At 42.6% G+C, this 63,550-nt stretch overlaps 1 protein-coding gene across 4 annotated transcripts; it reads right to left on the reverse strand.

Annotated features, from left to right (window-relative positions):
* Positions 1 to 3,474: 3,474 nt before the first annotated feature.
* PCMTD1 (protein-L-isoaspartate (D-aspartate) O-methyltransferase domain containing 1) lies at positions 3,475 to 38,155 on the reverse strand. 4 transcript variants are annotated; one of them, XM_024742611.1, is made up of 7 exons: positions 37,726 to 37,864; positions 35,565 to 35,688; positions 30,118 to 31,649; positions 25,042 to 25,144; positions 13,364 to 13,535; positions 11,730 to 11,853; positions 3,475 to 6,506 (listed from the first exon to the last, which is right to left on the reverse strand). In XM_024742611.1, exons 5-7 carry the CDS (start codon positions 13,415 to 13,417, stop codon positions 6,142 to 6,144), a joined length of 543 nt encoding a protein of 180 aa, XP_024598379.1. In that variant the 5' UTR covers positions 13,418 to 13,535; positions 25,042 to 25,144; positions 30,118 to 31,649; positions 35,565 to 35,688; positions 37,726 to 37,864; the 3' UTR covers positions 3,475 to 6,141. The 4 variants fall into 4 exon arrangements, with proteins under 4 accessions (XP_024598379.1, XP_024598378.1, XP_024598377.1 ...); XM_024742610.1 differs by having other exon boundaries at positions 32,202 to 35,688; XM_024742609.1 differs by having other exon boundaries at positions 30,118 to 35,685; positions 37,726 to 37,857.
* Between the last annotated feature and the right edge of the window lie 25,395 nt (positions 38,156 to 63,550).

Genomic DNA, 63,550 nt, shown 5'->3' on the forward strand with positions numbered 1-63,550 from the left:
CCTGGGGGAAGAGGGCCCGTCAGCGCCAAAGCCGCCCGGCAAAGGCACCTCCTCTTGGCGCGTCGCTCCACTGTTTCCGTGAGCCCAGACTCTCAGCCCCCGGCCGGGCTTCGGCAGCTCACGTTGGTTCATTATTTATTGCATCCACGCAGGACAGCTTTTCTTTTTATCCGGTAACACTTCCAAATCCTGAAGGGCGAGCGCAGTAATAATTGGCTGACCCAGGAACACATACTCCCTACTCCGAACTGTATTATTCCACTCCTGAAACCCAAAGCGCTGGCTGCACTAATAAGAGATTCCCACCAGCTGCTTCTGGTTTCTTCCTTTAACACTGAGTGTTTAGCGCCCACGCCCGGCCCTGGAGCAGACGCACCCACGGTCACGCGTGTGAGCACGTGAAGTGGCACCGATGAGCCTCCAGGACCCGCCGCCCCGGCGGCTGCAGACCCGCCTCTCACCCTCTAGGTGCCCGGGGGCGGGCGGCCCTCTCCCGGCGACACCGCTGGAAAACAGAAGACTTCTGCCACAAGTATGTCTTGCAGTTCAACGTGTACTTTCTGGGCACTCTGTAAGCAGGTATTTAAGGTTTTGGTTTTATCTTTAAAGACTGAAACTTTCAAACAAAGCTCATCCCTAAAATAGGACTTTAAAAAATGCAAAACAGAAAAACAAAGTGAAACTTGGATGGTTAATTTAGGCAGCAACTCCAGATGACCGGGCTGCGAGACAGAGGTAGTGAGTGGAGAACGTTCTGTCAATTTTTATCAACCTTATGAGTATAAAGAAGAAACAAATTCATTCTCCTCTCAGCAATTCTTCGTTCCTTTACATTCTACTGTAGGTGAACACTGCCCTCTATTGGCAGAATGTTCCAACTTTTAAATATGTGGGGTTTTGGGGTTTTTTAATACAAAAATCAGAAGAAAAAACTCAATCTCCATGAACAAGAATGATTTTAAAATAAACTTGAACTATGCTTGACATCGTTCGTGTGTCTCTTATTGTCTATATCAATAAACGAAAAAGCCACCTTCGTCCTTTCAGGCCCACCGCTAACAATTCCGACGCTCTTGGTGATGTTTGCAATTTGGAGAACTTGGACAAGACACGCGGGTTTGTGCGTCGTTTTCAGTTCAAAATATTCAATATAATAAATACTACATTGTATTCGTAGGGCATTTTTCTGGAAGGAAAGCCTAAAAACTTTCTACTTTTAAAATCCTGACAGTCAATGAAAAAAAAACACCCTACTGTTACCTTCCATGAGTATAAGGCTAAGAACTGCAAGGCCCAGAGGAGCACATGAATGCCAGCCTCATCGTGGCTGTAGGACCTTTCCTTGCAGGCCTTAGGAGACTCTCCAGCAGAAAACTGTGTGTGCTAGATAAAGCATTAGAAACATTTTTTTTAAAAAAAGGCAGCAGTGTACTGAGTGAGCCAGTTAGTAAGACGTATACAAGGGTCCAAAAACAAAGTGAAAAGGGAGCCAGCAAGGTACGTGAACACTGGGGTCTCGTTCAGCTGGAGGATTTGCTTAACTTTGCGACATTAACTTCAGATTTGGGGCAGCAAGCTTACAGGAAGAAGGGGAAAAGCCCTTTCCTAAATGGGGAGGGCTTCACTGGAATCTCCACGTCCCCATAAAGTCCATTAAGGAGAACTAGAAATAATCCACCTTATTCCCTCCTTCCCCCAGAGAACGCAGAGAAAACTGCCTATTTCAAAACTTGCTATGAGGAGGGAGTAAAACCTCCCCGAAGATGTAACGTCCCCAGCTTAGCTTTCCCGTGGATGTTCAGGCCCCTCTCCCTGAGTGGTGTGAAACCCTTAAACCCAGGACTTTAAGTTTAAAGAGGCTGTGAGCCAGCAGTGCTTCTGGCAAAGCCTCTAATAAACTCTCACAGATAAGAGTTCCACACGCTCAGTCAAAGCCCGCAAAGCACAAGAGAAACGGGGTCGTCACAGCTAGCCCTCAGAGACATCCTGAGCAGAAGCCCACCACAGAGTTCAGACACTGGAATCAGATATGGAATAAAAACAGGTTCAGTGTGCTTACCGAACTGAACGTATTAATAAAGAGCAGGAAATTTTTTTTTTTAAATTTTTTTAAAGCAGAACTAGAAAAGTTAACAGACATTAAAACTCAGTGTAAGGGTTTAACAGCAGACTTAAAGCAAGTGAAGACAGAATTAGTGGTTGGAAGATATACTTGAATAAATTATTTAGAATCCAATGCTGAGAGGCAAAAAGTTGAGGCAATGTCTGTAAGAAAAGAAAATGGCCAAGAATTTCCAGAGCTGATCAAAGAGGCCAATCCACACACCTATAAAACAAATACCAGGTAGGATTAAAGATAAAAATTAACACCTGGCACATTATATGAAACTACAGAAAATCAACAATGCCAAGACAAGAGTATTAATGTCAGGACAAAACTGCAAAAACAGAGATAAAAGATAACCTTCAAAGAAATGGCTATCAGTGAACTTCTCAACAGCTACAATGAAAGCCAGAATGTAGAGAAGTAACTCCATTGTTTTAGAGAAAAATACTGTCATCCTAAAATTATATTAGTCGTATTTTTCAAGAACAAAGATAAATTTTTTTCAGACAGACAAAACTAAGAGCTAGCTACCCAGGGTCTTTCACCAAAAGAAATTTTAAAAGATGTACTTTAGGCAAAAGAAAATTGAGATGATCTAAGAGTCAAGAAGAAATAATGAACAAAAAGGTGGGAATGTGGGAATCTAGCATCACTACAGACAACAGGGACCAGCCTCAGAAAGACAACGTGCAGTGAAAAGTAGGTGCACAGGAACGAACAGGGGTGATTCCACTCATACCGCCTGGAGATACGAGCATATGTGTAAAACCGCGGCAAAAAGCCAGGTGTGACCGACACAAACGGGCACCCTGAGAGGGGGGCTAAGATGAGCGGGGAAGAGGGGCACACACAGGTAACGGTAGTGCTGTCAGTCAAGCCTCATGGTTCGTACTCACATGTACGTACATGAACACTCATTCCTTGGACTTTCCAAGCATCTTATAAATATCCTTCGTATCTACTTGAACAGTTCATAAAAATAAATTTTTTGTTGTCATTGTTTTGTTTTTTTGCGGTACGCGGGTCTCTCACCGTTGTGGCCTCTCCCCTTGCGGAGCCCAGGCTCCGGACGCGCAGGCTCAGCGGCCACGGCTCACGGGCCCAGCCGCTCCGCGGCATGTGGGATCTTCCCGGACCGGGGCACGAACCCGTGTCCCCTGCATCGGCAGGCGGACTCTCAACCACTGCGCCACCAGGGAAGCCCCATAAAAATAAATTTTTTAAAACCCTACACCCTACAGAGGTGGCAACAGTCAAAAGGAAATGAGATGTCCAAATACAGACAATTCTATACCATAATTCAGCATATATCCATAGGTGTACTGACATTTTCTAAGAGAAAAAAGGCAGGCCACTGGAGAACGATGCTTAATTATATGCAACTGTTTATTTAAAATAATTTTCCAAGTTTTCCCATAAATTAACAGGTTTTGCTTCACTTCTGTCCTCTCAAACAGCTGGAAACCAACACTTCCACATTTTGTATTTTAACTACTATGTGTGCTATCTTAATGACATTTTTCTTCATTAGTACTAGAACCAGATACATGGATCAATAAGCAGTACAGATTTAAACGATGTTCCTGGTAGTTAATGGTGTTGCCGGCAGTTTCTCGGGCTCTATCAGATCCTGGGTGCTGTTTCAAGCCATCTCCAACCAGCAGTCTGACTGAGGGGGAGTCGTCGTGCTCCCTCCCTAGGCCTACTTTCTCTCCGCAAAACAAGTAATTGCCCCGCTGTAAAATCCCATGAATACACTACTCATCATTTTCAATTACTTCATCTCTATTTGCTACCTCTCCACCTACAAAGCATAATTATCCACACTCAAATATAACGTGACTCATTAAAAAATAAACACCCAAAATATTCTTAATCACTCTAATATATTCCCATTAATAGATAAAAGGGCTTTCGCTTAAAATTTCATTCTTTATTTCTACTTCTTTATTTAAAGTCAATAGTAAAGTCACAACTGTGAAATAAATGCATTTAAAAACACAAAAGATACATTTCAATGACAAAAAATAGGCAATGATTATGAAAACCTACTGTACATTTTGCCAAAGCCAACAGAATAAAAGCTGATATGAAAAACTCCATCTTCAAATATATCCTTAACAAAAACGTCCCTCATGAATAGTTAACACCACGATTTAAGAAAACGTCGTGTTGACGTTATCTGAACACTTTGCCCCGAAAACAACAAAGCTGGTGGGGGGGGCGGCTAGGTAAAAAATATGTGGGCACCAGGAACCCAAAATTAAACTTCTAAAATGGACACTGATTTCAAAATAAAAGGAACATTTCTAACGTGACAATAGTATGAAACTATTTTTTTTTCCTTGATAGAAATGAATGGGGCATTTCTTAACAATAACAGCTTAGTAATCGCCTAAGAAAAATTGTGGAGATACCCCCAACGCCCAAGCCCAGTCAATGGTAAAAAACGAACAGCTTCCACGAAATTATCTTTCACATTACTAAAATATCCTGATTTACCTGGGATGATTCATGCTTAGACTATTTCAAACAGTTGTCTTTAGATGTGTGGAATTACCAGAGCTGAGATTTTTTTAAACCATTCATCTAACGGTTGAATCTTTGCAGAGACATAATAATCCTTCCACTACACATCGATTGCGTTTCCTCGAGCATACTTGTTCAACAGTTGTAACAGTGATGCTGGTGGTGATAAGTGATACTCTCAAATTTTTCCTTCTGAAAAATATATAATCCATGGAACACTAAATAGTAAATATGCTACACTGTATACTTTCTTAAACAAGGCATGACCCTTCAGGCCCTAGTAGGAAGAAAAGTAACACACTAATAATGGCATTTATCACCTGTTTCACTACTGACATTCAAATAATGAATACGGGGTATTAATCAAAAAAATGAAAATCACTGTTACTTTACCACAAGAAACAAGAACAAAATAAAAACATGGGAAGAAATTAAATGAGCCCAGTGTAGGTCCCAAAGATTACACTATGATTCCGAATTTTCAAAGAAAAGGTCATCTACATATAATTTCTGTGAATACTTCCTATGCTACGAAGATGAATTTCAAAGCAAATGCAGGCTGGCGCAGCCCTGCTTGTCAAGGATGAACCTGCCAATGAACCAGGAGTTTCCTTTGCTAAAGTGCACCTGTGACCAGCCCACTCAGGCCGATTCACCGATGAGCCATCAACAGTCGCGTAGAACAACGGACTCTCTTAAAGCAAATACTTTATACAGTGGACTACAGGGAAAACCGTCCTAAATATACTATCTTCTAAATCTTCAGAGTAAGATAACCTCATCATTTTTAAATACTGGAAATGTAAAGGGTCCACCCAAACTAAGAGTTGTATTAAGTATATACGTTTTACTTTAATATTCACTTGACGTGCTCCTAAAATCTCTATGAGAGAAGCAGATGTTTTCCCCATGTCTTTTGGCAACAGATTCAAGAGCAAGAGTAGCAGTGCTGTTGAACTCCCTGAAAGGAGGCTTTTTAAAGCTACATTACTCCGTATCTGCATCGTTATTGCACTCATACATTGCCCGGAACAGACCTACAGCAACTCAGCAATAGTGACTGCAACACACAAAGCTTCTGATTTCCTTGTTAAGATAAAGGTTTCATGGAGGAAATGCAAATGGCTGCAATTGGAATCAGACTACATATGCTTCCTGATTATTTCACCTTATGGAAGATTAAATCTAACCCTCACCACTGCTAGTCTGTAAGGAACCAGATGAGGGTCTGAAGGACCCAGTCTTGACTACTGTTACATTCCACTCTTGAAGTCGCTCCAAGTTAAAACAGCAATTTTAACAAGATTTAAAGAAAAATATATTTTATAAAAGGGATTCTTTTTAATCACAGAATACATCATTTTTATTACCAAGACAGAAACAAGTTATACTTTTTCCACTAAAAATTCACTCTGATGAAAGAAGAATTCTCTTTTAACTCCTAACAAACGCTACCTTTTCGGGACTAAAGGACTGTCGGTAGGCATTTTTCTTCGTGCTCCAAGTCACTTCTCCCTGAAGTACGTCAAGTACGCTTTCAGAGCCTCGGGCAGGGGGAGTCTCATGATCTTCTCCCTCAGCAAGTTCTGCGGCGGCGTCTCCTGCTCACGGGCGGCGCCGCGGCCCGCCTCCTCCCCCGCGTTATCCTCTTCCATCTTCTCCTCCTCCTCGCTGTCCAGAGGCTGAGGGATGAGCTGATTCCCCACAAAGACGTAAGTGTTAATCCTCTGCTTGACCCTCTTCCTTTTCCTTCTGGGCGGAGCCCTCTGAGGAACGCCCTTGGCCTGCATCTCATCATTTATGAAATTTCTAAGTGTGCGTCGAATGTAAATACGGGCCAAGTCCTGCAGATTCCTGACAGCACAGGGGGCTAAAAACACATGAAAAACATAGAAAGTAAAACGTTATATACCGTTCACTTCTTAGTGAATATTAGGAGACAGGACATAAAAAACTGATGCTCATCTAACACAGATTTTAGGAAGCGCGCCTACTATGTGCCAGACCACTGCAGTACTGAGGACAGCGGACGGCACCGGGGGCTGTGTGTACGGACGTGTGCGCATCCCCAGGTATGAGCACAAACCCTCTCGGGGAGGATAAATAACTTACAACAGCTGGAGCGCATGTGAATTAAGCAGTTTGGGGACAAGAATAGAAGAGCTTTTACCCTACACATTTTCTGTACTTTCTGATGTTGAAAAGCATGTAAAGGACCTGTTTAAAAACCTCAAACGAAGGCACTGTTTGAACAGCTGCCTCAGTCTGCGCTCTAAACTATTACATGCATGCACGCGCAGTTTCCATCTTTCTGTAAATCAACAGGCAGAACTAGTTCACAGGTAAAGGGCCCCCAGAAATCATGGCGCACACTTTAGCAGCCCCGAAACACCACAGACCTAAGCTGCTGACGCTCGCTTCTATCTAGCGCACGGGGAGAGTCGGAACAGGCCCGGTCTGCTTCACGCCTGCCTCCCACCGGCGCGCAGGTGTTAAGGCCTAGCGCCACACGCCCCTCTTGGTGGCCGCCTCCAGTGCATTGCACCCAGACAAAGAAAATTCTCAGGTCCCCACCTGAAATCCGTTTTTCCTAGTTTCCACCCCTGTGGGAATAAAACCCTTATCAAGGATTCTTCTCAAATACCTAACAAAACAAAACACAGCCCTCCTCAGTTCAACAGCACAAGAAAGCCTTCATCACTTCTCCCCTTACTTTTGGTACTTGTTCTTAGCTACCTCCTTCCCAACCTTCCTGTGATCATGTCACTTATCCGAATGTGTATGTGGCCGCTCTCTGCCCTCAGCTGTGAGCCCTTGGGGGCGGGGGGTAGGAAAGAGGCCTGGGGTCCTTCCTCACCCCCCCACAAAGGGCCTGAGGGTACACATCCTGTCCTGGGTGCTTCCCTCCTGCCCTAGTGCCCGGGGCTCTGCCCAGTCACAAGCTGGGCACATCCTGCAGCGGGAGATGTGGTCTTTCATAAAACTCCAGGCAGGAGGCATTTTAGACCAATTCCAAGATCCCTTAGCACATACTTCCTGGCCTGCTACAAAACCTCTTCTTCAGACTCTTCTACTGAAACCCAAAATGGAAGAGCACGGCCCGGCCCCTCTGTGGGGTGGCGGCTGGCAAGGGAAGGAGCGGGCGTGCCAGGGGCCGGCATGAGACAGGACCACGCTGGGGCGGAGAGAGGGGACAAGCCTGAGTTCTGCTGTGAAGACAGGACGGACGGGGACTGGACGCGGAGTCTTTGGCCCGAGCGACGAGGCAGATGTAACGCTGATTACCCACGTGACAAAGAGAAAGCACAGTTCGGGGAGGAGAAGATAAAGATTTGCTTTGCTCGCGCTGTGTGTCCTAAATGGAGGTCTGGGCGCTGCCGCCACCCCGTGGGCCTTTCACACGGGGCAGCCCGTCAGTGCCGGGCGAGGCAAGCGGGGAGGGGCCGGCAAGGTGCTCGGGGCCCAGAGGCCACACGACGTGCCGGCCCTTTCCAGCCGCGGCAGTTCCTCCCTCCAGCGCCGGGCTCGGGGCAACGCCCGGCTGCAGACGGGAGTCATGGGGTCATCAGCCCCAAAGGCCAGGACGGCCCCCGCGGGGGGCGCCGGCGGGAGGGAGGCCGGAGGGAGGCCGGAGGTCAAGGGACCACTGCAGGAAGCGGGGTAGAGAACAAGCGGGGATAGAGCTTCAGAAGCTACAAAGAAGAGAAGGAGTCCTTAGACCTCTCGGCTGTCCCTGTGGGTGCGACCCGCCCACACCCCGGGCGCTCTCCCAACACGTCCACTGTCCTCCTCTGCCAGCACCGCCTGCTCCTCCAGGGACACGGTCACCACGACGACTGCCGGGGCAGCCTGACTTCAGAGGCACCAACCGGACCCGGACTTGGAAAAGGATTCAGACCTGGCTCCATTCAGTCGCTTCTAACACTCACAGGTCCTGAAATAGCACCCACCCACAAGGGCCTCATTTAAACGTTCTTCTGATAATACGAACACTTTTAGACAATTCTCAGCCCTACTTATTCAAAAATCCCAGTATTTTCTGCACTGCAACCCTCCTTGTTCCTAATGCTTCTAGTCACGAGAAGGATTCAATGGACCAGACAGACAACACTAGTCCTGACTGCTATAAAATTTTACTGTGAATTGAAGCTTTCAGGCCAAAACTACAATGACGGTTATCTCTAACACACGCATCAGCTCTATTTGTTTCCCAAAAGGTGGTCTCTATGTAGATTTTATAGAAACCTAGCAGTCAGCACTTTCATTTTTATTTGTTAAGCAAGACTGAAAAGGGCACTGGATTTAGGTCAAACCCCATTTTTAACCTACAAAACCGCAACTTCGTATGGCTCAGTGGTGCAGTTCAAGTTATGAAATCTCCTGACCTCTGTGATACTGAGATTTATAAGAAGAAATGCACATTTGGCTTCCCCTTCCTGACACAGAGCTCCTAAAACACGTGGAATTTCCTAAGTGATGAGAGCATCAAAGTGAAAAGCAGTGCCTTTTAGTGTTCATGAGAGGCTCCCTTCAACCACACGTGACTTGATGTTACGGGGTGACTTTCACTAAGCCCTTCAAGGTGCTAGGCTGGCTGTCGGGCACACCAACCATGGGATTAGAGAAATGGAACTTTCAGGCTATCCCTCCAGAGACGGGAAAGGGGCTAGAGGTTGAGTTAATCACCGAGAGTCAATGATTTAATCAATCGAACCTCCATTTAAGCCCCTAATGGAAAGGGCTCGGAGAGCTTCTGGGCTGGTGAACAACTGGAGGCGCTGGGAGGGTGGTGCTTGCAGAGACGGCGTGGAGGTCCGCATCCACCCACAACCCCCGCCCCAGGCATCACTCCCATCTGGCTGTTCCCCAGTTAATCTAATGATTAATCTGTGCTCCTGCATTCTGGGAGCCGCTCCAGCAAATTATCGAACTCTAGGAGGGGTCATGGGGGCCTGATTCACAAGTAGCCTGTGAGAAGCTGGAGGAGGACAGAGCCTGCAGCCTGCGGGGTCTGTGCTAGCACCGGCGAGCGCCGCAACTGCACCAGACCCCAGTCCAGCTCGCTGGGGTCCGCAGACTGCAGGATTGCTCAGGGAGGAGAATCCACAGGTCTGGATGACAGGAGGATTCGGCACGTGGTGTATAAAGGAAACAGAGTTTTCCTTTAGTTGGTGTAGAGTTTTTCCTTCACCCCTTCTAAAGGGCCTGCTGTGAAATTTATTTTTATAATGTCTTATACCAAAGAAAGAAATATGACTTTAAGTTGAATAAAAATTTGTGATGAACCTGAGGAAAAGTTATAAATACATTTTAGTAACTGCTTATATGAGCAATTTCATAGCTACAAAATACATTTGGCAAAGGATTTGCACGTGTATTTTTTAGGGTTTTTTTGTGCTAACATTCTTTCACATTTTTATTCCCTATAATTAATGAAATAATGTTCTCTACACAGAAACCTATTTTAACAGAAAAGCAAACGTGTTCTTATTCTCCACACATCCTATTCCATTTCAATTCCTAGCTACCTTAGTCCCCAAGTCCACCTCTCCACTGGTAAGAACTTGACCAGGGGAAACGGGTGTAATTTACTGACCTTCCCAAAATCCCAACACTATTCTTTACTAAGCCATTATTACCTGCTAAGCACTTTATAAACACTACTTCATTTAATTCTCAAAACCACCCCAGGGCTTCCCTGGTGGCACAGTGGTTAAGAATCCTCCTGCCAATGCAGGGGTCATGGGTTCAAGCCCTAGTCCGGGAAGATCCCACATGCCACGGAACAACTAAGCCCATGCCTGCAACTACTGAGCCTGCGCTCTAGAGCCTGCATGCCACAACTACTAACGCCCACGCGCCTACAGCCCATGCTCCACAGCAAGAGAAGCCACCGCGATGAGAAGCCCACGCACCGCACAGAAGAGCAGCCCCCGCTCAACACAACTCGAGAAAGCCCGCGCGCAGCAACGAAGACCCAACGCAGCCAAAAGTAAATAAATAAAATAAAATTTTAAAGAACACCCCAAAAGACCACAAAACCACATGGGTTGCAAGAGGGTAAAATAACCCTGAAAATAAAATGAAATCTCTCCCAGGTTCCTATGAAATAAATTCATTTAGAAAGCAAATTAAACCAAGAAGTCTACTATGGTGAAGTTCTAAAGCTCATTTTTGGCAAAGAACTCTACTTACTGGTCTCCAAAGCCATGATACACACTGGGCCAACCACGGCCACGCTCACCGCTCTTCCTCAGGGTCTCAGCAGCCCTCAGGGAGCTCAGCGCTCCCGCCTTCTCCAAAGTCCGGTCTCGCACACCGCACACTGCTGTCCCCCTCCTTCTCGGCCCTGCCTCTGCTCGTGGTCCAGCTCTGACCTGGTGGATCACAGGCCCGGTCCCAGCGACTCCTCACCTATCCTCCTAGCTCGTGCAGCGGGGTGACACCCACATGCCTACCTAATGGGAAACTCAAGCCCAGCCAAAATAAAAGTCTCTGATCTTCCTACACTGATTTCCAAGCTATTCACCCTCGGTCCTCAACAGCAATAAATGGTACCATCACTCAGTGAGGGGCTCAGGGTAAAACTTTAGAGCCCTCTTTTTCCTCCACCATTTTCCTACCTTCAAACAACTCCACCCCCATCAACACTGACTCTCTCCTTGAGGACAAGGGAAGTCTCCATCAGCTATCCTCTGCAGTCCAGCCGAGGAGCTTCAGCGACCCTGAAAGTTATTGCTGGTCTTGGGACGAGCAAGCTCTTTTCAGCCTGAAGGAAGGCTTTTGTGTCTGCTGTCCCTCCGTATGGAAAAGGATGCCAACAAATTTACCATAAGTAATAACTTCACAACTGTGAGTAATAAACTCATCTTTTCATTTGACCTGCCCCTTCTGTTCATGCCTCCATGAAGGCAGCTAACAGGGTCTGGTGCAAGGTAGGAGCCTTATCAAAAAAAAAAACAAATAAATCCATGGAATATATTACCGCATTATTTACTTAACTCTTCATAATTAACACAGTCCATTAATCCCAAGCACAGCTGCTGAACAACGTAAGCCACAGTCCAGTCAGAAAGGCCCAGCGGTTACTTACGGAGGCCGACAGAGTCCGGTTTGCCACTGTCATTCTTGCTCGGCTGCACAAGTGGGGCAAATGACACAGCAAGGATGTTTTTACTTTCCCAAGTGTTTTGTCCAGTTCGCATAATTTGCGTTAACTATTTAGAGGGAGAAAAGAAATAGAACGGCTTAATCTTGGAAGTGTGATCGCCTTAGAGTCACAATTTTGTTTTAACAGAATAACAGCAGTGATTGCTACATAATCACTTGTATCTGAATGCAAGCAAATTACTTTCGTTTAAATATTTACCATAAAATGATACAGGAGGAATCACAAATACTTGCTGTTCAAGACAGACACCTGAGCGCAAAAGGCATGACTTTGCAGGTTGTATCTGGGGTCTGAGGGCTTCTAGGGGTACTCTTCCAACCCACACCTGCCACTGGCCCCCAAAACACATGTCTCACACGGGTTCAGTTGTTTGGTTAACATGTTGCATTAGTAAAAAGACGTTTTCATTACTGTACCAACGAATCAACTTCATGATCTTTCCACGGTGGTTATAAAATACAGATTCTAATTCTAATCCCAACTTGACATTTCATAGATACATGCAATTAGTCACAAGGGGATTAGAAGTTTTACCCACTCGGCAAATACCCACCATCAGTTCTAGAGAAAAAATATTAGCTCAGTACATGACTGAAGGAAGATGAATTAGTATCTTCAATTTATATTATAGCAATCAGCCTATTATATTTTACATTAGTACAATAGTATATAATAAATTTTCAATAAAATACCAATGGGAAACCATATTTTAAATGTTTAAAAACGTCTCTTTAAAGGAAAACAGAAAAAGACGATTCATCTGGGAGTCAACACTCCAGAAGCATTCAAGTAACATTTTTCCAAGAAATGTGTTTTAATGAATGCTTTACATTCTTTCTAATAACTGACAATCACAGTACGTGGTGATGGTGAAATCCTCTGACCTGCAAATCACATGTGTGAACTTAGGGGACCCTCAGATATACAAACTCCAAAACGACCACACTATGTCCCAGTCATCTTGGACAATCGACCTTCTACTTACAAACCACAAGGTGTTTTAAACATCTCAGATGTAGGTTAATATGAATATAAAAGATACTTTTTGCAATGTGTATTTATAAAATTTCAAAGTGAAAGAGCCACCCATTCTCTGAATAAATTCGTATTTCATACACTTATTATACCTAATAATTCCAAACCAAAGGCAGACAATAGGTGAAAAATACTTTCCAATGCGCCTCCGTATACTAAGAGAAGACCCAAAAATTTACTCGTTTCTAGAATGGAGTTAAGCAGTTCAAACCAAACCGCAAACAGGATTTCCTCTTCATATGTTCAGCTAGAAGCAGTTACCACATTCAGTGGCACTCGCGCCCCTCACCCGGACCAGGGAGCAGGTCAGCGTGGCTCTCCTGACCCTAGTTAACGGGTCTTTTCCGCACCTGCCTTGGTTAATAGTCAAGAGCCCGTTTCAACGTTCTCCTCTATAGACAGACCTGTGAAGAGTGTTTATTTCTTCCTTAACACTTACAGTGTACCTTTCACTGAGGTAACGCTTCCCGTCTTACGCTAAGTGCGTCTCCTACGTCAAGTGAAAGGACAGTGGAAGCTACCTGGTCTTCTACAGGCATGACCAGGATGCCCCCGACTTTCAGCAGTATCTTCATGTAGTGTTCGTGGTCCTTCTGGACTCCAGCCCCGCAGTAGACCCGGTCATACTGGTGGCTGTCTGACGCTATCTGCAGACAATTACCAACCACAAATGCAGGCTCACAGAACTCGAATCTATACGGAAAACAGACGGCATTTTACCTCATTAAGCAAAAGATCAGATCTAAACAAATTAACAGAGTCTAGCTTCTTGAAATAGTGAAGTTACCAAATTAATTATAAGGATAAAATATTATAAAGTTTGACTGAAATATCAGATTTATGAAGTTTAACACTGATCAAATATATTGTTTTATTATCAGTGATGCAGTGTACGTTTTTTCAAAACATTAACCTTTTTTTTGCCACACTGAAACCTTACTTAAGGCTTAAAAGGTGAATACAGTGAAAAAGCCATCACAACGGCAACCTTGCGATGCCCACAAAGGACATACAATAAGGATGAGAATCCCAAGGGTCAAACGAGAGAGAAAAGGCTTCACTCGCCCCGCTCTTTCCAAAAGAAGCCAGGGGCCAGTGGACATGGAAGGGCTTGTGCAGTCTCCACTGCGGGCATCTTGCTGCAGTTAACAGTGGCGAAGCTTGTCAGGAAAAGACACCGGTGCCCTTACCCTATGCTCTTGCAACCGCTAAAGAGTAGGGAGGTTTTCCTAATACATTTTGGCAGAACTATGTTACAGGGTTGGAAAAGAGAGCAGAATGAAGTGTTTTTTGGCCCCCGTGATCTCCCTACACAACAAAAGAAGAGAGACGGATGGTTTCAAAGCAAAGGCATCTTATCCAGGCCGCCCGTTCCTGGTTACAGTGTTGGTCCGTTGTATATCGAGTTATGCTTTTACAAACTATCCTATTTAGACTTCTACTTTATTCCTTAAGTTCTGGCAAATGTGAAAACGGTCTCTAAAATACATAATTAAAAGCCTAATTCACTAATAAAACACGTACGGTAATATTTTTAAATTAATTCATGAAATATCCTTTCACTTTGAAGTTGATTGATGTTAATTTGACCACACAGCAAAATCAGACTATCGTTTGAGGATGAAATAATTGACATTAAAAGTTGTGGCATGCGGTGAAAAATGACTCTGAATCATCATCACTTTTATTTTGTAAAACGTATCCTGTCCTTTGGTAATTAACAGACTTATTACGCAGTAAGTTCCCATTAAAATTCACTGAAGTACAGACACACTACGGCCATCGATATCTAAAGAAGAGTTTCGCAGCACGGCGCCGTCCTCAACTTCCTGTCCCCTTGCTGGAGGGGCTGGGGGCATGGGGGTCAGTGTAGAGCCTGCACCCTCCTCTCCACGCGGGGCTCCACACAGGGCCGGCCCCGCGCCACGCTCCTTCTGCGGCACCTGCGCCCCGGTGCTCACGCCTTCTGGCTCTCCCCTCCCTCCACCGCTTCCCGCACGGCTGCTCAGCACAGGTCCGCGCCCCTTAGAGGGCCATGTGGGGCTCCTTACGGTTCTACCTGGATGTCCCCACTTCCAGACTCACTCCCTGGCTCTGCCCCCTACCCCACACACACTGCACTGCAGCCACAGGTTGAATTGTTGGCTTCTCATCACTTAGAGGAAATATTACAAAGTGTCTCCTGTATCTGTGTCTGTGCTGTTCCTTTGACTGAAAGGCCCCTCCCTCTCTTCTTGATAAACGCCTAGCATCACTTGGAGACACAGCTCAGATATGAGATACACAACGAAATCTTACCCAACTCCTTAATCGGGTCTCATTCTTTCTACTTGCATAATACACACAAAAGTGTGAACTCACCTATGTAATGGACAATGTTTAATTCCTCTCTTACACTCAACACAACCTAGGCTTGTCTAAAATCTGGCTTTCAAATAACTAAATAATACGGATCACGTGGTTTAATCATCTCAACAAACTCAAGATAAGCATCCTTTAAAAAGAAAAAAGACCAGTATTTTCAATCTAAAAATCCTCATTCTTATAAAATTTCATTTTAAATAACTTAATTTTATAATAATTTAAGCCAGTCTTAAAATTTTCAGGATGAACGTGAGCAGGGAATTTAAATTTAAAAATCTGAATTATTAAACCTCTTTTACCATTAAGTCTGTTAAATCAACTTAAAAATATGCTTAGAGTTTAAAAGTTTCCTACTAGTTAAAAATACATGATAGCTCACAGAACTATTATCTAGCAAAACACCATCACAAGTAAACAACTTACAATTAAAACCACTTCTCATATTCGTGATATTTTTATATACTCTCATCCCAGCAAAATGAATTAGAAGGAGTTTAGTGTCTGATTCTAAAATCAAATGTGTGACTCTAGCCAAGTGGCCTGACACTAGCAATTAGGACAATTCATTCCAAATACTGTTTCTGGAGCACCAGTTGTGTGTCGGCTGGAAATACAACAGGAAACACTCAGGCCTGCATCTAGTGGAAGAGACAACAATCTCAGTAATTAAAGATTAATTTACAAGTGTGATAAATGCTCTAAAGGTATATGACTCCATAAATAAGACTGAGGATGCAAGGAAACGGACAGCCCTGGGGAGTGAGAGAAAGGCTCCCTGAGAAATGATTAAGCCGTGATCTGAAAGGTGAGACAGGACAATCAAACCACACTATCCAAGATGGTAGCCACTAGCCACATGTGGATACGAGCCCCTAAAATGTGGCTCGTCCACACTGAGATGTGCTGACAGGATAAAAATCACACAAGATCTCAAATATTCAGTATGAAAATGTAAAATATCTCAGTATTTCCTTTATATGCGTGTGTATATGTGTATGTATATATGTGTGTGTGTCTGTGTGTGTGTATGTGTATGTGTGTGTGTATACTTCAACAGCCACATAAACTGAAAACACTGAACAACTACCCTTCTAACTCTATCACCTGTAAACAGGAGCTTCAAATATTTCCCTTAACACAAACTTCCCTTTGGAATATTCTCCTGGTTTTCCTGATGTCTCTTTGAACACTTCCTCTGAATTTTAATTGTATCTCCATCACCTATTACGGGCCTCAAAAAACACTTACTAAGTAGGTGAGAAACATAAGAAACAATTGTTTTGTCAGCTGTTCCACCTACCAACTTTGAATATGAACCCAAACTTGACAAACTAAATATGTTAATCACAAGAACCCCAGGACTAGAAGAGAAACCTGCACAGAAACAGTTACAGAAAAAATATGTGCCCATGGCACCTTCTATATCAATATGATGGTTCTCATTTTACTAAATTGGATAACTATAAATAACTGTAGCTTCATGTTACAAAATACATGGTTTTTTTCCCCAAGTGCCAAAAAAAAAGCAAAACTCAAACAGTAAAAAAAAAAAAAAAACCAAAACAAACACTTTTGCCTTTAATGAATAAACCAAACCAACTGTCCTCTAACTGAAAGGTACTTTTTTGTTGTTTTTTTTTGAGGTACGCAGGCCTCTCACTGTTGTGGCCTCTCCCGTTGCGGAGCACAGGCTCCGGACGCGCAGGCCCAGCGGCCATGGCTCACGGGCCTAGCCGCTCTGCGGCATGTCGGATCCTCCCGGACCAGGGCACGAACCCGCGTCCCCCGCATCAGCAGGCGGACTCCCAACCACTGCGCCACCAGGGAAGCCCCTGAAAGGTACCTTTTAGGGGCCTTTCTGAAGATCTTAAATAAGCCACCTTATTCTAGGAAAGAAAGTCTTTTCCCTTGTAATGCAGATCTGAACGAGTATAACTGCTTCCACTTAGGGAATATTACAAAGAATCATTATAGAGAAAAATCAGACCTCTAAATTTATAAATAACTTCTACAAATGCAAATGGACCACATACCTCTAACAAATGCATATGGGTCTTTACACTTTCATTTAACATACAAATTAATTTCCTTTACCAGCATACTCAAATTTGAAAGTTTAACTGAACCTGAGACAACACTCCAAAAAGAGTAGAAGGATTAGACTATTTCTAGACACAAAATAGTAAAGCTTCAAGGACATATCAGGTAGAAACGTGGATGTTTTTAAATATAGGCACAAAAACGCCTAGCACGTAGTAATTTACTAGTTATAAGAAACATGTCTGGCAGGGACAGTGCTCCGTCTGGGTGCTGTTTATTAGAGCTATGGCTTCACCTTCACCAATAATTCACGAATCCTTCGCGCTATCAAAGAAAACAAAACAACTCTCAAACTGCCTGTACTTATAACATTATTTTTTTAAATACACAAATGGGTTATAGTTTATCTTTCCTAATAAAGGATTTAGAGATGAGCTTTAGTACTTCTGACGAGGTAGAGGTGAGGATCTGACTTAGACATTCTGTATTCTGATACTGAAATTACGGCTCATTTTTAAAATAGCATTTCATGTAAATAAATTCATATAAATCCTACTAATAATATTTTTTCAAAAGTCTATGATTAAACTTTTTCAGGCAAATGTTTACGGATGTGCTCGTATACGTACGAAGAACAAATGACTGATTTGAGGCATGGATGACAGCTACCGTGTGGTAGAGTCAATTACAACTGTTACTAATTCTTCCAGTGTAAAGAAGAAAATAAAGAGAACAGTTTCCTCCTTCAGCTTTAACCAGATTCTGAAAGCTGCATCTTCCCAAAGTTTCCACAAACCTCTATAGGCAAAGGACATATAACAAAAATACCATTCTGTATAATCTGGAAGACTGTAGTAATAAACTAACCAGAAGTTTTCACTTTATTATAAAATAGTGCTACATTATTTATAGATTTATACATAAAATCTAGGTTTAAAAATAGTGAAAGAAAAAATCCAAATTCCACCTTTCCACATCAACTACACACAAATGGAACCTGAGAAGGGAAAAAAAAAAAAAACAGCAAAACAAAAATAAACAAAAAAAAGAAAGATAAGAGACCTACCAAAAGGAGACTTCCTACGTGGTTATCATTTTAATCCTAAAAGTATGGTTCTTGTGTTCTCTTCCAGTTTTCATACTTGATTTAGGGGAGCTCATTAAAATTTTATGTCTGTTAGTAATGTGAAAAGTAGCAATCATTTTTATCCTTTGAAGAAAATTTCCAAAACAAAATTTCCCAGATACAGATACCTTATACTCCTATATTACACCAAATTATACTTCCTAACAAGTTAGGTAACTTTGTTACCTGTATACAAAAAAAAAAAGTTAAACAGTTCTAAAATGTAATAACTACAAATTCATCCACTTTAGACTTATAATTATTTATTGATTTAAACCTGAAAACCTAATGGCTTTTTAGGCTCTTATGTCGAGAGGGAAAATTATTTGACATGCCCTTACTAAAATAAAATGTGCACGGAAAATCATTTGTGGGAAAAGAGAGAGCACAGATAGTTTGGTTTACGACATGAGCGCTTGGCCAAACTAGCACCCGAAGTCCAATCACTTACCTCAGCGGTGCTTTTCTTTACAGGTGCATGCTGGATTACCTTCATCTCCAGATGGACAGACGATTCCACTTACAGCAGGGACCTTGCCAACTTGCCCATATAATTCTTTTGATAAGCTGCTAGGAGACCAGGGTGACCTAGCCTTGCCCTGCAGCTTCCCTCTTAGATGGATAGTCTAGGTCTAGGAGCTGACTGAGAGTAGAAAAAACAACATTCCCCTTCAATACACCGTTGGAGTGGGAGCTGACAGTTTGCACACCTAGTTTATCATGTGCCATAGGATACTATCATTGAAATTTCAGACTATTATTCCCGTGGAATAAAGGACTTCAAGGACAAAGGAAAGAATCCTATCTTGTTCTCATACTTTGTCCAAAACAACCTGCCAAATGAATCACAGACACTTCTTTTTCTTAAAACACTTTGTCATAATACACATTTTGAACTCTAACAGCTAGGACTACTTCATTAAAACAAGACTTCAGGTCTTCCCTGGTGGCACAGTGGTTGAGAGTCCGCCTGCCGATGCAGGGGACACAGGTTCGTGCCCCGGTCCGGGAGGATCCCACATGCCGCGGAGCGGCTGGGCCCGTGAGCCATGGCCGCTGAACCTGTGCGTCCGGAGCCTGTGCTCCGCAAAGGGAGAGGCCACAACAGTGAGAGGCCCGCGTACTGCAAAAAAAAAAAAACAAACTTCACAACCTTCCATTGGGAAAAAACCCAAGGAAACATTAATCTCTTGATCTCCAAACACAGTTATACCATTCAAAAACTCGTACAACCAAGGATTAAGCTACTGAATTTCAAAAAATTTAAAAAATCAAAGACTTTACCTTTTCAAGTGGTTTCCCTTCCAACTGTATCAAACTCACTTCAGAATAATTCAAGCATTATTTAAACCACAGTGTTAAGAGTAAATACACAGATTTCTCATTGAATAGAGCTTTAGGAGACTCCACAGGACCAAAAACAATCTCTAAACATTTTATAGGGAATGTGACAGGTATGTCGTATAAAAGTGAGTCTTCATATATTTCAACAATAATTTCTTATAAAGTAACTTGGGATAAAAACTATTTTATTTCTGTCAAACAGTATGTTATTCCCGGAATAATTTCTTCTCCTAAAATGTGTTAGAAGCCATCAAACTTTCACCCATGCCATTTGTAACCGATGTTAAAATACATAACTGGTAGCCCTGATGACTATTTTTAAGCATTTTTCTGTCCCACCATTTCAAGGTTTGTCATGATTAAAAACTGTGTTTACAACCTATAATATCTCTCATCCAACTACTATCTGAACATTATTAATATACCAAAGGGTTCAAGTATCCGAGAACTAGTTTGAAATAATATTGACTATATATCTAAGATAGCAAAACTACTTCAAGTATGCCATAATTCTCTTAAAGATGAAGCAGGACTGCTCTAGTGATAAACTCATAGAATACAGTACCATTTAATTTTTTCCAATGCAAACTATATAATGTGGAAAAGGAGCCTATAATTAAAAATGAAATTAGGACACTAGACATTGCCACAAATCGATCAAATCTTCTAAAATGCAGACAACTACACTAGCTCTGAAGGTAATTTAAAGTGTGTACCTTGACTGACCCTGAGGGACACGCTTCCTCTCCTGCCCATCTCCATCACCCATACCACAAGAAAGTCTCGTTAATGAACAGGTAGGTGTGCTTTCTGATAAAAATGCTATAGTGCACGTAACCATGCTAACAGCAGTCCCTAAATTCTAATCTGGAAAAAATAAATAAATGATGGAAATAAAAGTGCTGCTTCAACTTTTGTATCTGGGGCCAAGTCGCTAGGCTGTAATTCATTGGCACAGCTTACCCCTGAGAAGAAACACTAAGATAAATCAGTTTTTACATCATCATAGCTAAATCAGAACTAAACAAAGACTGGCCTAGCTGAAGTTATGGACTGTCTAACCCTGTTTATCCATCTGGGAAATGTGGACATCAATATTGCCTCTAGGACTGTGGGTACAGCACTTAGAATGGTACTTGGTACTTAAGGAACAGATAATACACACTACCTGCTGTTATTTTTATCATCTCATTACTGTCTTCATGACTCATTTCTACAACAAACTATGTAGAAACAACAGTCCTCCATTCAAAGAGAATGAAAACCTTCAATTAGGGTACGCTGCACTCCTGTGGCCAATGACAGCAGAGTATTTCCAAGATCAGGTACAGCTTCCTTGGAGGGGAGAGGAGACAGGACCTATTGTCTCACAGGGAATGGCACACCCCGAAGCACGCCCCCTAGGGAGCCAAGTCGGCTCCGTGTATACAGCGTATACAAACACATAAATGAAGCCGTAAATAAATGCTACACCAATTACCACTTACTTGCAAAGCACTTACAGGGTAAAGGTTTATAATTCACGCTCCTTTAACCGACTTACTCTTCCAAGTAAACACAGCTGGAGAGATTATTTTGCTTACTCTACGTGCACAAACACTGATTCAGATAACCTGACCTTCCCCAAACTTCTCCTTCGCTCATGAAAGCCACTGGGCTAAGATAAAAACGTCGCGGGCGGAGCGTGTGTGTGACGGGCAGAACAGGAGTCGGCAGACCACGGAGAAGAGGCCAAACGCAGCCCGCACTTGTTTCTGTCAATGAAGTGGTACCGGAACTCCTCGCCCACCCCTCCACAGGGTGTCCCAGGAGGCCTCTGCACTACAGTGGCACAGCTGAGCAGCTGCAACAGCGCCCGCTTGGACCAGGAAGCCAGATACATCCACTATCTGGTCCTTCATCTGAAAAAGCTTGCCAGTGTTTTAGAGAACCTTTGAAATCAAATGACAGTTCATTAGGGAATTTCGGCGCATGTGGGTATACCACAGGCAGAGCAAAGGAATAAACCACACAAGAGAACTCCCCCTTCCCTCCTATCTCCAAGTACAGTAAATTCAGGGTAGCCTCTCCAAATTATTTCATTTGCTGATACAGAACCAAGACATAGAAAGAAAGTTTAAAAGTATACACATTATACTAAGGATCTTTTTTCTGAAAGAAGAAATAGTACTTTCAAGACTCAGGAACCAAGCCTGCTTTATAAAGCACACACAGAAACATACACCTGTATGTTGTTGTTTAAATATGTATCTTACATTACATATTCTAATGTTGAGTAGTTTACTGAATCTTTTCCCGCCTACTATGTTTGAGAGTTCACTATGATCTCCAATAGATATACATAAGAAAACTTTAAAGATACAATTTAAATCATAAGTGACATGACAATACTTTCAAAAAAGGAACTGATAAAAAAGATCCAAACCAACAGGATAAATAAGATTGGAAAAGTATTAGGTTTTAGCTTTCTACTGTCTTCGTGTTACACACAATCAAGGATAGCCTGGTACTAAGGAACAGTACTAAGTACTAAGGAATACATAAATAGCAATGTTTTCCTGAGTTACTTTATATTTTATTAATTAAAACGTATTTTGATGACCCGTACACAATTAAATATAATAAAATTGCTTAGGAACGGAATTTTAAACATCACTTTCCAAAGCAAGGTTTTCAAATTTAAAAATTGAAAATAACTAGGAATATTATCAACAAACGCCAAGAAAAATCAAAGAAATCATCAAAACACAAGTAAGATAAGGAAGAAAACTACTACATCTTCATCATTTCAATCACCAAAACCAAATGATGTTAAAGGAGCCCATTAAATGACTCAACTTTGATTACTTAACTTCCACCCAACTCACGACTTTGTGCAAAACGAAGCACTTCCCAGTACCTACTACCCCTTGTATGTGCAAGATACCTTTATAATCTGAAGTACGTAACCACTATTTCAGGAGCGACTTGAAAACCAGAATAGATAACATTTCCAGAACTGTCTTTTTTTTTTTTTTCAGAAGAGTTTATTAATATAAGAATCTGTTTTAAAAGTAAGTTGTAACACTTCAGAAACAACCATATCATAAAGTCTGATTAACTAAAGTAACAAGACCATTAAAAATTATAAAGAAACATTTAGATCAGTCATATCACCATATTTGATGATTCACCATTTTATGAATAACAAACCTGTATAACACGGTAACAACACTCAAGAAATACAAGGCAAGGACATCTGATCATGTTACGATTACATGAAAACAATTTTAGAAAAAAAAACTTTAATTGAGACACTTAAATATATAAAACCTTCAAAATTATCTGTGTTATAGATTACTTAATATTTAAATTACATCAACACAGAAATACTTTAAAGAATGACATATTTTACTGTTTGCCAGGACCATGCCCACTTGTCAGCAAGAAACCTGACTCCACAGATATTGTAAAGAGGTACTTCAATGATTCAAAGTTCTTCCTTGAGTTTGTTCTGCCTGATTAATGGCCCAAAAGTGAATTATCTGTGCCTTTATGTGTTAACACCTGAAATATATTATCTAATATATAGTAGTTCTTAAGATAGACCTTAAACATTTGCTTTTAGTAATATTACTTTCATATTTTCCAAGTTTACCTGTATTCAAAAGGTCTTATGTGTATGTTAAGTTTCAACATCAAAGCAAATACTGAGAACAACAGAAATTCAATAAATTCAAAGTTCCATAGTTCTAATAACCAATATAAAAACTAGCCATGCCCATATCTTAAGCACTTACCATACCACTAATTATAAGACAGACAGAAATGATGAAGACACAAAAGGACACTAACATTGAAACTCAATTTCTTATCAAATAACTTGAACTCAAAACTATTTTATTTCTGTCAAACAGTATGTTATTCTTGGAAACAGAATATGAACCCACATGGTAAGCATTTGAAAAATGATTCAAAAACATGAATTAAATGTTAACTCTTTATAAATAAGATAAAGAACTGTGTTCAGCAAACTGCTGCAGAAAATTCAAGGGACTTGCTCAGATCCACCGGCTTGATTACAGAACAAAGCGAAAGCCGGGCACGCTCGCCAGCGCCCAGCTCGCCGGTAACACCCAGTCACACTCCCTCCCTGGTCCTTCCCCTGGCACTGCGGACTCTGAGGCACCTCGGTTTTCTGTTCTTCAACCCACCAAGTGCCACTTGCCAGGGGACACATACAAACTGGCCATGGCAAAGGGGACGGAAAGAAAAGGGCCAGGGAAGGAAGGGGAGAAGGGGCAGAGAAGGGAGGAGAGAGGATAAGACGCTCCAGGAGACCCTCAAAGGCCCTCCTGCTTCCTTCTTAGCGCTGACCCCCAGGCCTGAACCCTAGGAACAGCCCTCAGCTCGGAACCCACCCCCAGCCGAGGTCCCCACCTCCAAGCAAGGCCAGGCCAGGCCAGGCCAGGCCAGAGCTGAGCGAGGCCCACTCCCAACAAGCTGGGTTGGAACCCTGGACCAAAGCTCTGCTATACAGTAAAGGGACTAGGTTCTAAGCTTGATTCCTATCCGTTTTAGGCCTTTCTCTCTTTGAAAATATGACTAGTCGAGAGAGATAAATGCCCTCCAAATTTTCCAGTTTCACAAGAGTTCACGGACTTCAGCAGAAGCAGCCTTTGCCCCACAGTACTACCACTGCTGAACTTTAGGGACATTACACAGCAAACAGACTTCCTTGCCCACGCAAGGGCCAACGCCTGTGCAGTATTTCTTCTAAGGGAAAGTAGGAGTTCAAAACAATGGTTCTATAAGCAAATTTGTCAAACACAGCCCTCACAGGATGTATCAATATACTTCGATGATAATTTCCTCTGGCCATATTACTAAGTAACTTCATGATTTTAAGAAAGTCCTCCATATTCTAACAGGGATCACTCTTATGCTACAAACAAAGACGGCAGACTATTAAATTACTATCCCAAAGGTGTAAACACAGTTCCCAAAAAGTATTCTAATGCCAAGCACATCTTTACATTCTATCTTCAGGAAAGGTACTTGTATGATGTTTAATGAATGGAACATTACCCTACTAATAAAGTGACAGTAGCCTATAATTAAAACATAGAAGTTATTTATTTGTAATTCACTATATACGTACACAGAATAAAAATCACAGCACGGTTTTCTAACTTAATTTTTTCTCTCATTTTATACCACACTGATTTTTGCTGCACTCAACTGACAACTCAGGATCAATAAACTCACAGTAGTGAGGAACAGACATGTCACACGTGTCTACTTATCAAGTGCTTTCAAAGCAGAACTATAGATATGAATACTTACTTATCAAAGCTATCACTATTTTTGATGAAGCTCTCCAGTTTTTCCTTGGCATACTCCACCACATCTGAATGAAGCTCAATCCCATGATTTATTCCAAAAGGACCTGCAATTGTAGCAGCAGCATTTATAAAAAATATTAAGAATGTCTTTATAGAGCTCTTTTAATTTCTGCTCATTTATCTATCACAGGCGCATTTAAAGAGGGCTTGAAATATGTCTCTGCTAGCCACAGATTTAAAAGCTATATGGAAAACTATTTACACTGCTTTAAAAAAAATAAGTCACAAAGAGTTCTCTCCAGGGTGTAGCTTATCTGTCAGGACAATACTGCCAAAGAGATAATCATATTTCTATACGAAGTTTAAGTTAATTACCATTATCTTCTCCTTTATCATTTGTTAAAAATTTGGTAATTCTCAAATGTCTGCATCCACGGGCTGACACAGGTATGACAAAGGCCTCGCACAGCACACACCCACCCACACCCACCCCCCCACCCAGTGAATGCTCCTTTCCTCCAGGGCTGAGACCACACCCTCTGCCTCTGGAGCTCCCACTGTCCAGGGGAGTGTGGCGCCGGGCGGAGCTGGTTTGACTCTCCTGTTCCCGCCCACTTTACACCGCTTACTTGGCATTTCTTTTTGCACACAGCCAAGGATGAGTGACAGTCCAGGAACGAGGTACAGGGCAACGATCTAGGGACTGCTCCTTCCCCCACCCTGGTACTGGCCGAGAATATGACCAACAGGATTCCCGTTTCCTAAGGCTACTGTGTCTTGTGCCTGCCCCACAAGCCCAGGACAGTAACACACTGTTCTGAGCTAGTCATCTCATTCGTCCCAAACTTCTGAGACTGAGCCAATCAGGTTTTCCATTCTACGCTTTTGTTATATTCCTGTCTTACTTTGAGATTGGTCTCTCAGGAAAAAGTGTGTGTGTGTGTGTGTGTTATTTTCTGTATCTGGTATGTATCTTAGGAACTACTTAACTGGATGTGCCCCCTACTGAATGCCATTAAAAATACAACATATACTGGAGTTCTACCGACCTCTAAGAACTTTAAAATAACAAAAAAATCAGTCCTCAATTAACATTTTTGAATGTACGGGGGGCACATGAAAATACCGGTTTGTAATCTAGGAATTACCTAACTATAAAAATTAAACCAAAATGTTCAGATACTATCTTCAGGTCAAAAGCAGATAAACCTACTATATTTCTATTGCATTTGATTAATTAAAAAAAAAACTGATTCTACTTGGAAAATGTATTCAGATTAAAAAAAAGATTAGATAAAAAGGTCCATCAGACCACAACACTTATAGCATTACCTTCCTTTGAAATGCTTTATACTTTTTTAAATAAGTTATTCTGATCAATGAAATCTTAAATGTTTTGCTTCTCATTTTTTGTTTCCTTACTGTCAAACCATTAGTCTTCATCTGCTAACTGGGACACCCATCCAATATCTTTTAAGATCTCTTGTAATTCCTTAATATTACCAAAGACAAATTGCCAAAAACTAGAATTTCCTTTTTCAAAAAATAAACGAAAATGGCACAAAAAAAAATAAACTTAGAGAAGTACCCGTAGTAACGTCACTTTTTAATTTAGTATTGAATCTGACTATTTTGAAAACTTGAATTTCCGTAAGGAAACAAAAAAGGCTAGGAAACACTGAGTAAAGTTTTCCTCACTTAAAAAAACTCAAATTACGCTACAGTTACTTAACATTATATACATAGTAAGGAAAATATTGCTCTAGGAAATGAATCTAATTTTCCTTCTACCCTTTTAAGGTAATCCACTGAACGTAAAACATAACAGAGACTTTTTTCATTTTAAGAATCTAGTTGTACTCATCAACCATCTGGAAAACAAAATGAGGGCTATATGGATGAGAGGTCAATAAAAAAAGGTCACTATTGCTGGGGCTGAAGCTTCCAATAGGACCGAATGGATAAACACTACAATAAAGGCGGCAAGTAGAGAATGTAGAAATCAAGGCTTCTGCTCAATATTTCAGACTGCCTTAGTAACAGAGGGCGTCTGAACTTAAGAGCTCTAAGTCAAAAGGGACTACGTAGGCTGTTTGTCACTTAAGACACCACTGGTCTCATTTTCCTTTTCTTGCTTTCTGCTTATACAATATCTAAAAGCAAAGTGGCACCTTTTGGAAATAAGGTTTAAAGTTTGTTAAGAAAATTTCTTAACGTTGTTTTTCACATCACCTTGACACAAAATAAAGACAATTTCATTAACATACAATGGATTTGTTTGATAGTATCATAAACACACACGTACGATATACTATCATTAATTTCTAGTACAAACACCATTCATGATTTTTTAACAGGTGGAATTGCTTAATTTTAAAATATCATGGAGATATATCTTTAATTATCACTAATAAACTGAACAGTAATTAACATGTTGAAAAAAATAAATTGAAAAGAATGCATTAATAGAAGGCAGAACTTAAATGGCAATGTCACCAGTATCTCATTTATTTAGAATGTGATATACAACTAGAACACATCAAGCATATGATAAAATTGCAGTGCGATGCTCTTTATTACAACTCATTTGACACCTGTATTAAATAGAACGGAAGAATAAAACACAGAAAACTAAAAAAGCACACACAGCTGCTTCTAGGGAAGGGGACTAAGATGCCTGGGGTGGGAAGGAGGCATTCTCACCATTACACTCTATTGTCTGAAGTGTGTCTTAACACATGCATGTATAACTTTTTCGATCAAAAAATAATGAGCTTAGTCAAAGAGATTTAAAAAAAAAGTACAAGATTTTCAAATAAACAAGTAATGTACAATAATTCTAATAGAAAGGTATAATAAACTGTTGCTGGAGAAAACTGAAATGGCATCCAAAAGACGAGAGCTTAAGACTCCCTATCACCATCTAACAGATGAAACGTTAATTGGACTGTGCTGAAGAGATGCCAGTGTTATTTTGTATGTGCCAATGTGAAGAGATTTTTCTATGAAATAATAAAAGCTTAATTTTTGTCATATAAATTCTTAAAAAATCAAAGTACTGACAGTTGACCACTATCTTTAATTGCTAAATACTCAAGAGAAAACAGAAACTTACACAGAAGTCAAAGTTTATTAAGACAAATACAGGTATTAGAAAAACATAGGTATCCTATATTAGAAATTATTTTTAAGGCTGGCAAAAGTCCATTTATTAAGAGCAATAATATAACAAAATTCCTATATAACAAAAAAATCTAAAGACTTTTTCTTTTGTAGTATTTGGACCTAAACCAGCTTATTTATTATCTTCCAGTTAGTCAATAATGAGAGCTTATACATAAACGTCGCTGATTATTAGGTCTAGGTATCAAGTGTCTATCAACACCTCCATTTCTTACCTACATGGCTGCTGACCCTGTGTGACGCCCAGCACCCCACGCCCCCTCTGAAGCACTGAGTGTGGTGTGCAGGCCTGGGCACCTGAGAGCTGCACAGCGCCCGGGATGCCCGGTGTCCTCCGTGCTGTGCGGAGAGCTAATCCGTGGAACAGCCACAAGCAAAAAGCACCTCACAGTGCACAGCACATAACCAGAGGAGCTCTGAAGATGAACAAGTCGCAGTCCGTGTGAGACCGAAGCACTGCGGGGTGCTGAGAAACCGGGTGGATTTAAGGCCAGTGCCTTCGTTTCCAATCCTGGCTCCTGCTACAGCTGTATCATCAGACCAGTCACTTACCATGTGAGGTCTTTCCTACTGTATGGAATGGGTCTGTGGGAAAATCATGTAAATTATGTAAAAGTCTTTCACACACCATAAAGTACAAGATGGGTACAAATCATTAGAAATTATAACATGCTCTCCCCTTGAATACAGAACTGGTTAACTGTAGAAGCAAAACTGCAGCTTATAGGTGGTTCTCTACCCTGACTGCATGTTAGAATAACCTGTGAATTTTAAAATCAAATTTCAAAGTCGATTAAATTTAATTCGATTTAAACTGTAAACAGGGGGAGGGAATCTCTCAGGGTGAGGCCCAGGCTCTGCAGGTGACTCTAACAAGGCAGCTTGGGTTGAGCACCCTAGCTACACCCTCCTAATTATTGCCATGCCCAATCTAAATGATTTTTTAAATCTCTTTGGACTATTCAAATCTGTGCTCTCGTTGCTAAAATGATAATCAAGAGTTAATAACTACAAATAAAAGCATCGGGATAAAACTAAATATTTACCACAAGAGGGAGTAGGTGAATCAGTTATTCGGTTTCCATGAAATTAGCATAAAGTTTCTCAGTGAGAATTAAAAGTCACCCTTCAGTATTGGGGTGGGGGGGGGGGGTTGGTTCCAGGACCACCCCCTGCAAATACCAAAATCTGTGCAACTCAAGTCCCTCATATAAATGGTAGTATCCGCATGCACCCTGCACATCTGTACATCCTCCCCTAATCATCTTGACTACCTGTAATACCCAATACATAAATGCTACGTATAGGAAATACAGCGTAAATGCTATGTATATAGTTGCCGGCACGTGACAAATTCAAGTTCTGCTTTTAGGGACTTGCTGGACTTTTTCCCCCCAATATCTTGATGCATGGTAGATGAATCCATGGATGCAGAGCCCGTGGATACAGAGGACCAACTGTATATGTGAAAACACCTTTAAACAAGTTACAATGACATTTTATTACTAATCCTAGTTGAATAAAGTAGGCATCTTTGGGAAGATTTACAAGTTAACTTTAGAAGAATTCAGAGATGGTAACAGGTGAAAAGCAAACAAGAATAGGTTTAATTCCTTCTTTCCATGAACACCCTGGGGTATAACGCCAAGAAACAAAATAGTGCAAAGGTAGATGAAGAAAAGGGGAGAAAAAATGAGATCAGCAAAAGATTAAGTAACCGATAACCAGATAAGAGAAACTGATCGAATGCATTTCCACTTACGATATAAATATTTTCTTATGGTTCTCCGCCTTATTATATCACGTTACCAAAGCATATTAACAAAAGACACTGTCAAACATTTACTGAATCTTGCCATGTTAAGCTTAAAATTCTTTAGCTAGTGGGACATACCTGAGACTGGAGACTTGTTCTCTGCTCTCTAGGTTTGGGAAAGGCCTCGTGAAGCAAGCCTTGGAATTTACCAGAACGTTCCAGTCCCTCAGGCTTCTCTCAGCTTATGGATATAAGTACGGTTTTCTTTTACTACAGGTGAATCTTAAAAATATGTTTACACGAAATCTGAAAGTGTCGGTTTAAACAGTTACGGAGCATGGCCCCAAGATCCTAAGTAAACTATATGTCTAAATGTCCAAATATCAAGAACACACGTCACCATCAGCTGCTTCAGGTATTACCCAGTGGGCTGATAATACCCAAGTCTGACGTGGCCAGAGTAGTTTACGACCATCTCTCACACGCCTACACCAGACACTACGCCAAAGCAGTCAGTAAACTAGGAGTGTGAGCAACTGTGACAGGGCAGAACATGGTTTACAAGGTAACGGGAACAGCCGTAGGTCTTGATCCAACTCTGTTAACGCACTCACTTTCCACGGAAGCCATTTCATCAGCCCTTCTGTTGTACTGCATATTCACCTGTGAAGACACTCCAGGGCCAGTGCAGTGACCAAGTCACATCAATACTCAATAAAAATTCCTGAACTAAATGAAGAACAGCCAATAAATCTGACCCAACGCTTCTACTGCTAGTTCGGAAGCGACGTGCACCATTTCGAGGGTGTGGGATGTGTCTTCTGCATTGCCGTACCCTCAGCAGCAGCTCAATGGCACGTATGATAAATACTCTTTGGGAGAATGATGAAGTACATAAACTTAGCTACCATCCCAAATTTAAAAGGTTCACAAGGAAGACTGAGGCAAGTGATATATAGACAAAGCATAAAAATGTGTATTTGTCACGTCTTCATGTGTCAAATCTATTTTATCACAGAACGAGGCATTGTACAGAAGTAAATCTTACAGAAAAGTATATGTCATTGAAAATAAATTTCTCACTAATTTTAGCTGTTTGCTAGAAATCTTCTAAAATGCAATACAGGCTTTCCTTTCTGTACCTAGGAAAGGTCTTCTGCTTTCAAGTCAACTGCCACCCTCTAAGCATCCTGCCAGTCTGTGCCGAAGCGGAGGTGTCCCCAGGGCTCCACGCGCTGACTGCTCTTCAGGTGGGAAGATGAGACAAAGCGAGGAGACAGGTGAGGGGCCTGGCGGTTCTTTCAGGTTTCTAACCCTGTGAACATGCCTATCCCTCAAGATAAAGTTAAGGACAGAGAAGAGAGACTGCTGTTCAGGCCCTGCCTTGAGTAATTTTTGTAGGAAAAAGTACCTTTCACCAAAATGCAAACACAGGAGGTATAAGCCACTTGAGCTGCTCTGTCTTGTGTGGGCGAGGGTAAGGAAGGGCAACTTGAGCTGGAGACAGGATGAACTTGGGAACCTCGTGCACACTGAAGAAGAGGCGTGCAGTAAGCACTGCATAATCAAGTATCCAGCTTGTTGGCCAGCTTGGAGGATGCGGAGTGTCCAGAGCTCAGCAGACAGACCTGGTGCTGGAAACCTGGGAATCCTCTGCCTGTGGAGGTGACCTGAAGACAGAAGGAAGAGCCACCCTTCACCATAGGCTGAAGCCAAAGAAGCTTCCACAAAAGGACAGAGGAAGTGTATGTAAAGGCAACGCAAAGAGCAGCAGAATCCAGGGGAAGGTTCTTTCCACCAAAGGTGAGGGAGGCTGGACGGGCTGAGGCTACAGGAGCTCCCGCACAGACGACGTGAAGGCAGCTTCCAGGAGCAGCCCTGCGACACAGGTGAGCCTCTGACGCGGGTGCTCAGTCCGGCACCCAGCTCAGCCTAGAGGAGACTGCCAGGGAGAGACACGGCGTGGGCGCCAGCTCCGGAGGGAGTCGCCGGGAGACGGAGATTCACAAGTCATTTCACACAGAGACACAAATTCAGAGAGGGTGAGGAGTGTTCTGGAGTACACAGTCAGCACATGGTGTCTGTGGTCGTTTATGTTCTGTAGTAAAGTCCAGAAAATACTTACGAAGCAAATGCTACACCACGGCTACTAGGGAAATACGCACACATACACATACATACGTACCTCACAGAGATAATAACGTTCGGTCCTAAAAACTCACCCTGGTGGAGTCTACTTTCTCTATTTTGCACAAGAAGCGAGCTTCAGGAGAAAGGGGCCCAGCACCCAAGCTGCTCGCACCGCACTGTGACTCGATCCTCTGGCCGCTGCTCTGAGACGCTGAAACCAGGAGCAGAACCGTCCCTCGACCCAGGCCAGCTGGGGCCACGCCCACAGAGCGGCTCCCACCACCACCACCCCGCCCCCGCCGGCACCCGCACACGTGCGCCAATGACAGACACTGACATCAGGGTTACAGACGCATTTCAGCAAGTCGGCAAATTCGCAAATACGGTTCAACTGGTTTTGGTGCACGGACGATCCAGGCTGGGGAGCGTTAAGCCTGAAGGTAAAAACTCAGGATGCAAAGTGACCCACCTGAGACTTTTCACAGCACCGAGGGAAGTGCCTTTCAACCTCGAAGAAGAGCTTGAAGAAATATAACCGGAAGAAATTACTATGAAAACTTGGTAAAACTCCTGCAGCTTGCACTGTTCCCTAAAACTGTATTTTTATTACTATTAGCTGCCCTGTAATAATCAGCAGTAACACCCATAAACACAATCATCTGGGGACTTCCACAGGAGCAGCAATGAAGGAGACGGCTGTCAGTAATGACTTCCGCTCCACAACCAGAAGTGAGGGGAAAACCCCAAGAAACACAATAATGGTAGCAACTCAATGCAGGGCATACAGGCAGAAAAAAGATGCACGGGAGCCCAACCAGGGCTAAGAAGTAACGGTGTAAAGGAGCTTAACTGGTCTCAGAAAATGGTAGTGGCCTAAACGCAAGGGTTCTTTTCAAAACAGATTTGCTCAGAGCCCAAAATAAAGCCCATACCAAGAACAGTCTTTGTAATTCTTAAAAAGAAAAAAAATAATAATAATCTCCTTAAAAAGAAGAAGTAGGGTAGAAATATAGAGGGAAAACTGAGGTTTGGCTTAATGCAGAGAAGAAGAGAAGAGAATCTACCTTAGAGAGAACCCTGGAAACCTACAAAATGGGTTTTGTCTCACCAAAAAAGATGGGGGAGATGAGGCAGAAGACCACTCTGGATCTCCCTCATTCTCAGGCCTGAAGTGAGCCATGGGGGTTTTCTAAAAGGGGTGCTTAAAAAGATGTGAAACGATTATTTGAAAATCATATTTCTGATAAAGGGCTTGTACCTAAAATATATAAAGAACACTTACAACTCAATAATAAGTACACCAACAACTTAATTTAAAAATGGAGAAAAGATCTGAATAGACATTTCACCAAAGAAAATAGAGGAATAACCAAAAAGCACAGGAACAGATACTCCACATCATTAGGCATCAGGGAAGTGCAAGCTAAAACCACAAGATACCACTTTATACCCACTAAGATGGCTATTAAAGAAAAAAAAACCGTTAGTGCGGCTATGGAGAAACTAGAACCTCGTGTATTGTTGGTGGGAATATAAAATGGTGCGAGCCACTCCAGAAAACAGTTCAGCAAGTTCTTAAAAAGTTAAACATAAACTCACCATACAGCCCAGCAATTTCACTCCTAGGAATCCACCCAAGAGAAATGAAACTCGATGTCTCCACCAAGATTTGTACATGAATGTTCACATCAGCATCATTCAAAATCAGCATTAACTGGTGAAAGGACAAACAAAATGTGGTACACCCACACAACGGAGGATTACTCAGCCACCAGAAGGAATGGACCACTGATACACGCTACAGCACAGATGAACCCTGAAAATGTAACCCTAAAGGACAGAAACCATACACAAAAGATCACAGACTGCATGACTCCACTGACATGAAAGGTACAGAAAAGGCAAATCTACAGAGACAGAAAGTAGCTAAGTGGCTGCCAGGGGCTGGGGTAGGGGATCTTTATGGGTGATGGAAGTGCTCTCAAATTGGATTATGGTCATGTTTGTACAACTCTGCTAACAGACTTAAACCTCCTGACTTGTACAGTTAAAATGGGTGAACTTTATGGCATGTAAATTAGAACTTCATCCAAGTGAGGAAGAGGGCTAAAGTGAGAAAGAAAACATGAATGTCTAAAGTCAAAGGCAATGTCAGTGTAGCTGAATAAGTAAGTACCATGTAACGTCCTGTGGTAAAGAGAAAGAGCACAGAGACCAAACATGACGGCCACGCGCAGCTTGACCAGCCCCCTGGGAAGTGAGGGCATTTAGGTACACTGGCAGTGCTCTTCCCATCAGACACGCAAGCCTGCCCACCGCGTGACCTGTAGGAACTAACGCTGCAGAGTTGAGGCAGCGGCGTACGCAGTGCTGGGTGATTCTGGCAGTCTCTCCACAGTCACGTCTGCTAACTCAGGACCTAGGCAAGAGACTGAGAAAGTCATTCAGCCCGAGGTTACAGGTTTTATAAGCAACACCTAAGTTTTATATTATGGGTTACATAAGGGGTGGAACCCTCAGCACAAAGGACCAGAATGGAGACGAAGCGTCCCCACCTGAACCAGAAAGATGATCAGAGTAACGTGCCTGCGTGGTTCTGATATTTAATGAGGACAAGAGAGACCTCTTTACCGCACCCTATTCAATGCGCTTCCCTGGAGAAGACAGCACTGAAAGGAGGGTCAATTAAGGACTAGATTCTGTGTGGAAACCCTTTGCTCCAGGAAGACTCCTAAGGAGAAGAGAGCGGAACAAGAATTTATCTTCAACTGGGAACGAAACAAGTTGTCCAGAAGGAGGCATGATTTAGAACCTGGAGCAGTCCATTTTCTCAGTGCACGGCAAAACTAAATTCCATTTATGAGTAACTGCTCCAAATGTGGTGGAATCACAAGACACTTCCTGCAGCCAGGATCACCCTAACCTCTCAGTGAACGAGAGCTCTCAGGACTGCAGCCCACCCTCTCCAGGGGAGATCCCTCAAGGGGCGCTGCCCTCCCAGTGCGGCCCAGAGCCTCCGGATCACACGGAGCGTGTCCTCGGGCGAGGAGTGCTGCCCACAGGAGCACGCGCTGCCCGTCCCGGGACTGGAGGGCAGGGCTGAGGGCCAGGGTGCTAGAGCAGTGCAGCAAGGAGGCAGCTTCTGCTGCTACGGCCTCTGCGAAGCACTGGGCCAAGCCCGACGCACGGCTCTCAGATCGTTACAGGCAACACGGAAGCAGCCCCCTGTGGAGCTGGTTCCAAGTGAATTTTACGGATGTATCCCCCTCCTTGACTTTAATTAAATGCTCGAGAAACACAAACCAAAAAGGGGGAGCAGGAGGAAAAAAGATGAGCTTCCTCAGAAGCTGGAGAGATCCAAGGTTTATTAACTGTAATCACAGTCTTACAGACTCCGCTCTCTGCCTTTCCTTTTTTAAAATGTCTTTATCTTTCTCATCAAATGAATCATTTACCAGCAAAAGGAGAGGTATTCTATCTTGGTCTTGACTGCAGGACCACACACAGACAAACGCTGGAATACTGTCCAGTCAGCGCGGTCACACATGTGACTGAAGACTCGCGACCTCCTGGAGCCTGCTAACAGGAGGAAGCGGCATCACTGTGGGTCACTCAAACCAGGGTCTGTTTCCCCACAATGCCCGCGGGTATAGAGGAGAAAGCATTCAAGATATGATGACGTTTGCAGTCGGCCTACAAATGCATCTGGCCCCAGTCATCTAATTTCTTGGAGACAAGTACTAAGGAATGGAGTTTAGGAGGGTGACCTCACTGCTGGTAAGGCAGCTAGGTAGGACCCGTGCTCTCCCCCCACCAGGCCTTTGGCTAAACTGCCCTCCCTCAGCAGGAGCCAGCTGACCAGCTAAAGGCAGAACAACAGGTGCTTGGACGTGGAGTGAGGCCTGGACTTGAGTCTCAAGCAGCCACAGCTAGTCAAGAAATGCACTGGCTCAAGGAAGGCAGCTCCCACTTTGGAAAAGCAGCTCTCCCTACTCCCCCTCCGCTAAGTTCCTTTGATTTGGAGACCGTCTCAAACCCTAGAGATTCCTTTTTCAAAGAGGCTCTAATGACACAAGTGCTAGGTTTCTGGGGTTCCCAACCTGATGAAAAATTGCTATCTCAGGATCAGCAGAGCACCAAATTTAAATGTAAGCTGCTAAATTTCTTTCTTGGCAGAAATCAATAATGTTACCGTTTTTGACCAGTTATTATGTATCGGGAGCTGACTCAGCTGTGGGATGAAAGGGCTTTTTTTTTTTTTTTTTAAAGTGAAATGACTGCAGGTTCCACGACTAGGAGAGCAAGTACGGAGCTAGTCAGTGTTTAGGAAGCGGGAACTTCGGGCCTGAAAATGCCTAAAGTCGTACGATGTGAACACATAATTTACCGTGCAGACTGGGACACTTTGGGAAAGAAAAGGACATCATTAATATTGATGCTAGGATAACCAGGAAAAACCAGGACTGCCTCAGCGCACCAGGACCTCCTAGAGTACAGCCATTTCTCTATTTAAAATCCTTCCATGATCCCCATCACTGTAGAGTAGTCTGTAAACCAGTCTCATCCCTGTAACGTGGGCACACACCCAACCACGGCACACAGCACCTTCCTGTCTCTCCACTCCTGCCAGTCTGCAAACTCAAGGGCAAGAGTCCGTGTTATGGGCCTGATGCTCTACCTTAATGCTTGTCACACAGCAGTTCTCGGTAAATACTAAGCGGCTCAGTGACACTCGTGATTGTTCATCCTCCATCCAACATCACAATGTCTCAGAGCAGACGCTCCTGCGTGCATGCTTTGTCCACCCGCCTTCTCAATCCCCCAGCTGTCATTTCCTAGCTACGTGACTCTAGGCGAGTTACTGAACCTCTGTGCCTCGGTTCACTCACCGACATACGCAGGAATCATGACAATACATACTTCACAGGGTTACTGGGAGCATTAAATGAGTTACTGTATGTCAAGTGCTTTCAGCAATGCCTAGCCCTCGTAGTAAGCACCCAGTAAGCTTCTTGAAGGCAGAGACATTTGTCCCTTTTGATCACTGCTGTATACTCGCTCCAAAAATAAGGCCTAGCAGAGAGACATTCAACGAGACGGCTGAAACTTAATGACATACACACTTCTCTCCCCGGTCCTGTGCTTTGCCCCACAGTGCCACACCCTCCATACCCCACAGACTCCTGCACCCTAACAAGAGCACAGCACCATCCCCTTCACCATGGGGCACTGACTGATAGCCATCAAACTCTCTACACCAGCTGTCAGGATGCCAGCTGTCAGGACACTTTACCTGAAGTAGATTACATGATACTCCTGAGTTTCCCACCTTCCAACTGTTCAATTCTAAGTACAGACAATGGCTGGGGGTTCAAAAACAGTTCCAAGAACTTTTTAAGTCTAGGACTGAACGCAAAGCTAACTATCAGGGTCAGGGCTGAAAATAAGGCAAGATTACTGCTATGACCTTGTGTTTCCACACTTAAGGAAGGTAACTACTTTTAGAATATACATTCAAACATACATTGTACACAAAGTTACAAACCCTATAAATCATAAACAGTAATACAAACTCAGCTTACTTTTTAAAATAGAATTTTACAAAAATTAAATTACCTAAAATTAAGCCCACCATTGTACTTAAATATCCGGTTCCACTTCCCAGGTTAAGAAAAGACAATCCTGGTTGAAGTTTCAACGCTTCCATAACTTCTGAATAAATGCAAGGTGCTGACAAGTGTATGTTGCCATGCTTCCAGGCTAAGTCTTTGTAAGCATTGTCTCGGTAGCCTTCCAAATAGTAATCTCCGCGATCAATCGCTCTGAAGGCTTGCTCCACTCTTTCAGTGCGGATATACTGAGCTTCTTTTAAGTTATCAATTAAGTCATCATTATCTTCCCCAGCACTCACAGCGCCTCCCATGATAGAATTCAAATCAAACCATAAACTGTAAAATGTAATAAAATTAGCAGAAATGGCTTCCAATAATGTAGTGTGGTTTGTTTTCCTTTAATATTGCACTTGATTTCCAAAAATAAATTAATCCTGAAAGGGAAGAATAAAAATAAACAGGTTTAAATGAATGCTCAAAAGGAAAGTAATTCCAGCTTATTAAATATATAATAGTCATTATAACTAACTACCATTTCTCAAGGACATATTCTGTTCCAGGCGCAGAGTTAAGCTCTTTAAATATATTGTTTTATTTATTCTTATAACCACCACAAAAGGCAGCTTAAGTTTGATCTCCTCTGTACAGACAGGAAACCTGGGACACAGAACTAAGTTAAATCACCTCATACTGTGAGGCCCAGTATGGCAGCCACAGTCACACATGGCTACCCAGACCTAAATTAATTAAAATTAAATACAATTAAAAATTCAGTCACACTGGCCACACTCCAAGTGCTGAAGAGCCCCACGTGTCCAGTGGCTGCCATGGTGGACAGGCTGCTCTGGAAGGGGGCGCGGCTGGGGCGTGGCCCCCGGCCTTCCCGACTCCAGAGACCACGCCCCTCCATCACTGAGCCACGTGGCCTTCTTCAGAGTGTGGAAAGCCTAGGTAAATAAACACGAGTTACTGGATTTAAAGTTCCTAAACTTAAACATCCACTATCAATTCCTAAATGCACCACATAAATTCAAAAGGTTAACATAAAGAATAGATTACCTAAACACAGAATACAAAATGGAACGTTTAAAATGTGTGTATAGAAATAAATATATATACATATATGTAAATATACATATTAAGATTGTTGTGTTTGGTAAACCCTGTCATGATAAATGAGACCACAAATTTTGTTAACAACTTTAATAGTTTAAGCCTTAGAACATACGTTATACACACGTAGGTACAATGAACTTCTAACAAGTCAAACTCAGCATCTTTGAACGGAAACATAAGTGCAACTTGATAAAATAAGAATTTCAATAGTACTATTCAATACACAATTTAAGCTTTATTCAATGCGCTAATAAGCAAATTCATGTATCAATTTCTGAATTGATAAATCAGGCGAGAGGGAAAGCGAGAAACGAAAACACCCATATGGCCAAAAACCAGAGTTCTGACAGCCCACTCGGTCCGCTCCTGACTGGCGAGAAGGCGAGCAGCCGGACCGCAGCCGGACAGAGTGGCCGCGCCCCCAGGGCCTGCCCCACTGCCGGGGCCCCTCTTGTCTCTCCTCCTCTCCAAGCAGGGGAAACACTGCAGACTCGCGCCGCGCTATCTAGCGCGCTCAAGCTCACGCACACAAACGGCTGGCTCCAACGTCCCCACCCGCTTTCCTTGGAAAGGGCCAGGGCCCGCGGCGCCATCCTCCCCGCGAGCTGAGCGCCCTGCAGCCGCCACGCAACGAAGGCGGACGGGGACAGACCCCTTCCAGCTCAAGCACCGCGCGCCGCGCGGGGTGCAATTCCGGCACTTAAAGGTGGTGGGATTTGGGGTCGCGCCGTGAGGCTTGCGGGATCTTCGAGGCCTACCGCTGGCCCGCCAGGGAATTCCCCATTTAGAGGTGTTTTTGACAGCATGGCCTCTAAGCACAGGTTATAGCTTTCTCACCGGGTCCTCAAAGTCTTCCCGAGACGACAGAAAAGCTGGCGACGCTGGGCTGCGGCGGCTGCCGTCAGCGCCCCCACGGGCAGCACTTGCTGAGGATCTGACGAGAGCGGCTCTGACTACGTTTTACACAGACACATTTTACACACGGCTCTTCCAAAACGCCGTAATCTACTAGCTTGAAAAATTATTTCCCTTCTGCTCTGTTTTATGGCTGAAGAGTGACCTGACCCTTCTCGGGTCCTTCTGAACTCTAACCCAAAGTCATCATAGCAAAACGCACGCGTGGACCGCACCACACGGGAGCTCACACTCTCAGTGAGAAAGGCAAGGGGAAGACCCAAGCGAGCAGGGACTGCAGCCATTTGCCGCCATCTGTGTACTGCCTCACCAACGCCACCGTAAGCCTGGGAAGAAGGCCCTGGCACGCCCACTGTCAAGTGAGAAACCATCCGTAAAGGATGGGGAGCTACAGCTCACGTGACAGACGCTGCTGAAGGAGCCCACGGAGCCCACAAGGAACTGGCTCCCGGGATCAAGGAAGCTTTCCTAAGGGCATGGACTGTGCAACACAGTAAAGGGAGTCAGGGAATTACAGGCTGAGGAAACAGCTCAGCCTAAGTCAAGAGAGCAGAGAAATTACACGGAGCTGGGTAGACTTCAGCCTGTAGGCCAGTGATTTCTTTGGAGGGGGACCCTTTTGAGAGTCTGATCACAAACTCCCCTCTATTAAAAAATGAACAAATTAGAAGTGTTGCATACAATTTTAGAAGGCTCCTGAGTTCCTAGAGACCCAGGAGTCCACTCTAGTTTAGGAACATCTACTATAGGCAGCAGAGTCAGTCAGGTTATTAACAAGGGAAATTACTTTTCCATTTTAGAAAGTGCAGTACATCTGTGTTTCAGATCTACTGCAACAGACCAGGCACTCAGAGGGCTGGAAAAAACATCACCTTTGTCAACAGGGTGTAGCGCCCAACTGCAAAATCAGATTTCCCAGACTCCTTTCTCTCTGGTCTGGTAGGAAAGAAACAGATCTGAACAGAAAGCTGAAAGGCTATGCAGGAGGGAGGAAGTCAGGAAAGGCTTCCTGGAGTAGGAGGTACAACCTGCTGCAGAGCACGTTTCTTCAACACAAATGAGCTCACACGTTCAGCATACACGGTAATGACGTGGAGATAATGAAGGTGTGGTGGTTTACAATACATGTTCGTGTTCTGAAGTGACAGGAAGGCACAAGCTTCCACACACTAAAGGCATACCGTAGCAGCTCATAAAGACTTCAAGCGAAAAGCTTAGAATAGAGTACCTTCCTGTGTACGACAATTAGATGATGGTACAGTGTCTTCAAGTGATCTGGGGGACTGTGGATGCAGATGTAAAACTGGTATGACGTTTTCCCTGAATTAAAACAACAGACTAATGAAGGCTATACCCAGGTTCAGATTTTTTAATTTTAATAAAAATGACATCTATATGCAAATGAAATGATAACCCATAAGCAAATGGTCTTCCAGGGCCTGAATGTCAAAGGAGGACCATGAACCCTAGGGTTTAAGGCTGTGAAGGACTGACTGGCTGTGATGCCAGCTGCAAACCCCAGTAGGGGTTTAGCTGTCCCAGAAATTTTCTTGGGATTGGTATTGTTTCTGCTGGTAAGCTGGCTGCACAGGCTTTGAGTGGCATGCCCCAACGCTATTTTTCCCACAAGCCCTGCTGTTTTGCAAAACATTAGGTGTTTTCAGATGTTATAGTAGAAAAACCCAGGACTTGACCTCTCAGACCCTTGAAAAGATCCTAGGAGACCTCAAGGACCCCAGAGCACATGTGGCAAGCAGCTGGCATAAACGATTACAAACTCAGATGAACAGGGCACAGCAGTTGCACAAGGTGTTAGGGGGCACCCAGCCCAGACACAGTGGGGGGAGGGGAGGGGATGGAAGGACCGCACGAGTTGCCTAAAGAAGGCCTGGGAAGCAGAGACAGCAGAAAGCAGGAAAGGCATTTCGGGATGTAGAAGGGACAGGGGCAATACACCCGCTCAAACACTGCAAACAGCACCGCAGAGGTGAGCCCGGGGACAGAAAGCAGTGCTCCTGAGGCCAGAAGGACCAAGGGGCCTGGCAAACTCGCAGGCCACAGCACATGGAGCCTGGACCTCCTCCTGCAGACGGGGCAAGCCAGGGAAGGATTTCAGACAATGAGAAGCGCACTGAATGACTCAAACAGGATGTTGAGGGAAAACCAAAACCGTAAAAGAAAGGGACTGTTAGAATTGGAATACATTATTTGGTCTGTGGAAGGCAATATTTACATAGTCGTAACAGAAAACATGATTGCTGATTTAACTTGAATAGTCATTTAACCACACTATGAGAGGGAGGTAAAGGGGGTATGGGAGTTAACCCTTCATCTGTAGCAGGACGTAAAAGCTATCTTTTTAAGTTCCCTCTGGAGTGTGAGCCTCCTGGGGGGGACAGGTGAAGTCAGGAACTGCTATGCTTTGTCTGCAAGGCTCGTAGTATCACTTAACTTTCTAAACTGCGTATCTGCATTATTTGAACAAAACTGACAAGGTAAAAATGAAGACAGCTATATATATTTATTTAGACCAGAAGAAGTACAATAAGGACACATGGAGAATAGTTTCCTAAGGAATAAAAATACATTTAACAAATAAAATAAGTCTACAGCAGAAAAACCACGGAACAAAAAAGAGATAATATAATTTACACTACAGAGCTTCAAAGATGTCATTTTATCATATACATTGTTCTGAAAAACTGAGTGAAAAATGAATCACATAGTACATATAAATTGTATGTATAATTATAAGTTACATTTTATAATATTCATTGATTTGATTATAAAAGTAGTATATGCATTTGCAGAAAACCTGAAAACCAAGTAAAATAAAAATTATTGATAAGCCTAACCTTTGAAGAGTCACTGTTATTATTTACTTTCTAATAAGCATCAATATTCTTATTTTTTTAACACAATGTTGGTATTAAACTGTATATATTATTTCAGACATTCAGTTAATGTCCTAAGCATTTATTCATGCCATCAAAAATTCTTCCAAAATCCAGGGGCGTGATATTCCATCAGACAGATGCACCAAGTAACCAATCCCCTGACTACTGGACCATGAGATTTTAAACTGATTATAACCAATGTACATATGAGGAGTTCGCAAGTTAAATCTGTAGTGAATATTTTGATAATTCAACAATCATCTCCTAACCTGAAATTCAGTTCATTTTTTATGAGTAAAGCAAACAGTATTAAAAAAGCCATTACAGCATTAGGTCACGGAATGTGTTTGCCAGTTGTTAATTCTGAGATAATTCCATCTCTATCATGGAAAAGTGCCAAACACAAGTCAAGAGACCAAGGTCTAGCCTTGATCCCATTGATAACTTTGCTGAATGGCTCTGGGCAACCCTCCAGAACATCACTTCCTCACCTGTGAAGTGAAGAGGCTAATTCTCTGATTCCTAAGGTACCCCAAGGCTCTGATTTCTCTGCTATTTTGGCATCAGTTAAACCTGCATTGAATACAACTGAGTTTTAGTTATCTAGAAATGAGCGTCTGTGCCTCAGCATTTCTGTTACTTCAATCACAATTTTTTCTGCCCCACTCCTGCCATTGTCTGTAACATAGAAGAAAAAAAAAATTTAGGGGTGTTCAAGTCCTGCATTAAACAATAAAAGCAAAATAAGGATTCTGAGAAAAAGAAGAAAGGGTAAAGGTAGAATAGGACGAAGTGTCAGAATAAAGGACTGAACAGCTTAAGCAGTTATGTCCCAGAAGGAAGCTGTGGCACTTACTCCTAAGAACAGTTTTCACTCCTGAGGGTGGAGGAACAAAGGGCACATTCACATAAGCTCACCTGACATGATTTCCAAGTGCTCCAAAAGCTGCTTGCCCTATGCTTTCAAAATTAGGTCTGTGACTTTATGTACCTGGCTGTGGGAAAGAACTACTGGCAGCTCCATTCAACATCATGGTGTCTTTCAGGCAGCTCAGGGATGTTTTATGGAAGGTTAAAGCCAAGTCAAAGGAGGCAGGAAGCAAGCCGGTGGCAGACAGACGCCACGGGGCGGGAAGAGAACAGGCGGAAGGCTGACCCCTCCCCTGCCTTCCTGGCACTGGTGGCCAGCAGTCACTCCTTGTGCTTCTGTCCCCGCAGGTGGGGACGCAGCCCACCCAGCTTTGGGGGAAGGAGACTGGTGACCCAAACAAAGGAGAACACACTACTGGAGGGCACGAACATAGGCTCTTTCTTCCTCAAGCCTTCAAGGATCTTGCCATGGGAGTCATGGACCAAGGCCGCTCTGAGTACAGAGAGAACGGCACGGGAACCTTTCTCAATGATGACAGACAAACACGAGGAAACATAGAGACTTATGAAAGGAAGAAAAATAAAAAATAGGGTGAGCCAAGGTTCGCTACTCCATGCCAAAAGCTGCTGAGAACGTCTAATTAACTCCACGTCCAAGGATAATGCAAAGCTTGCCCTTGTTTTACCACTAATAACACACACTTGCAATTCCCTGTGTACCTCTACCTACCAGGCACTGGAGTCTGTTTCTTCAGCATCCCTACGAAGAAGCACTAACCTCATCTTACTGACAAGAACAAAGTTCAAAGACCACGAGACAAGCTCACAGCTGGCAGGGGTGAGCCACAACGCAAATCCGGTCTGTCAAGCCATGGACCCTCCTGAAACACAACAGCTGACCCAGAGGCTCCTGACCTCTCACTCCGAAGAACCTTTCATTCTCTTAGCTGAAAAGATGTTCAGTTCAGATCTCCTTCCCTCTCCTCAACCTCTCATTTCCTTTTTTTCCTCCCTTTTGTACTCTTGGTTCCAAAGAAAGAATGGATTAGAACAGCGGTCCCCAACCTTTTGGGCACCAGGGACCAGTTTCGTGGAAGACAATTTTTCCACAGACGGGGGCGGGGGCGCAAGCGGTGGGCAGCGGCAGACGAAGCCTGGCTCGGTTACCCGCCTCTCACCTCCTGCTGTGCGGCCCGCCTCCTAACGGGTCCGCAGCCCGGGGGTTGGGGACCCCTGGATTCGAGGGAAATTAAGCATCTGATGTCATTTAATGACTGTACAGCCTCGGGCAAACTGTTTAACCTGTGATCTTCAGTTTCCCTATCTATAAAATGGGAAAAATAATAATCACATCATCAATTTGTGAAGAGTAAGGAGTACGCTACATATAAAGCTCCTAATAATACACAAATCCAGTAAATACTTCATTTCCTTTCACTTCTATGACACAATGCACATTCCAAACTTTCATTTTTCAATCTAGAAGACCAAAGAGGGAACACAAAGAAGCACCAGTTCTGGAATCTGGCACAGTTATCACCTAGCGAGTGGCCTCCGTGAGACACGATTCTAGAGAGAGAGTGTGAACCCTGAAGCTGGAGCGCCAGGAAGAAAGGCAAACTGATAAGCCACTGTTCAAGCGTCCACACTAGATACTCTGACATTCAGCAAGTGCTAAGATGCCTATATTCACAGGTGCGGACTTCTCAGTTACCTTCTCAGCCCCATGACTCCAGAGTTGCCCCTGCTGCCTTTCCCCACAGTGCACCTCATTCTTCTAAGTCTCCCCTCCTCCCCACCTGGGACGGTGGACAACGGCATGAACTCACAGATGGACAGAGAAGCAGTAGGTGGTGGCTCGCTGAAGAGTTCAAGGTACAGGACATGAGGGGGTAAAGAAATACACATTTTTTTAAAAGAAGAGATATGAAGCAACTCAATCTGAATTTTTTTTCTATTTTGAAAATTACAGAACTTCATATAGCTCCAGAAGTCTCTCCTCTCCTCTTACTCAAAGATCTGAATCTACGGCCTTGTCAAACCTCTACCACTGCCACGCAAGCCCGTGGTCACTGAGCACAGCCCTAATCGTAGACCACAAACACCCTCACTACACACGTGTCTGTGACCTAACAAAACCAATCCTCGGGGAATAACCTCATCAGGTTTGAGGATATTTACTTGACATCTTTCCATTTTTCAACAAGTATTAAGAAGTGCTATACTACAATCCTTAACACTTAAAAACAATCCTCATAGGAGCCACAGCCTGCAAGTTGTCTGCCTCCTCTAACTCGGGAAAAGTCTGAACCAGAATACTGAAATGGCAGCTGTGCTGTCTGCTTTCAGTCCGTTAAGTGACAATTTTCTTAGGACGTAATGAGATCGATGGGGAAGCATGAGAGAAAAGCATATGTATTTTCAGCTCCTCTTGGGTCACACTTTCAAAGTGGGGCTGATTTGAAAAATTATGAATTCACACAGGACAATATTCAAATAAAAATAAAAGAATACTCCGAAGCGAAACTACATGGTTTGGAAACTACTCATCAGTTCAGATGATTTGTATCCGTTCCCTTCCACTAATTTGTTCCAACATGTCGTTATAAAATGAACCCGAAGATGAGCTCACGCCGAAGATGTTCTTTCTCTGTATTAACGTGCTGTGTAATGCAGAGACTGGCCCTGTCACACAGTATGATTCTGGGCAAGTGGTTAGCTTTTCTGGTTTTGGTTTTTTCAACTGGGACACAGTCATTACATCAAATTATTTTGATGGCACCTTTAAAAACTTTCAAAAAGTCTAAGTAAGCGCTTTACTAAGCAAAGATAAAGAATGTAAGTAGGTTAACTACCGTTTTCCAGTATTATAAAATGGCATCTTTTTTTTTTAACATCTTTAATGGAGTATAATTGCTCTACAATGGTGTGTTAGTTGCTGCTGTATAACAAAGTGAATCAGCTATACGTATACATATATCCCCATATCCACTCCCTCTTGCATCTCCCTCCCACCCTCCCTATCCCAACCCCTAGGTGGTCACCAAGCACCGAGCTGATCTCCCTGTGCTATGCGGCTGCTTCCCACTAGCTACCTATTTTACGTTTGGTAGTGTATATATGTCCATGGCACTCTCTCACTTTGTCACAGCTTACCCTTCCCCCTCCCCATATCCTCAAGTCCGTTCTCTAGTAGGTCTGTGTCTTTATTCCCATCTTGCCCCTAGGTTCTTCATGACCTTTTTTTTTTTCTTCTTCCTCCTTAGATTCCATATATATGTGTTAGCATACAGTATTTGTTTTTCTATTTCTGACTTACTTTACTCTGTATGACAGACTCTAGGTCCATCCACCTCACTACAAATAACTCAATTTCGTTTCTTTTTATGGCTGAGTAATATTCCATTGTATATATGTGCCACATCTTCTTTATCCATTCATCTGTCGATAGACACTTAGGTTGCTTCCATGTCCTGGCTATTGTAAATAGAGCTGCAATGAACATCGTGGTACATGACTCTTTGAATTATGGTTTTCTCAGGGTATATGCCCGGTAGTGGAATTGCTAGGTCGTATGGTAGTTCTATAAAATGGCATCTTTCTGAAGTCCATGATGGCCACTTTATCTATAGACAGACACTAGTAAAAGCTGCATAAAACAAAAACACCTTGTTATATTTCAGTACCAACTCACATAATATCCTAATTACCTTAGGGTATTTCAGAACAGGTGGTATTACCTGTACCATATGAATGAAGAAAACCAACTGAGAAAGAGTAAATTGTTCTAGATTTCCTAAATACAGAGATATTTCAGCCTTATTCATAGCTCTTATGTCATGCACTACTACTAATATTCACATTATCAGAAATAAAATGACTAGAAATGCAGGTCTGAGACCCTTGAGAAATGCAAACACACACACACACCACATTGATACTATAGCTTCATTTCATTTATGGGGACAAATATTTCTATCCTTATTTTTACTCACAACGCAGAGAAAGTTTAAGAAGTTCTGAGAAATGAACTGTCGTCCTAAGACAGTCATAACAATGCTACATGGGCTCTGAAGTGAGTGCTAAGAGCTTCACCTTTTAAGTTCAAATGATTCATTTGTCATCCATGGTTCCTTTAGTTAATAAATCTCATTTTCAGAAAACTGTCCAAACTAAGCAATCAAAATGCTTGCAAAAGCTTTTACAACTATAGTTCAGTACCTCTCTCCAGCCTGCACTGAACACTTCTTCACCACGAATCCGGCAAGATGAGCACGACACAGGCACACTGAGGAAAGGATGTCAAAGGATGGCTTCAGTGCACACGGACAGTCTCTGCTCAAGGAAATCAGTCTCTTAAATAGTTAGCATATTTTCAGAAAAAGTAAATTTAAAATTTACTTTTAACTTGGCTAAAATGAATTTACAGAACTAAAGATCTCTAGTAATGTAAGAAACCATTTCATTTTAACATGAAATTAGACCGGTCTTCAAACTATAAACAGTAGTCAAAATGGGTGAGTAAAATCATGTTTATTAACAGCGTATTTAAAACACTACACGTTCCCTCAACAAAAAGTTACTCAAAGTAAATAGTATTACCTTACATTTGGATATTTTAATTTTTAAGTGTTTTGCACAAAAAGACTTTACTTGATGATTTCCTCATTTAATAAACAAAAACTGATAACCTAGTCTCAGGAACTCTGATAGGCACAGGGGTTACGGTGCTGGGTCACAACCTCCGCAATGTGAAGTTCTGGTCAGAAATCAACAGGAGCCACATCAACAGGAACATAACTTAATGTCACTTTACTCTTTGCTACCCTTACAAGGATCATTTGTAGAATGATCACTTGTAGAATGAGTACTAGTATATCAAATCATACCTTCACATCAAGTTGTATGTTCATTATGAATCATATTCTAACAGAAAGTGCTCTTTTAAAATAAAAATTATACTTAAATAAAGGCTCACAGGATACTGTGTGGGTTCTGCGTCGGAACCTAATTGTACAGCTTCCCAGCTATGCGGCCTCAGGACACATAATCCACCTCTCTAGGCCTCAGCTACTACATGGTAAACCCAATATTAATAATAATAACTACCTCAGGATTAGTGAGAAATATATGGGATAATCTACGTAAACTGCCTGTGACATTCCATAACACACACCATGTGCTCAACAGCTGTTTTTATGATTTAATACAGACCTACTTAGTCCTCTCACAAAAGAACATGTTTCCATTTCAAGAAACATTCATCATATGTATAGAAATCTAGCAATAAAATATAATAAAGACACATAAAATACTGTGGATGTTAGGTGCCAATTGTCAATGAGATCTCAAAAACCCTATGGTGTTTCTGAGAGAAACCAAAGCATGGAAAGATCGGGGCAAGACCACGAGGATATATCTCGTGAGCTGGATGGAACTGGAGGAATCAATGTGAACTCATGATACGCGTTTAAAATATATACATATAAAATATATATGTGTGTGTGTACACGTATACATGTATATATACACACACACACATATAAAAATAAGAAGCTAGAGAAAACACATATACATACATAGTCTTCCGTGTTTAAGAAGGCCTAGAAGATTGACAGCGACTGCTTTTCACTCTTGTTGGAAAAGGTGCGGAAGACGTTGTGCATTTCTACCTCCCACTCCACTCTCCTATCTGTGCACACTGATCTCCCCATCCACACACTGAGGACCCTGAGGTGTCCACTCCCCCAGTGTCAGTGGGGACGCTGGCACCTCAGCTGCAGGTTCTCTGCTGCCAGCTCTCACCATCATCCTGGGCACCTTCAACAAGCACCACAACTCCAACAACAGCAACTGTCTCATGTCTGAGGACCTGCCCACCCACTGCCCCTGGGAATCCTTATTTCATTCTCCAGGCACATCTTGCATCTAATTTGCTGATCCTTCTACCACTACACTTAACCTTCAGTGTCCCCAGTCCTTGAGCTAACTTTTTCTATAAAAGGTCAGAGAGCAAGTATTTTAGGATTTGCAAGCCATAGTTTCCATCACAACTTCTGAACTGTGTGCTTCCAGAGCAAAGGCAGCTACAAACAACTTATAAATCAAATAGTGTGGCTATGTCCCAGAAATTTTATTTATGGACCCCTGAAACCTGAATTACATAGAATTTTCACATCATGAAACAGTACTCTTAGTATTTTTCCAACCATCTGAAAATGTAAACACCCTTCTTAGTTTGCAGGCTACACAAAAACAGACAGCAGGCCCAGTTTAACCCACGGGCCACAATTTGCTAACACCCGCCAGTACCACTTTCTTCCCAGACTGAACAGGTCCCACGAACAAGTCTTCACCCCCTTACTCTGCCCCTCCTCCTGTCCCTCTCAGCCCCTCGCCCGGGCTTTCCACCTGACTCCTCCTGCGGGCTCCTGACCTTGGACAGCCCAGCCACGTCTCGGCGGGCTCCCACAGAGCAAGAGGGTTCCCGGCACCTGGCTCACTCAGCGGCTGCCCTAGCCACTTTGCGGAAGGCAGCCTCTGGTGAAACACCTCTCTAGCATTTTTGCCTCGTACCCCAGAGAGCAGATTTCTAGAAAATTCCATCAAGGAGGCACCAGAGCAACTTCTCTGCCATCCAATGAGCCAGACACCCTCCCAACAAGGCCTGGATCTCAGCGCCAGGCGGGCCTCTTCCTGGAGCGCTCAATCCCAGCCCCAGGAGTAGTGGCTGCTCCTCATACCGTTTCTATATTCTTTAGGGCTCTCTTTACTTACTAGCCAATCCCATTACAGCTAACAATTCTTCACATTAAACTTTCCCTGTTCAAAGTACCGTGTGGTTTTCCTTTCCTGTACGAACTAGACTCATACAAACCTGAAAACCAGAAAGACTACATTCAGGTCCATCAGAGAACGAAAGACAGTTAGGCAGTAAAATGAACTGAGGATACACGAGACCCTGATACTATGCCAGCCAAAACACCCACAGTCCCATGGATCTGACGTGAGTTGCTATATCCTGCAATGACCACCCCTTTTTTTAAAACTTCTAAATATGTGATTGTGTTTTATCTTAGTTTCTTGGCAAAATGTTAAACACTTGTCACCAGCTTTTCTGTGCTATGAGAGCTTTCCACCATGATCACAAAGGGAAGTTAGACGGCCAACAGCAACTAGGAGTTCTGAGGGCAGCGGGCGCCAATTCTGCCGTCTTAAAGCTCTTGCTCAGGGAGACTTTCCTGGGGGAGCCATGGCTAAGAATCCGCCTGCCAATGCAGAGGACACGGGTTCGAGCCCTGGTCCAGGAAGATCCCACAGGCCGCAGAGCAACAAAGCCCATGCACCACAACTACTGGGTCTGCGCTCTAGAGCCCGCGAGCCACAACTACTGAAGCCCGCACGCGTAGAGCCCGTGCTCCACAACAAGAGAAGCCCCCGCTCGCCGCAACTAGAGAAAGCCCAGGCGTAGCAATGAAGACCCAACACAGCCAAAACTTAATTAATTAATTAAAGTTCCTTCTCAGGAGATCCATCACTGGGTCACACTCTTAGACAGAAGGTAGCCTCAGCTACTGGGAGTCAGCTTAAACATGAGCTTGTTAACTGAAACACAACATCTTCCTGGTTCCCTTGTTTCCCCTGTATAGACTTCAATAATTATTAACACACCTGGAAAAGGACAAAATAAAACCAATGAAAAACTCATTAAATTTCATGTAGACATGGTAGGCAGGCTAAAAATAGAGACCCACAAAGGAATGAAGGAACAGGGAAACAGCAAAGCCAAATTCTTGAAACAAATGCCAGAGATAAGCAATAGTAAAGGTTACTTTTTCTAGCCAGTGGCATTTCAAATCGAAAGAAGACCATCAAAAAACATTTATTGGAAAATGCAGTCCCAGAGTTGTAGGAACACAGAGGGAAAACTAAATATACAAACAGGCCCTAAAGAATTCAATGGATTTGTTGTATTACTCATTTTGCAGAAAATAATTTTGGAAGAAAGCAACAGTAAAAAATGGTAAATAAGCCATATGAACGTTGCTGCTGTACCCTAAAAATGTGATACACTGAACACCAGAGAAGAGCAGGACTAGCCAGAGAGACATCCTTATGCTTCTACAGAGCAGTTGGTTTTATTTTCATGTGTGTTGTGTGGGGAGGTATATGTGTTCTGGAGAATAAAAATATTTTCGGGCTCCCCTGGTGGCGCAGTGGTTGGGAGTCCGCCTGCCGATGCAGCGGACATGGGTTCGTGCCCCGGTCCAGGAAGGTCCCACATGCCACGGAGCGGCTGGGCCCGTGAGCCATGGCCGCTGAGCCTGCGCGTCCGGAGCCTGTGCTCCGCAACGGGAGAGGCCACAGCAGTGAGAGGCCCCCGTACTGCAAAAAAAAAAAAAAAAAATTTTCAAAAATAATAATCTCTAATAATTTACCTTATCCAACTACCTTACTGTCATTTTTCCATTTTTTACAGCAGGGGAGCCTAGGGTAGAAATTTACTTATGTCTATTTACAGTGAATGCAGAGGGATAGTCTTTCTTTCCTACTGAGAACAAAGAGTATATACAACTTCTTCAAATATAAGACTCCTTCCCCCAAACTGGAAGGATTCCATGTAGCAAATTCACAAGGACCCCAGCTTCTATCTGCCAGAAAAGCGACTTAAATAGCTGTTAATTTTGTCCATGCCTTCCTCCAACATACTGCCTCAGGATTTTGAGGGCATGTATGTATTTCTCCTTTCTCTTGCTCTGCTGATTCTAAGTCACCCTCCTCTTCAGTACAAATTTTCCAGTGCATTTAATAAATTACTAGATTAATTTCACAGGGCCAGGGGTCCCCACCATCACTTCAAACACAATACACCCAAAGCCTTCTACACAGCCCTCACCCTGCAGGGCAGCTACTCGCTTCAATTACTCCCACCGCTCTCAGTGAAAATTCCATTCTATCACCATCCTTATCAATTTTAGCTAGATTACTACAACTAACTCCAAGACGGTCTTCATACTTGTGGTTCTCCCAACTTCAACAGCATCTGTACACCATTTTGATTCACCCACCCAATACACCACTTTTGTCATTAAAAAAAGGACGAAGCTCCAAAAACTCAGAGGTATCTCCAGGATGCTACAAAAATGAGAGAAAATCCCACCTGGCAAGGCTCAAGACCACCCCCATTTAAAAACAGCAGTAGGACTTCCCTGGTGGCACAGTGGCTAAGAATCCGCCTGCCAATGCAGTGGACACGGGTTCGAGCCCTGGTCCGGGAAGGTCCCACATGCCATGGAGCAAATAAACCCATGCGTCACAACTACTGAGCCTGCGCTCTAGAGCCCACGAGCCACGACTACTGAGCCCACGTGCCACAACTACTGAGCCTGCACTCCAGAGCCCACGAGCCACAACTACTGAGCCCGCATGCCGCAACTACTGAAGCCCGCACGCCTAGAGCCCGCGCACCGCGACAAAGAGTAGCCCCCGCTCTCCGCAACTGGAGAAAGCCCCAGCGCAGCAACGAAGCCAAAAATAAATAAATAAATAAATATGACACATATAAACGCTGTAAATCAAGCCTTTAAAAAAATTTTTTTAATAAAAATAAACACAGCAGTACTAGTTTTTTATCAGCTTTGTAATGTCATCTAAATATTTTGTTGGGGGAAGGGGCTGCTTAGCAATCACTTCCCTAAGGAATCAAAGGATCACAATGTGTTATTATTACCTGTATACATTTTCTATCACTGCCTTAACAAATTACCACAAATGAAACTGCCTAAAACCACACAGGTTCCTTATATTACAGTCCCGGAGGTCAGAGTCTAACACAGGTCTCACTGGGCTAAGATCAGGGTGCAGGCAGGGCTGCATTCCTTTCTGGAGGCTCTAAGGGGGGTTACCTCTTGCATTTTCAAAAGTCTAGTGTCCGTCTGCTTTCTTTGGCTTATGACCCTTTTCTCCATCTTCAAAGCTAGCCACGTCAGGCTGAGTCCTCACTCTGCCTCTTTCTTCCAATTCTAAGGAACCCTGTGATCACACTGGGCCCATCACAGTAATACAGGACACTCTCCCTATCAAAGTCAGCTAATTAGCAACCTTAATTCCCCTGAGCCATACAGGGTAACACACTGACAGGGTCCAGGAATTAAAGCATGAACACCCTGGGGAAGAGGGCATTATCTGTCTATCACACTGCCCGAAGTCTACAACCAAATGCTGCTCCACAGGGAATTAAATCTGTACACTTGGGGCCTGAATCCATTCTACTCACCAAGACACAGGAAACAAAGTAAGAGGTCACAAGGATAATCGGCGGCAAGAGAGCTCGTGGTCCTGACGGAACACGGAAGTCATTTTCTCTTACAGACAAGGCACGGCCACACCAAGACAACCCGAAGTCCCCTGAAACAACAATGACTATACTGCAGACGACTATACAAGGACTTTAAAGATGACCCTGAAATTCAATTTGAAGCACTAACTGGAAACACTGCAACAAATAAAACCATCAATTTTTTGATTTGGTTATTCTTACTGCATGTAATCATTTTTTCTTATAAATGAAAACGTATGCCCAGTCCTATAACCCTTGAGCAGTATCACAAAAGAACTCGAGCATCCCTAATATGCTACACACTGGGCGAAGCTGTGCCTAAGCTCAAAACCACTTAGGGCTCAACCCTGCTCAATTCCTGCCCTTACTTTTAGGACAGTGGGAAGCCACTGCACAGATTCATTCTGAGGGCTGACAAAAATTCAGTTCAGCGTGAGTTAAGACCCTGTACGTGAGAGCTGGCACCTTTTCTCAGCTGTTGGTACTTGTCAGGATTTTTGCAGCAGATTCAAAATTGCTCAAACTTTAATGTAGTATGATTCCAGGTTGGCCTCAAGAGGGAGCCCCCTTTTAAAATCAGACTGCCCTACAGGTGGTGCTTTGCATGTTATCACTAAAAACGAACGGAAGACAAGCGAGCCTAAGGTGGCTCCCCAGCGACCGCACCCCGGCTCCCTGGCTACTCCTGACCCCCCACACAATACTGACGCGAGGCTGCTCCCAAGGCTAGACTCTCGTTTAAATGGCCACTACTGCTGTGCGAGTCCCTCGCTCTGCCGAGTGACGACTGATCTCATATTTGAAAAGCAGTGTGTGACTCATAAAGCATTACTACCTTTATCATTAGTGCAAATTTCATTAGTTGAGCATTTACTGCATATTAAGTGGTGCCATTTTAATTCATTCAATCTTAACAAAACTCCGTGTAATAGTTTTACTTCCAAGGAAAGGGATGACCTAACTTCCTTAGGAGGCAGAACGGGCTTTGAGTTCTAGGTCTATTCTCGCACCAAGCCCTCTGTCCTTAAAGACTGCAGATCACTTCACAGGAAAGAAAGCAGATTCAGCAGATTCAGGAAAAGGAACTAACTCTGAATCTCAGTTCATGCATCTATAAAATGAGACTGATGATACTCACCAGACAAGACACTCTTTGACAAGGCTGTTGTAAAGATTAAATGAAGGGAAAGTTACACAAAAGTGTGAAAATGTTAAAGCACCAAGACATTAGCATCTCGTACTGCACCGTTCCAGGGCGCATCCGTCGCACACAGGAGACTTCCTGAGGCAGCGCAGGGAACGGCACTCACACTGTGTCTGTGTGAACGGGGCCTCCTGGAGCCGCGCGCCGCGGATGCCCATGCGCACGTGCATAGGCAGGTGTGGCCCCAAGTACATACAGGATGTACTACCTAGGCACAATAAAACCAGGGATTATTCAACAGTGACAACTGAACAAGTCCTTAACAAGAAACAGAAAGCTTACAAAAAGCTTTTTGCCATAAACAATAAGGCGGCTCAACTAGTTTAAGACCATGGTGATCTCTCCCTTTCCATCAGAATCAAACCAATTTCAGGAACAGTTACAATACAGATATTTATATAAATCACTGCAGAAAAGCCTAAATCTTTCTTTTGCCATTTCTAATTTCTCTGGTTCATAAAAGAATAAAGGTTCAAAATCACTCTATTTGCAGGAAAAAAAGTCAAGTCTATTAAACCATTAAAATGGTTTAGAAGTATCTGAAGTAATTCTTTCACAATGGTATTTACAATACATGTTAAATCACTACAGACCACTGCCAGGCTTTTTCTTAAAACTAAAACTGTAGTAACTACCTTCATGTGTTCCAAAATCTGCTCTTATATTTGAGTATCAAGGTGACCATGAATTTAAAAATCCACTCTAGTCATCAAGAGACTACAATGCAGGGGGCTTCCCTGGTGGCGCAGCGGTTAAGAATCCGCCTGCCAATGCAGGGGACACGGGTTCGAGGTCTGGTCCAGGAAGATGCCACATGCCGCGGAGCAACTAAGCCCGTGAGCCACGACTACTGAGCCTGCGAGTCACAACTACTGAGCCCCTGTGCTGCAACTACTGAAGCCGGCACACCTAGAGCCCGTGCGCCACAGCCAGAGAAGCCACCGTAATGAGAAGCCCGCGCACCGCAACGAAGAGCAGCCCCCGCTCGCTGCAACTAAAGAAAAGCCCGCGCGCAGCAACAAAGACCTAATGCAGCCAAAAATAAATTAATTAACTGATTAATTTTTAAAAAGAGACTAGAATGCAAACAGGAGACTAAGAGTACCAGGACTCACAGGGGTCACAGGGATAAAATACAGCATCCTTCGAAATACTGTCAAACAAAGAAAGGCTCATTTTGTGTTTGTTTTTGAGCTATGGCATTTCTAAATATTTCTAATAAACTTAAGATCCAGTATTTTAAAGATGATTACAAAAATACAATGATACACAATCAGAATAAAAGCTCTGAATTATTAAACCAGGAACAGCAACAGAGGTGGATATACTAACCCACCTACTGACACACGTGGGGCTCCCATCACCAACAGCTAAACCACTCGGCACTTGGCCATTCATGCACAAATCACCTGACACGCTAAGCTGAGGCCCTACCACAGCCTCGGTCACCTGGCAAAGCATCCAGGTCAGAGAAAATTCAAGCACTCACATTTTCCATGCTTCTATCACCAAATGTATTTGCCTTATATGGCAGCAGGATTTATAAAGCTGGGCTTTTCTAGTTGGTGTTCTCATTAATACAGAAATCTCTCAGAATTAACTAGAGGACACACACCCCGGGTGATTACATTCCCGACAATGTTTCTTTTTTATCCATATTTTCTAGTCTTTCTACAAGGAATTCTTACTGCTATTATATGTGGCAGGATCTGGAGATGAACAAAGACAAATGACCTTTTTACCTATTATTTCTACGATGGCCAGGAAAGTGTGTATAAGTGACCAAAAGAGAACCATAGGTGTTCAGAAATGAGTCAGTGCAAACGAATCCTTGTTACAAAAACCTGAGCCATGTGGACCCAGGCAGCATATACAGTACCAGCATAAAGAGAAATGACATAGCTACCAAACACCTAAAAAACTCATTTTTTGATGCCTATCAGAAAAACACTCAAATCCCATATTTAGAACAGAATTACTGAAAAATAACAAAGAAAAGATAACTCATCCTGTTCAGTAAGCCATATCTACTATGTTTAAAAAACAAACAAACAAAAAAAAGGCACAGCTTGGGAAACCTTAAATGACTTGTTAGGAGTAACCTGATAGACCAGCTACACAACTTTAGCAGCTGTTACACTTGTATACAATGACAGTCTGTATTTATAGCACCCTTGGTCAGAAGGAATCAAAGTGCATTCATTATTTACCTGACATCCCATCATCACCTTATTCACTTGTTATTACATTCAATTCTGACTTTTCATTATTCTTACCGTGACTTGTTATTCAATAGGATTCTGACTGACATTTTTAAGATACATGAATGTTATTTCTGTTTATACATAAAGTCTGAAAGGATTCACACCACACTGTTAAAAAGCCACTATTACCCAAACAACCCATGAGCAACAGATGTGGATGACAGAGGTTTGCTGAAGGAGGAATCTGTTAAACTTCATTTATTTCAGTAGTTTAAATCTTACGCCTGAACATACAATAATACTACAGTAAAAAATTCAATGACCTCATAAAATATATTGTATTATTGGCCATGACATTTCCTTCTAGATGACACCCAGGGATCTTAGTTCATTCCCTGAACAGATTTCCTATGTTAAATATACTATTACAGGCCACAGTCCCAGAGACGAGTTTCCAGGTATGGAGAACCCTTGCCAAGTACAGAACTTCTAACCGCAGGCAGAGGTGGCCTCGCACAGAGCGGACACTGGCCCTGGGAGCTGCGGCCAATCACCACTGCCACTGCCATTCCTACTCTTCCACCCACAGTCACCAGGGACTCACTCCAGCAAGCATCTTCACATGGCCCGTCCTTCTCTCACCAGTAATCATCAGGCCTGAAAAGGAAACCATTTCATTCCCCAAGAAACATCCATTTCAGTTTTCAATTTTTATTTTTCCCTAGAAAGAAAGATCTACTTTTTATTTCTCTTCCTTCAAACGGGTGCCTCAATGGGTATAACACTATAAAACTGGAAACAATCTAAATGTCCATCAGTAGGGAATAAGGTTAAATAAATGATAATACATACAATCTACATATGTAGCAACATATAGCAAATACTTTGAGGCTGCAAAAAGATTTTTTTAAAGAATGAAGAAATTCTTTACTGTTATGGAATATTAGAGATACACTCCGTGAAAAATGCAAGTGAAACTGTTTGCAATGACCCTCATCCTAACTGGAAAGAAGAAGAGTATTTATTCAAATTTACTCGCATACAAATAGTTTCTTTTGTATCATTCCAGAGATAAGTGGCTACCTCTCAGCAGGGAAAAGGGCAGCCTGAGGAGTCATCTTGAGGCTAGAAACTTCTCACAGCACTTAAACCTTGAACCATGTGACTGCAGTACCTATTTTCAAAATCATTTATTTTAAACTTGCTTTATCTTTAGAGAAGTATTTGTGATTACTTTAATCCTTTATGAAGTCGAGAGCAGGAAGACTAATAATTAGTCTGAGAATCAATCTCACTCTTTTATAATCATGCATTTAGTATTCCAAAAAGAAACCCCAAATGTGTCCCCCTATCACCATCACCAAGATATCCTACATTCTCAACTCCTAACAGAAAGGATTATATTTTTATATGATAAAGCAGAAACTAATTACTTAATATAATACTTATATTGTATTACTTACACTATAATACAAGATGCAGAGGCAGATATAAGAGAAATATAAAATTTTAACCTTTGCATGGTAACCATTAACCTTGATAGATTCAAAATAATCTGAAATTTCATAGGAACTCTTCAGGAAGCAGACTTATGTATAATCTGTGTGAGTGCATTTCGGCTGACCAAAAAGTTGGAGCTTCCTGGTGTCACAAAAAAGGAATAAATGACACTGCAGGATAGGCCCGTATCTACATAAGCACAGAGAAAGGTGTGAGGCCAGAAAGCTTATGAGAACACTGTAGTTCATTTGACAGTATGTCTAATTTAACCGCATCGAAAAGAATTCAAATGTCAAACCATTAATTTTAAGAATTTATATACATGTATTATACATATGTACAACTGTCAATAACTCAGACACATGCATACAAAAAAACAAAACTGTATTTTTAAGAAAAAACAACTTATCATAATTACCTAGAAATGAATCTGAAAATTGAACTCATTTGATAGCCTACAACAAGAAAATCTGGTTTTGTCACATACACAAAATTAAAAACTCCAATAAACTATTGGGTGTCATCTACCAACTAAAGTCAAATACTACTTAAATTGCCATTAACAGGGCAGGTGACCAGAGATCATTTTCATATTCATTCACACCCATCTCCTGAGCGTCCACAACACACGGTTTCTGTTTTCGAGCATTTTTTAATCCAATTACAACTGTTAGAGTACTCAAAAACAAATTCAGAGTAGAAAGTTCTCATCACAAGGTTAAGCAACTATATGAATGAGAGGAGACCTTACTCGCAGGCCGGGAAGAGGAGCCCTAGCGAAATACAGCGCATCAGCAAGCCTTCCACAAGGAGGGCCTCAAAGAGCAGAGACAGGAAAGGGAGGAAACTCCGAAAGAAAATGCATAAGAAACCAGAAGTCTGAATAAAACAAGGAACCAATTTGAGGAGGAGCACTGGGGCCACGTAATGCAGTTTTGAAAAGGCAAAGGTGAAGAACAAGGACTGTGTTCCAGAGTCTATCAGGAGCCACGAGGTGCAGGCACAAAGGTCAAGGACACAAAATCGGAAGACATGCCTGGGATTCCAACTCCAGTTCACCTACCCACTAGCAACTCCCTCAGGCTCATGAACTCTCAATTTCTTCCTCCGTAAAGTGGCATAATAGTACCTACAAAATAAAACTATTACAAAGACCAAATGAGACAAAGCACCCAGCACAGTGGCTGTCAGAAGAAACACTCCGTAAGTTTTGGGGTTTTGTTTTGTTTGCAGGCAGGGGAAAAAAAATGATCAGGGCTGCATTTAGTACAATTAATTTGATAGCAGCAAACATGATGGGATGGTAAAACCTAGAGATTAGGGATGACTCCTGTTAATGGCAGTTGAAGCAAAGGGATTAAAATCACTTAACTGCTGGGAAAATGGAAAAGAGGCAGGAGAATCAGGAACCACATGCAATAAAATGACAAATCATTTATAAGGCGCAAAGTGCCAAAGGTGTCCTTTGATTTTGAGTCTAGATAACTAAGAAAATGTGAGGATCATTAATACAAACAAGTCAATGAAGGAAAAAGAATTAACTTTGCAAGGAAAACACTTCAATTCTGAATCTATTTGATTCAAGCTAACAAAATGACAGCACTTTAAAGAGTTTGTCAAGGAAAACAACAGAAGGCAGGTCTGAAGCTCTGGAAATAAAATGAAGCTGGTGATGCAAACTGGGACCTCAGCAAAGAGGGAATGAACAGGGGGATCCAGGGGCCTGAGGCGGCCGGAAAGGAGAAAACACAGCTCCAAAAAAGGGAGACGGGAACTGTATCTCAGGTAACACCTGTACGTAAGTCCAAGGTGCTGGCCTGTAGCAGGAACAGGGAAGACAAGGGCCTCATGACACTTCACAGTCCACAGCTCTCAGATGCTCACTGCACTTGAGGTTACACACTGAACTGACTTACTGCACTGTGGTTACTACAGGTTTACAAGAGCCCACCCGTTACTGCAAAGTGTTAATTATCCCAACTCAACCCCCAGCAGGACACAGCTACCACAGGATAATAATCGTAATTAGACTTTTTTTCAGTATCTCAAAGAACTATAACTTTTAAGTTCTTATCTCCCTTGACCTCCAACCACGGAGCTGACTCTTTGAGGGCTCCCCTTTCCCTCTGTCTACTCGGAGGGCCAACTCTCAGATAATCTCCCCTCTCTTTTGGCCTCTCTTGCATCTTAGCTATTTTCTCCCTAGAAACAGAGCTATCAGGGAACAGGTCCTTTAGGCAATGCCACAAGAGTTCTTTCATACTTAGCTTTTAAATCTCATCTAGATTTTCAACTCTAGATCACAGCTGACGCTTTTGTTACCATTCATAGGCCCTAAATAGTTTATTGACAGCTACTCATAAATGTATGCCGCCCCAAAAGGATTTTTAGGTTAAATGGAAAACTGTATTTCTCCCCGTGAGCCATAAGATCTCTCTTATTAAATTTTGAGACTATGCACACACAGAATTGGATTCCCCATCCTCCAACAGCTGGAAGTCCTAACTCTAAAGACATCTTGCTAGTGCTGAATTGTTTTTTTGTATCCCACAACTATATAACCCACTCACATCCAGTGTAAGTTGTCCAAGAGACAAGTGATGGCAGATATGCCATTTAAATGTGAATCTAATTACCATCCTTAACAAATGCCAAGAAAAAAAAGCTCAAATATTTTCCTATACGTGGGTTTCTTCTCAAATACATATCACAACTGATCATACTTTAGCTTCAGCACGTGCTGTATTTCTTTAAACCACACAGTTGTCACATCTGCTGGAAAACCAAAACAGATCAATAACCATAACATTATGACATATACTCTATTAAACTGCCTGTCATGATGCAGTTTTAGGTGGCCAAAATAAATAAGCAAATTTTAATCTTTTTAGGACCCTCTTTGTATTGTTTTCATCATATTAGTTTACAAAGAGTGTAATGGTGTTCATAAAATAATACTAAATGAAATGAAACTAGTCTATAAGGGATTAAAGCATCTGTAATAGCTACAATTCACTATGACATCCAAATTTTGCACGGCATCAAATGGAGTGACTGAAAACTAAAGTAACACAGTCCCCCATGTTCTTGCTTAATGGCATCACCTCAAGGAATTCAGTATTTTAATAATACACCATCAGAGACCCCATCTAAAAGATATCATTAGAGGGACTTCCCTGGTGGCGCAGTGGTTAAGAATCCGCCTGCCAATGCAGGGGACACGGGTTCGAGCCCTGGTCCGGGAACATCTCACACGCCGCGGAGCAATTAAGCCTGCAAGCCACAACTACTGAGCCCACATGCCACAACTACTGAGCCCGTGTGCAAGAGAAGCCACCGCAATGAAAAGCCCGCGCACCGCAACAAAGAGTAGCGCCCGCTCGCCGCAACTAGAGAAAGCCTGCGCAAAGCAACAAAGACCCAAAGCAGCCAAAAATAAAAATTAATAAAAATAAATAAATAGATATTGTTAGAGTTTCACACTAATTATCCTTTAGATTATTTTCAATACATACAATTATATTTATGTCTCTATTTGTAAGGAACGTTTCCAAGCCAAAAAAGAGAAGGAAACTCTAAGTTCAGTAATTTTGTAAGGTAATTTTCATTAATGGGGCGCAGCACAGTAGAGCAAAAAACAGGTTCTTGGATGCATGTCTGAAGCATGAAGCATGCCTGAGTCTAATGCAGTCAGCACCACTAAAAAGGCAGTGGGGTCTTCACCAGTTTAATCTCTCAGAGCCTCTGTTTAAAAATTCATATAATGGAGAGACTGCCACCTATGTTGTGAGAAATACATAAGAAAGCGCATTCTACTACCAGCAAGGATAACTAAAAAGGCCACGGATGTTTTTTTATTCCTTCTAAACACAGTTTCCCAACTAATAAAATGCTACACAACTGGGCCTCAGATTTCAGGCTATACATGTTGAGAACCAGATGGTTCTCTGTGATTACCTTACTCAGTTGTTTTCCCTGGAAGCCAGCACCAAGATGAACGCACAGCACATTTTTAATAGATACAAGGCAGTGATTAGATCAACAAAGCCTCCAGTTCTGCACGCAGAAATATCAAGTGCAGTAGAGCCCCTAGTTCCCTGTCCTCTTGAATAGTAAGCAGCTGCTCTCATCCCTCCACTTAACAGCTTACTCCCTATGGTTTACCTGCCCGAGACACAAACTTGGGGGCCACTGGCCTCCTACCTTTACCTCTTCGTCACACAGGGGCCAGTTCACATTTGAGGGACTGAATCTGTTTTCAACTGAGCATATGGAATTTAAGTTTACTCTGAAAAATGCACTTAAAAAAACAAAAAATGAAGTATTTTAGTAACCTGCATTATGAAGTCACCCAGACCTCCTGAAAGCTACCATTAAGCTCTATGTAAACATATTACTCAACTTCCTAATATGTAAGTATCCCCAACTGGCAGACATTCTGAAAGTTCTACCACATTACGTTTCAAAACATTAGTTTATAGACCTTATTAAAAGCTAACTAAAAGCTAAAAGATTACAGAACTATGGACGACAATGTTCATCGATTAAAAGAATAGAGCTCTGTATGTTTTTAAAAGAATGAGGTATGTCATAAAATGGAGAAACCACCATGAGTAGAACTGGCCAATAAGAACTATATACTACATATGATCCCAATTTTAGTTTTTTTGTTTTATTGAAGTATAGTTGATTTACAACAACGTGACAACTGTGTTTTTAAACCATATTTATTACACGCACAGACAAATCCTTAATGGCTAAACACCACACTCGCAGGCTGGTTC

This window comes from Neophocaena asiaeorientalis, unplaced genomic scaffold, assembly GCF_003031525.2.
Source record: "Neophocaena asiaeorientalis asiaeorientalis breed wild unplaced genomic scaffold, Neophocaena_asiaeorientalis_V1.1 scaffold226, whole genome shotgun sequence".
NCBI lineage: Eukaryota > Metazoa > Chordata > Mammalia > Artiodactyla > Phocoenidae > Neophocaena > Neophocaena asiaeorientalis.

Excerpts from the sequence above, each read along its gene's own strand:
- PCMTD1 (XM_024742607.1), bottom strand. The coding sequence starts at position 38,032 with ATGGGAGGCGCTGTGAGTGCTGGGGAAGATAATGATGACTTAATTGAT. Across the intron at positions 13,536-25,041 it reads AATAGTGATAGCTTTGATAA|ATTCGAGTTCTGTGAGCCTG; the intron begins GTAAGTATTCAT and ends TTTTCCGTATAG. Across the intron at positions 6,507-11,729 it reads ACCGGACTCTGTCGGCCTCC|CCCCCTGTGCTGTCAGGAAT; the intron begins GTAAGTAACCGC and ends ATGTGTTTTTAG.